This window comes from Prosopis cineraria, unplaced genomic scaffold (genome assembly GCF_029017545.1).
Source record: "Prosopis cineraria cultivar Desert tree isolate PC_DT_omini unplaced genomic scaffold, ASM2901754v1 PC10, whole genome shotgun sequence".
NCBI classification, from domain to species: Eukaryota; Viridiplantae; Streptophyta; class Magnoliopsida; order Fabales; family Fabaceae; genus Prosopis; species Prosopis cineraria.
This window is the reverse complement of record NW_026555341.1, coordinates 2704545-2772532: the sequence shown is the minus strand read 5'-3', so window position 1 is coordinate 2772532 and position 67988 is coordinate 2704545. Positions and strand designations below refer to the sequence as shown.

The 67988-nt window shown below is 35.9% G+C and overlaps 11 protein-coding genes and 1 non-coding gene across 19 annotated transcripts; 3 read left to right on the top strand and 9 right to left on the bottom strand.

The window, feature by feature from the left end:
* Positions 1 to 4366: 4366 nt before the first annotated feature.
* Positions 4367 to 4438, bottom strand: TRNAK-UUU (transfer RNA lysine (anticodon UUU)). The gene has a single exon. It is a non-coding gene; the product is annotated as a tRNA-Lys (tRNA).
* A 2194-nt stretch (positions 4439 to 6632) lies between these two features.
* LOC129322874 (protein TRI1-like) lies at positions 6633 to 11458 on the bottom strand. 2 transcript variants are annotated; one of them, XM_054969320.1, is made up of 6 exons: positions 10855 to 11458; positions 8829 to 8943; positions 8572 to 8746; positions 8341 to 8397; positions 8072 to 8283; positions 6633 to 6911 (listed from the first exon to the last, which is right to left on the bottom strand). In XM_054969320.1, exons 1-6 carry the CDS (start codon positions 11190 to 11192, stop codon positions 6786 to 6788), a joined length of 1023 nt encoding a protein of 340 aa, XP_054825295.1. In that variant the 5' UTR covers positions 11193 to 11458; the 3' UTR covers positions 6633 to 6785. The 2 variants fall into 2 exon arrangements, with proteins under 2 accessions (XP_054825295.1, XP_054825296.1); XM_054969321.1 differs by having other exon boundaries at positions 8072 to 8247; positions 10855 to 11456.
* Positions 11459 to 17260: 5802 nt separating this feature from the next.
* LOC129322341 (serine/threonine-protein kinase SRK2I-like) lies at positions 17261 to 22119 on the top strand. The gene is made up of 10 exons (XM_054968648.1): positions 17261 to 17641; positions 17873 to 18123; positions 19022 to 19096; positions 19186 to 19287; positions 19396 to 19449; positions 19566 to 19658; positions 20029 to 20121; positions 20512 to 20616; positions 20706 to 20804; positions 21447 to 22119. The coding sequence occupies exons 2-10, from the start codon at positions 17947 to 17949 to the stop codon at positions 21732 to 21734; spliced, it is 1086 nt and encodes a 361-aa protein (XP_054824623.1). The 5' UTR covers positions 17261 to 17641; positions 17873 to 17946; the 3' UTR covers positions 21735 to 22119.
* A 1032-nt stretch (positions 22120 to 23151) lies between these two features.
* Positions 23152 to 24870, bottom strand: LOC129321286 (probable disease resistance protein At5g66900). The gene is made up of 2 exons (XM_054967005.1): positions 24559 to 24870; positions 23152 to 24313 (listed from the first exon to the last, which is right to left on the bottom strand). The coding sequence occupies exon 2, from the start codon at positions 23884 to 23886 to the stop codon at positions 23254 to 23256; it is 633 nt and encodes a 210-aa protein (XP_054822980.1). The 5' UTR covers positions 23887 to 24313; positions 24559 to 24870; the 3' UTR covers positions 23152 to 23253.
* Positions 24871 to 25282: 412 nt separating this feature from the next.
* Positions 25283 to 26456, bottom strand: LOC129321287 (uncharacterized). The gene is made up of 2 exons (XM_054967006.1): positions 25500 to 26456; positions 25283 to 25416 (listed from the first exon to the last, which is right to left on the bottom strand). Exons 1-2 carry the CDS (start codon positions 25768 to 25770, stop codon positions 25361 to 25363), a joined length of 327 nt encoding a protein of 108 aa, XP_054822981.1. The 5' UTR covers positions 25771 to 26456; the 3' UTR covers positions 25283 to 25360.
* Positions 26457 to 35275: 8819 nt separating this feature from the next.
* LOC129321285 (probable disease resistance protein At5g66900) lies at positions 35276 to 39591 on the bottom strand. Its single transcript, XM_054967004.1, has 5 exons — positions 38676 to 39591; positions 37852 to 38255; positions 37224 to 37585; positions 36758 to 37029; positions 35276 to 36611 (listed from the first exon to the last, which is right to left on the bottom strand). The coding sequence occupies exons 1-5, from the start codon at positions 39307 to 39309 to the stop codon at positions 35791 to 35793; spliced, it is 2493 nt and encodes an 830-aa protein (XP_054822979.1). The 5' UTR covers positions 39310 to 39591; the 3' UTR covers positions 35276 to 35790.
* Positions 39592 to 42297: 2706 nt separating this feature from the next.
* On the bottom strand, positions 42298 to 46493 carry LOC129321619 (probable disease resistance protein At5g66900). The gene is made up of 5 exons (XM_054967453.1): positions 45626 to 46493; positions 44852 to 45255; positions 44291 to 44652; positions 43796 to 44064; positions 42298 to 43686 (listed from the first exon to the last, which is right to left on the bottom strand). The coding sequence occupies exons 1-5, from the start codon at positions 46179 to 46181 to the stop codon at positions 42857 to 42859; spliced, it is 2421 nt and encodes an 806-aa protein (XP_054823428.1). The 5' UTR covers positions 46182 to 46493; the 3' UTR covers positions 42298 to 42856.
* Positions 46494 to 46847: 354 nt separating this feature from the next.
* On the bottom strand, positions 46848 to 52009 carry LOC129321618 (probable disease resistance protein At5g66900). Of its 6 annotated transcripts, none has more exons than XR_008596046.1 (6): positions 51086 to 52009; positions 50347 to 50747; positions 49893 to 50245; positions 49283 to 49518; positions 48260 to 49169; positions 46848 to 47251 (listed from the first exon to the last, which is right to left on the bottom strand). XR_008596046.1 is itself a non-coding variant. In XM_054967450.1 (5 exons), exons 1-5 carry the CDS (start codon positions 51693 to 51695, stop codon positions 48340 to 48342), a joined length of 2430 nt encoding a protein of 809 aa, XP_054823425.1. In that variant the 5' UTR covers positions 51696 to 52008; the 3' UTR covers positions 47969 to 48339. The 6 variants fall into 6 exon arrangements, 3 of the variants coding, with proteins under 3 accessions (XP_054823425.1, XP_054823426.1, XP_054823427.1); XR_008596047.1 differs by having other exon boundaries at positions 46848 to 47248; XR_008596045.1 differs by lacking the exon at positions 46848 to 47251 and adding an exon at positions 47582 to 47853 and having other exon boundaries at positions 51086 to 52008.
* Positions 52010 to 52377: 368 nt separating this feature from the next.
* On the bottom strand, positions 52378 to 53839 carry LOC129321516 (reticulon-like protein B13). Of its 2 annotated transcripts, none has more exons than XM_054967297.1 (4): positions 53774 to 53839; positions 53482 to 53662; positions 53184 to 53395; positions 52378 to 53101 (listed from the first exon to the last, which is right to left on the bottom strand). In XM_054967297.1, the coding sequence occupies exons 1-4, from the start codon at positions 53814 to 53816 to the stop codon at positions 52908 to 52910; spliced, it is 630 nt and encodes a 209-aa protein (XP_054823272.1). In that variant the 5' UTR covers positions 53817 to 53839; the 3' UTR covers positions 52378 to 52907. The 2 variants fall into 2 exon arrangements, with proteins under 2 accessions (XP_054823272.1, XP_054823271.1); XM_054967296.1 differs by having other exon boundaries at positions 53482 to 53708; positions 53774 to 53817.
* Positions 53840 to 56040: 2201 nt separating this feature from the next.
* LOC129322814 (L-ascorbate oxidase homolog) lies at positions 56041 to 58766 on the top strand. The gene is made up of 8 exons (XM_054969219.1): positions 56041 to 56394; positions 56502 to 56611; positions 56708 to 56978; positions 57092 to 57188; positions 57294 to 57639; positions 57737 to 58105; positions 58192 to 58270; positions 58360 to 58766. Exons 1-8 carry the CDS (start codon positions 56251 to 56253, stop codon positions 58561 to 58563), a joined length of 1620 nt encoding a protein of 539 aa, XP_054825194.1. The 5' UTR covers positions 56041 to 56250; the 3' UTR covers positions 58564 to 58766.
* A 2714-nt stretch (positions 58767 to 61480) lies between these two features.
* Positions 61481 to 63794, top strand: LOC129321978 (uncharacterized). The gene is made up of 9 exons (XM_054968005.1): positions 61481 to 61489; positions 61558 to 61635; positions 61749 to 61858; positions 61941 to 62136; positions 62321 to 62420; positions 62811 to 62869; positions 62998 to 63170; positions 63477 to 63593; positions 63713 to 63794. Exons 1-9 carry the CDS (start codon positions 61481 to 61483, stop codon positions 63792 to 63794), a joined length of 924 nt encoding a protein of 307 aa, XP_054823980.1.
* Positions 63795 to 65237: 1443 nt separating this feature from the next.
* On the bottom strand, positions 65238 to 66832 carry LOC129284609 (dof zinc finger protein DOF1.1-like). The gene is made up of 2 exons (XM_054920136.1): positions 66747 to 66832; positions 65238 to 66580 (listed from the first exon to the last, which is right to left on the bottom strand). The coding sequence occupies exon 2, from the start codon at positions 66556 to 66558 to the stop codon at positions 65503 to 65505; it is 1056 nt and encodes a 351-aa protein (XP_054776111.1). The 5' UTR covers positions 66559 to 66580; positions 66747 to 66832; the 3' UTR covers positions 65238 to 65502.
* Positions 66833 to 67988: the final 1156 nt, after the last annotated feature.

Genomic DNA, 67988 nt, shown 5'->3' with positions numbered 1-67988 from the left:
CCTAATTCTCTCACTTCTCACTCGTATTCTCAACAAAAAGGCTTGTCAAGATTACACTTTGTCCACGCATTCTCCTTAAGTCTCCCTCTAACTCTATTGCAATATAATACTTAATATCTTAACTTGTCTCACTTTAAAACCCCATAATCAAGTTAGAACTTGATCTAATTTACACCAAACAACAAATAAGCTTTATATTACCACTTATCCAAGATTAAAAAACTTAAATCAAACATTTAGAGTCAATTAAAATCTTTAAAACATAGATCTATAGCTTAATCCATTCAAAAAAAAAATCCTCCTACTTCTAAATTCCACAAGAAATGAGATGAAAATGTGGAGGAGAAGGGTGGAAAACTTACTCAAGAGTTTGAAGGCTCAATTTAGCTTCAAAATCCTCCCAAATTGAAACTCTAGCAGTGCCTAAATCCTTTTCCTTTGTGTTTGCCTTTTTTTTGATGATTTTCAAAATTTAACTTATCTGGCTGTGCCGTGTGCTACAGTGCACGACACACAAGCTATGGCACATGATGCAGCGAGCAAAAAGTTCCCCTGATGCCACCTAATTTGATCCAACTTCTATCCTAACTTAATTTAAAGTCAAATATGACCCAAGAAGTTAATTAACAACCTAAAAATATAATTAAATTAATTAATTATTTTTTAACTAATTTATTCATTAATTAGCAATTTATTTCAAATTTAAAATTTTCAGATGTTATAGTACGCCACTTGTATTTTGATTAGCTAACATGTATTTGTATATGTTAGATATATCTTGATCACTAAATAGTTGTATTCACTCCTCTTTCTTCAATATTATAGGAATAAGATTGGGGGAAACAGTCGGAGGGATAGCATCCCTATCCTAAATTTGTAGGCCTTGTTTATTTTGAGGACTTATGTGTATAGTTTATTATGATATTGCCAACTAGAAGAATACATGTCTTTAACTTACGTGCACTATTTGATGCTTGAGGTAAGATGTATATTTTGGGTCCTAGGTTAATTGTGATATCTAGAGAGAGTCAAAATACTAGTGCAAGTAAGGAATGAGAAGATTTATGAATGATAAAGAATTATCTAATGCATTATGCAATTGAGACTTCCCTTTTTGTTTTTATATTAAGGGGTTGAGCATTAAAAATATTGTATATATGATATGTGTACGATATGGTGTGTTGCACATGTATCTCTTGGTCTATTAAGAGTGGTTTAGGGTTAAGGATAGACTTTTGACACTTGAATTACAAATTAGGCATCCAAGTTGTGTTTTGATTGTAAAAGAAGTGAGTTTAGAAATAAGTGTCCAACTTTTGATTAAGAGATGATTTGAATATAAAACCAGTGTTAGTGGCTAAAGTTCAGATAAAGCTTTTTGCAAACCTTTGTATCACCTCAATCAAAAATAGGACAGAGAAAGGCATTGAAAGTTTGCCCCAAATGCTATTCTTTAACAACTTAAACTCGTTAAATCTAACATAATTAATATTTTAGGATGTTACGTGCTTGATTGGATATTTTGAGAATATATTTGTACCTTAACCTTTTTTCTTTTAAACTTTCTAAGAATTTCATCTGCCTCTTTCTTGTACATTATTAAAATACATTTTGACTTGTCTACCTAGTTTAGATATTTTATATTATATTAAAATACATAAATAAAATATGGTGTTTTAGTAAAATATATAAAATATGGTATTTAAATCATATTAATGTTTTGTATTATATTAAAATTTTATATGTTATTTAAAAGTTTTGTCCCACATGTTTTTCAAACATGTCTATTGTGAAGCATTTGTATAACAAATGTTGCAAGTCATAAAAATTAATGTTATTTTAGTAATTATATATTAAAAAGAAATTTTTATTATATATAGTCTAAATAACTTTTAAATTATTGAATGAACTTTTAAAAAATGCATTCAAATAGTATTAAACTAACTTTTACTAAATATACTTTTGCTCAATGGAAAACAAAACGGGCAATGAGTGTGTTGGAGGACTTTTATTAGAAAAATAGTACTCCTCAATTAAATATTATTCATTCCGTTCAAAAATATTAAGTATTTTTTGAGAAATTGGATGTTAAAAAGTGTAAGATATTTTTAATTTTTTGATGTGCAATCATTGCCTTTTTTTAAAAGTTTCTCTATTAATAATGACTTTGTATTTATTGTAGGGTGTTTAATAGAGGTAAATATGAAAAGATAGGGTTAGCTTGAAAATAGATAATTGCTTTATTGATAGTGAGATTCAATTAAAAATATCTTATATTTTTTAATAAAAGGAGTATATGACACTTTTTTTAAAGTATGGTGTTTAAAAATATAAGATATTTTAGGTCTTCTAAAATATTGTTTAGTGGTGTGTTTAGATTTCAAGTGACAAAAACTGATTAACAAAAGGTGATGATGTGAAGGTAATGTTTTTTGAAATTGATTTTGATGATTGAATATGTTTAGATAATTTTTCAGAAGCAATTACAAAGATGGGAAAGTAAAAAATGCTCAAATACTAAGAATTGATTCTCAAATAAAAAATAAATAGTTTATTCAAAATGAAGTTTCAGATGACAAATAGAGTTTTGCAAAATTGAGAGTGCTTAAATGAGTTTTTACAAAATTATAGTTTTGGTTTCAGTATTGATTTCAAATGAGTATGCAAACAAGCCCAATGCAATTTTTAAAAAAATATATTTAATTAAGAATGTGATTAATGGAGTTTTTTAATTGAGATAAACTATTAAGTGTTAATAAGGATGAAAAAATATGTAATTTTAAATGTCATTGCTTACCTTATTAGAGGGTGTAAATTACTTAAAAATATTTTATAATACTAAATGGAGAGAGTAATGAAGATATTAACAAATTAGTATTACGCCAATGAGAGGAAGACAAATTGAACAAATCGAATAAATCCAGGAAAAAGCTTTAAAAGAATATTTTCTCATTTGTATGGTATTAATTACATTTTTAATATTATTTCTATTTAAACTTATTAACCAATGAGGGAGGATACAATGTAAATTTAATTTTTTTAATTTAAATAGGGATAAAATTATAAATTCATTCTATTTTTAAACAAAGTTAATAATTTAATTATTTTTATTAATTTTGATAAAATAGTTAGAATAAGATGAGATGAGATATTTATTTGAAAGAATTACATTAAAGTTTCACAAAAAAAATTAACTCCTGTAAGGTTTATTGACAATACAATCAGTTGTCAATATAGTTTAGTACAGTTGCCAATGGACTTTACAATAATTAATTTTTTTTCATGTGAGATTTGATTGTAATTTTTTTATTTTTTAATTGTGATTTTAAGTTTAAAAGTTACTAGTTGATATTTTTGAGAATTGTGATATTTAGCAACCTCTCTCATTGAAACGTGGTTTGGACGTGGAAGAAACTAATTTCAAAATTTTTTCTCTAACTCCCCTCTCCCCCAGGTCCATCTCTGAGTTCCATGATTTTAGATGAAACCATTGGGTCTTTGATTATTAAATGTAATATTCGGGGAAAAAATTGTTAAATATAACCGATTATCTGTTCTCTTTTTTATTTCTTTTTTTATCATTAAAAAAAAGTAACTCATTAGTATCCGTTTGAATTTCAGTTGAGTATAATATATTATAAAAATAATTGATTAAATAGTATATTTTAATTATAATTGATTATATTATACCACAATCTGTTTGGATAATATTTTTTTTAAATTAATTTTAACAAAGTTAAAGATATTTAAATAATTTATTTAAAATTAATTTTAGTTGTATAAATTATTATAAAAGACATTGCATTTTAAAATTAAATTATTAATAAATTTATATCTAATATTATTAAAGTTGTTACATTTTATTTAAGAAGTAAAATATATTATTGGTTTTATTTTTATTAAATATTGGGCTTTTTTATAATTTTTTCTTAAGTCTTTCTTTATAATTTTTCCTAATACTTTTGATGGATTATTCACAAACGTTCCAATTGCCAACTTTTGAGAAAAATTAATTTTAACCAATAAAATTGATTACATGATTTTTACGTGTTTAGATATATTTTTGGTTAATTAATTTTTACAGTGAAATAATCAATTATTTTGCCTAACCAAACAGACACTTCGATTGCATCCAAGCTTAGCTACTTCTGTTTTCTCTTTTTAAAAAAAACAAAATAGCTTGTTCCAAAGGCGACGTGTTACGTTATTATTGGCTGAACCGTTGGCGCACCTGTGAGAGGGCTATGTTTGGCTCATTTCAACGGCCAGGTGTCACGCACTGACGCTATCATTGGTGAAACCGTTGGTGCGTTTGTGAAGGTTTCGTGTGACAATGCCTTTGGGTCTGGATAAAATGAAAGGTTACCGCCGTCTGTGGGGATCGAACCCACGACCACGTGGTTAAAAGCCACGCGCTCTACCACTGAGCTAAGACGGCTTGATATTTGTTGTGTGGAGATAATTTAAAAAATACATATTTGTAATTGAAGGTATTTACATATCACTGAGGTGAAAGAAGATCAATCAAAGTGCGCCCGTTTATTTATTTATCTTTGTCATGACCATCTTCTCTGGTTCATATTTTTGTCAAAAAAATCTAATTCATTAGGTTTTTTTATTCATACCTGTTTAAAGTATTTTATCCATCTCATACATTTAAATTTTTAAAAACTACTGTAGAAAGAAGTTTATCTAACTAAAACATAAAAATAAGATAAATAAAATTAAAAAAATGTTATAAGTATCGCTTGAAAATCTAAATGAATCTTAAACGACATTTATGTTAAAAAAAAGAGAGAATATTTTAGTAAAAAATATATATAATTTAATGGTTAATAAACTATTGATGGATAGAAATGAAATTTTAAAGATCCAAAAGAGACATAAGTTATGTAAACTTTAATTTTGAGAAAGGTTTATTGAAGTTTTAACAATTGAAGAAAGCTTTTTATAATTAAGTTAAAATGAAGAAAATATTAATGTATCATACTCTTTTCAGTAAAACCAACGTGCGCAGCATAATATCAATATGGCGAAGGAGAAACGAGAGGATTTTTGAGAATCGGAATACGGAAAATATAAATCTGGTGACGCAGGAGAAGAGCCCACTCGAAACTTAGCATGACTAACTTTCAGCAACAAGGGGTGTGCGAAAGACATGTTGAGCAACCAATGTCTGGTTCTGCTATTAAGATTTTCGTGGATGGAGCTTTCTCTATGCACACAAGATCGACAGCTTGTGGAGGGGTGCTCACAGATCAAAATGATGAAGTCGTAGGTGGTTTTTTTCCTTCGCTTACCAGATGGAGATGCCTTTGCCCCGGAACTAGGGGCTCGCATCATGGGTTTGAAGTTTGCTGGGTATAGAGGTTTTAGAGAGTGTGTGCTTCTTAGTGACCGTAGTGAAGTTCTCACTCAGATTCAAAGTGGTAACTTGGATCTGCATCAATATCAATCCGAGATCTTGGAAGCTTATGGCCCTCTTAAACGTGACCGGAACATTTCGGTCAATCTTATCCCCCGAGACAACCGTGAAGCAGATCTCTGCGCCAAGAGAGCACTGGAATGTACTCCAAGACTCCACTTTCTCCTTCCTGAGGACCTTCATCGGATTGTCGCGTTTGAGCGTCCGCAGGCTTTGCTCTCTCTGGTTTTTTTCCCCCTTTCTTTTTCCCCCCTTTTAGTCTGCTTTGATTTCCTTTCTTATCGAGGGGAAAAAAAACCAACGTGCGCAGCCTAACATCACCGAGTAAACACCTTTATTAATTTGAGAAACATGTGTTGAGATTTATTCATTTTATTAATTTTATTTGCAATAAGATCAGACATTATATGTAAACACCTTTTTTAATAATAATTTATACATTAATTCACCATATTGGAAAAGAAGGGCCCTTTTCATTAGATCTAACGCACTTTGTTGATTCAGATTTATTTATTTTTTTGACAGAAGTCAATTTTTTTTTAACCACACAAGTCAACTTTATGTTAAGAAAAAACCATTAGTATATAACACCAAAAGAAATTTAGGGCCACAAGAACGGGAAAAATAGCAAACAAAGAGAGTTTGGGAATTGATTTCCCATCTGTTCAAGTTTTCGTATTATTGGGCCAAGTCCCTCCTTTTTACCAAAAAAAAAAATCCATCGTGCTATGCAGTCTAAAAACATTAAGAAATTAAAGAAAACAATAGAAATATAGCAACCCAACATTAAAACAACTTGGCCCAATAGTGATGACGCTGCACGAAACTCTCTAATGCAGACACAGCCCGAATACAAGTTTAAAATTCCAAAATTTCTGAACACAGACGTTCCTTTATATGCTAGTTATCCTTATATCAAGTCATTGTGCTCACACTGCACCGGCACCATCGCCATCAGCTCTAGATTCAACATATGATCAAGAGTATGGTAACAGGTAAAGGCTTTCCACAAAAGCCCGACGATACATACTCATTAATGCCCAAAAGAATCATAAGAGCCGCCTTCAGTAAAAAAGCGAGGTGAATATTGTCCTTTTTTCTTTTGACCAACAATGTGAATATTGTCCTTGAATATGCAATATAAGAAACTTACCACCGCTAAAACAGATACAGAAAAGAATGCAATGTGAAATAAGCTGAGACAAGGTTACTGAAAATCTGTCATTTTACTAACTTCCATATTTCCAGAGGGCAAAAGGAGGGAAAGAAAGAAAGAAAGGAAAAAAAAGAGGTACCAAAGTAAATCTGATCAACAAAATTCCCCATTTTTCTCAGGCTTGCAGAACAATGTACAAACAACTCACCGCTCTGCCTTTATGAAATGAGGAGCCAGTAGTTTCGAAACTGTGAAACCATTGAAGGAGTCAACGTCAAAGAGTTCTTTCAGCTTCTCATCACAAATTATTTTCCTCTTGTCAGAAGGATCCTTCACAAAAGCAAAGAGTAAATTTACCACTATATGCAGATTAAACAGAGGAAGGGAATAAGGAAACGCTCAATGAATAATTGCAGAAAGTCTTTCAATCAAGTTTCATCTGGCCTTTTATAAGTAGATGGAGTTTTTCTGTTAATAAAATACGAGAAAGAAGGATCAAGCATGGTCCTCCGCAAGTGTAATCTCAAATATCAATGGTCAATATTGTACCTTTCACGCCCAACAGGTTCATGGATCATGTATGCTAAAGAAAAATTCCATAAATATTAATTAATCAAAGAAAGAGATCTGAATGCCTTTGATTATATTAATTGAAACCTTCATTCTCTTTTAATTCCTACATAAACGGTCATAAGTTTAGATTAGTTCAATCTCTTGTAATTCCAATCAAACAAAAGTTGGAACTACATCGAGTAGCATTGATCATACTGAGAGTGGAGGAAAAATTACAAGCTTGAATCTTTCTTGTTTCCCAATAAATCCAAATATTTCTCGTTTCTTTCTATTTTGCAAGCGATATGCTGAACATTGATGTACAATCAAACATATTGGTTAAACAATTTATGGGAAGTTGAAATCCCTTTCTACAAAGTATCTTGAATGAAAGATACACAATGTCACCCCATCACTTCACCGGCATCTTTTTGGAACTTCCCCTTCACATGAAGGTTCCAACTTTCTTATCTAGAATAAATCACTCGTTATGAAATTCCCTCTTATTATCCAAAGTTTTTTCTATCAACCAATAATTGGATTCCTAATAATTATCATGGGAATAAGGAAAGGATCACCAAATCAAAAGTAATTACAGGATAGATATATGAATATGTAATATAATTTTAAACTCGAAATTAGCAAATATTTCAGTAAGAATGATATTTTTAACTTCAGTTTAACAAATGATTGAAGTGGACAGACCTATAGAGCCAGAGCAAACACAAGCAGTCCAGAATCAAGATGTGCAAAGTATTAAACCTTATTTCTGTGGACCTGACCAAGGATCATTTACTCAATTGCTTAATATTATTTTGTTCAGCCAATGGGCTATGATGACTGAATTAAAAATTTTCAACTTTCTCTCGTGACAGATTAGAATTTGTTGGAAAGACTGTTAAAGTACTGCTGAATGATAATTTAGAGGAATGACAAACCTGAAGGTTGTTTTGTTTTATGTAATCCCACATTCTTTTTATGACATCAGCCCGCGATAATGCATTTTCTCCAGTACCAAGAAAGTGTACAAGGGCATCAGACAGTTGAAGAGGAGCAAGAAACCCTGATTTTCCTCCCTTCTGTCGTTTTTCCTTTCTTTTTGGTTCATCTGAATCTGTGGTAAAGGTAAATAAAGGATGGTGCAAACAAGCTATTGTTAATTGATTAGAACACTCATTTGTTACTGAATTCATCCACCCCACCATACCTTCTTCTCTCTCTTGCTTCTTCTGCTTTTCCTTCGGTGTAGACTTCACTTGGATGACTATATTAATAGATGCCGTTTAATCAAAACTTTTAGTTGTCCATATAAAATTGACTAGAGGAATAAACAAGAAGCTTGAGCTTCCAATAGTGTGGAATGTAACAAACACAAGATAGGGTTAAAAATATTGTAGACCAGATATGGTGATATGTAACAGAAGGTTGAGGAGCATACCATCATCAGAATCCAATGGCCATATATGCTTTGACAATGCTTTATTCATTTGAAACATGTTGATGGAATCAACACCAAAAAGGGCACGTAATGGTTCATCGCAAATTATATTCCGCCTGTTATTCGCATCTTGCAAATTCTTCTCCCTTATATAGGCCCATAATTGCTTAACAACCTAAGGCCAACATTGTTCATAGATGCAATAAGGTCATATCAGAATTACATGAAAATTGTTATTCAAAAATTCTAAGAATTACCTCAGTCCTTGCCATTTCTGGCGCTCCAATGAATTCCTGAAGTTGTGGAGAAAGGCTACATAATTTGCAAAAACCACCACCTTTCCTTCGTACCTCAGTTCCAGAATTTTTAGATCTGATCACAAGATTAAAAAGCCACAGTTAAACAAAAGCACTCTAATGAAAATTACTACAGGCCAGTACAAAATGCAAGTCAGTTGGGATCTTGTAGTGGTGCATAATCTAATCTATCTTTACATAATAGCAAATACACCCCACATGCATTCTTCTCATAAGTACAAAGATACTAGACAACATTATATTTACGAATTTATGAATTATTATGAATCAATCAGAGACAAAAGGTCAGTTACACTCACAAATTAGTTATTGTAAAAAAAAAAAAAAAAACTGTGCATGATTCTGACTAGCAAGAGAAACCAAATCACAAGATTCTGAAACACCTGTAAATTGTTTCTCTCTCTAACAATTTATAAGGTTTTGTTCTCTTTATGATACCCAATGTAAATATTTTTGAGCCAGAAGATAAAACTACCAGCACACAATTTGTATGAGAAAAAGACCCAACAGATAGTTCGCTGAGATTCCAACTACAAACAGAGAAACCAAAGCAAGCTCAAACTTGTAAGGCAATGCCTAGAAAGTGACCGTGGGAAAAACTCTCCATGACTAACGAGATGGTTTTCCTCAAATTATGTTCGTAGCAAGCTGACATGCAAAACGCCAAGAACATTAGAAAACTTTTCTCCTTTAAGTTCAAATAAGAAGGCTATAGCAGCCTGCACTTTGGCAATATATTTGCCATCTTTGGACTAAAGGCATCAAAAGCCAATTGAGCGGATAGAGATGCATCTACTTTTGAACATGTTTTCTTAGTAATATTATGGGGGATCAGCAAAGTAAAAACTACAATGAAAGATATAGACAAAATATTTTACATGTTCTTTTCTTTTTATAGTTTGGGGCAGGGAAGGAGTTTAACTTGGAGATTCCATAACTTAAAAAGGCACCTTCTGGAGCAATTCTCCTGCAGCAATCATGCAAGTGTATAAGTATAACCATTTTCACCGCACGGATCTAACCATAGCATTAATTAACAGAAGTGATTTTACATAACTAGTAAGATGCATAAAAACCTTGTTACGTGTTCAATTTTCAGAGGAATATTTTGGTAAAACAAATCACCGCAATAGAAAAGCATTTTGCCTGAGCAAGCTGAAGAGGGGAAGCAAGATAAGAATTTATTCAACGGAAAATCCAAAGTGCCCCAAAGAGAGGTATTCTCTCTTAACGCCTGTATGTGTACATGTATAGCCCAAACCAACCACTAATTTAACAATCATGAGGCACTTTTTAGAACAGGAGCTATGTATGGCTGGAAGAGGCACCAGAGTGGTGAAGAAGAAAGAACTGTCTCAATCTTTGCTAGCGCAGAGAAACCACAAAATAAATTTTGTTAAATCACTGGCATTACCGTATAAGAAAAGCATAACTAGATTTTCGTGTTTGACGATGCAAAGAATAAGATTAGTTTGCACAAAAAGACTAAAATTGAACACTTTTTCTTCGAGTAAACCTGAAATGCAAGTAACCTTGTTAGTGAACTTCAAAAGCACACAAAATTCAGGATAGGAAGAAATCGTTCAGCATCAAGTGGACCCCGCTTATTAAGAATAAATCACGAAACCATGTAAGCAAGTCCTAGCCATAATACTCGTGAATTTCAACTAAAATGGGTATCTAAACTTGAAAGTATGAAAATAGCTTTTCGGAGCCAACTTGTAGGGTCATCATGTGCAACAAAATACTTGCGGATTATAATGCTGCAGATTACAAATTGGCAGCGAACTTGTGCCAGCATGTTTGGCCCTAAACAGTTGAAATTTTAATCGGGAAAACACTAGCACTCACGTGAGAAAATATGAAGTAGCCTCATCTGCAGATTCATACGAGTTAAAAGACCAAAAAAAAAAATGCAAATTTAAAATCTAGGGAGTGCATAATTAATTAAAAAAAAAAAACTAACCGTCCTTTGTCCTTCCCATTCCTGGAACGCTTTACTTTATCTTCATTTCTTTCTTCATCGTCTTGCATTTCATCATTCGAATCTTCTCTTTCTTCTGATTCATGCTCCGGCTGAGGGTCGTCTTTTTGATCTTCTTCATCTGCCGGTTCCTCGGGTTTCTCGTGCTCGCTTTGAAGGAACAAGTCAACCTGTTCCCTAATGAACGCCTTCCTATCCGATAAATCGATTCCAAAATCCTTCTCCAACTGGCGGCGGACCGTAGCAGTGGTGGTAGTGTTGAGGTCGGAGCTGCGAAGAAACTCCCGGAGCCGACCGATAAGCTCCGATTCGGATACCATTGGGAGCGGGAGGGAGAAGCCTTCAGCAGCTTGAGAAAGGGTACGAGTGTGGTTGAAGTTGGTGGGCAAAGAGAGAGGGACCAAAGACGATTTCGGAGACGAACAGAAATGTATATGAGGATTAAGGGAAGGGGGCGAAGAGGGCGACACGAAAGGAAATAAATGGAAATCTTCTCTCTCCGCCTCTTTCTCTCTCTCCCCCCTCTCTGCCCTGTTTCTCGTTACTCGTTAACGATGACACTGCACGGACCTAGCCTCCTCTCACGTGCCTCTTCATAGAGCTTTCCATTTAGAGACAATTTAACCGCACATTTGCCCCCGTCGTCCCTCCACTTGCGTAGCTGCCTAGAAAAATATCGAATTTAAAATTTGTGATTCATTCAGAATTTATTGTCAGTTATTTATGTCACCATTTTTTCATGTTTAATGCCCCTTACAATTTACGTTACATTTATCGACGGATTTTCTTCCATATTTGTTAATGTTAATTTCAAATTCCTGCTCAGTTCGCACTTCGCAAATGCTGAAATGTATGTGTGAGGTAATACATGCAGAACAACTCAATCATCCTTTATTGATAAAATAAAAGTTGATGCTAGGGAACAAAAAAGGAAAACTATGAAGTTATTATTTTAGAGATAAGTTTTGGACTTTGGTTCAATAAATGTTTTTGGGATACAATTTTTTTTTGGGATACAAAATTATATATGCAAAGGGCAGTTCATTTGGGGATTGGGGCCTCGGTGGGCCAAGTTGATCTATGCGTAACGTCGAAAAATGGGTTGAGATTGGTGTCCATTTGAGTGGACGTTTGCTGTGATCAAAATGGATCGTGATGATGAGTTTATTCAAAGCCCAGATTTGTCCCATATCAACTGCCTTCTGCAAATACATTAGAGAAAAGGTCGTTGGTCCAAAATTCCTTCAGTCTTATTGGTTAATCTACTTAGGTTGCATTTAGATGAGTAGATTTTAATTAAAAATTTAAATTTAAAAACTCATATTTAAAGAAAAAAATTTGTCAATCCTACCGAGCTTAACATTTTATTCTCTTTTTGTGTGTAGGAATGAATTAATTGGAATGCAAATAATGAAGTTGGCAGCCTGAACATAAGGAAAATGTCTTGAAAATTTTTTTTGTCCTTGCTTGCTAGAACATATGGAGGAAAAGATGCATGAAAATATACTCAAAAGATGACATACAAGAAAATGACATTGCCTTCTCGTATACTTAATAGATAATCAATGATCTTAGTATATGTTTGGTTTATACCCAAACTAAGGTTTGGGCACCCCAAACCTCAATTGCAATGTTAAAAACCTGTTGAGAATAAAAATAATATATTTGGTTAAATTTTTATCTAAAAGGGTTTCCAAAAAAACATAACGTTATGGTTGAAGCTAGAAAAAGTGATTTATCGTGTTGAGGCTTGAGTGTTATGTTGTTATTTGCTATAACTTTATTTTATGCTTCTCATTCTCTCTCCTCCATAGTAGTGCAGGAACCATTTGTTTTCTATTAAAACATTGATATTGAAGCTTTTTTTTTCATCAAATGTAATTTTTAATTAGATTGTGTGTGTATATATATCTATATCTGTACAAGGAAAATATTTTGTAATCTAATATTTTTATAATTTATTAATATATTTTAGCTTTTTAGAGTTGTATATTTTATAATTTATTATTTAAATTTTATAACTTATTTTATATTTTTAATTCTACCTTTTAAAAAATATAATTTAAGTTTAATATTTTTTAAGTAAAAATATCAAATTTGTTGTGAAATAATATATATATATATATATATATATAAGACCTTATGTTCATTTTCATTATTATACATCTCAACTGACTTTTAAATTGAATTATCGAGATGAATTTCAATTTGTTCAACTGACGTTTGAAAAAAAAGATATCTAAATATAAACCACATTAAAATTACAAACTTTTTTCTAACCTCAGTTGAGTCCCAACCTGAATTGTAAATTTTTAAATCCAAATATACACTTAAGCTTCAATCTAAAATCAACTACATCATCCAAAGAGATGCCCAATATGGAGCTAAATAGAGGCCTCCAACTGCGAGATGAGTTAGGCTCGACATTGATGAATTGTCAACATCAATGGTGCTACCATTTGTGGAGGTATCATCAAGGATGATGAATGTAATTAGATTAAAGGATTCTTTAAATACCTAAATTTTTATCCTAGCATGATAGTTGAACTCATAGAGATTCTCAAAGGTCTCAGGTTTTGTTGAAATGCTGCTAAACTTCACAAAGTCAATGTCCGTATAGATTCTATGGAAGCCATATTGCTCATTGAGCACAACTTTTTTGAAGGACACACATTTTCTAACATCATTAAAAACATTAGAAATATCATTATAAAAGACTGGGTGATCACTTGTGATCGTATTTATAAATGAGCTAATGCTAGCCCGTCATTCTTCTTGGGATAACTTAGACATTAGGATTCTCAATAATCCCCTACCTGATTGTAGAAACCTTATAGTTTTAAACATGAATTGATATTATCTCTTTTACAAAATTATGCTGTGACCTTGTATGCTAAACAAAAAAAAAACTCATATATAAAATCACATATTTGAAATTTATATATTATAAACTTTTTACTTGGATAATATAAAAAATTTCAAATTATAATATGAAAATTATTCATTTGAATCTTGAGTAAAATTTCCAACTTTAAATTCCATGCTTGAATTTAAAGGCAACTCAAATGTCAATGATCCAGTCTCAATCGGATAGTTGGCACAGAATGGGACTAAACCATTAGTACCAATTGGGACCAGATCACCGATGTCTGATAACGCCCAAGATAAGACTGCCAGTACCAAACGAGATCAAATTGCCGACGTCGACTGATATCGAAGCAATTATAGTCAAGACCAGACAATCGACACTACCTAGGACCATACCACTAGTACCATCTTGAGATAGGATGGCTAAATTCCACTGAGACTGAATAGTAGAATTCAACCAGGATTAGATTATCGGCGCCAACCAAGGTTAAATGGTCGACTTCCATTAGGACAGGGTTGTTAGTACTAACCAAGACCAGACTATCGACATTGACCAAGATTGGATCGCTGACTTTTATCAGCATTTAACAACCTATACAGATTTGGACTAAACCATAAAAATTGCTTAAGACTAGATGGTTGAATTCCACCAAGACTAGACCTTGGCACTTACTTAGATCATATGGCCACTTGTGATCGAGATCGAACAGGTCAACATTGATGGTCCTGTCTCGGTCAACATCAGTGATCTCATCCTAGTAGAAATTAGCTATTTGATCTCAATTGGCATGGCGATCCGATCCCCATTGAAGTCAATTGTTCAGTCTTGATTAGAGCTAGTGATTCGATCCCAGTTAAAGTCAATTATCTAGTCTCGATTGAAGTTGGCAATCAAGTCCTGGTCGGCATTGGCAGTCCAATCCTAATAGAGCAAAATCAATGAGTGAATACAAAGGAAAATAAACTTAAATAGAAATTTGAAACAACAGGGTTTTTAAAAAAATTTTAATTATAAAGAGATTAAGGGGAAATTTGGGTTTGTATTTAGGTTAAATCTAAATCTACACTTTTTTAATAACCAAATAATGAATTTGGCTTAAATCCCAAGCCAAATCCATATACATCTTGCAACATTCTTCTTATTACCTAGGAACTTAGCCAAAATCTCCATGATAAATTTGGATTAAATCATATGATTATCAAAACATAGTTGTAAACTTTTACCAGTTATTAAAAGATGAATCATAGTAAGAAGGAAAAAAACAAATCAAAGATCTACTTTAATTTAAAAAGTTTCAAAACAAGTATTAAAATATTCACTTCACAATCAAACAACAATTTCATTTAAAAACTTTTAAGAGTTGGGATCCCAAGTTTAATAACTTAAACTTTAAAATCACATACAACTAATTTAAAATAAAGTAGAAACATATACGAAAGTGTGAAAATCATATTAAATAAGGTAACAAATCAATTTAGGGTAAAAAGAGCCAAAGCAACATTTCTGACACAATATACTATGCAGCGTAAAATGCAAAACTCATGACAACAACACGCTGTCATGACATATTTTTTAGCCAAAATTTTGATACATTTGAAAACTTTGACGTTTGATTGAGGTGATTTAGATGTCTATAAAAAGCTCTTTTAAAATTTTAACTAATGGCATTAGTTTCATTTTTAGATTCTAACCCAATCACAAATTGGACACCTAAATACAAAATATCACATTTTCATCCTCAAATCACAATCCAAGTGTCTAAAATTCACATTAAGTATCAAAAGCGCAACCCAACACATAGACCACATTCAATCAACTTGGGACAACTTATGTAACACATCATGGCAACCAAATATCACATATTTCACAAATTCTCTTAGATTAAGTTATAAGACATAATTATATACAATTTCAATGAAAGAAATTTGTGTCATAAATTTTTTGAAAATACATTATAAACATGAAATCAAAATAACAAATATAACTGCATTGAATATATCACAAATACAAAAGTACATAAGACACATTTTCGCACCAATTTTTTTTTTTAAATGAATCTCAACGTTCATGAATTTATTTAACAAAAGAACATTAATATTTTTGTTGAAATATTCTAAAATTTGATGTTTAAGGTACTCCACTCAACTGTCTCAAGTATAATCTGTGCATTGCATGGAAGCCAGTCTAGTTTGTTTTACATGTTTTGTTGGTAACATTATGTGCTTTCTTCATGCCCCTTGTTCATTTATCAAGTATTCTTGCTCAGCCCAAACGTTTGTTCCCTCAAATTAAATGAATAAAGGAAAAATCACTCTCAAATCTCGCATAAAAATTATAAAATCATAAAATTATCCTGAATTATTTGTTGGAGTTGCCAGTCACTAATTGATAGTTATTGATTATTACTTTTTAGATGTTAACTGAATATCTCCATTAAAAATTATTCAATGTTAATCGACAATTTTAATAGAGGACATGAAATTTTAAAGTAATTTTAAGATTTTATGAGAATTAAAATTTTTCGTGTAAAATGAGAGTGATCTTCCCACTAGTAATGTTGTGCCTATCTTCTATCTTCTTGCTTGCTCTGAGCTTTGCTTTTATCGGACTTTAACCTGTCCTCCTGTTTTAACCCAGAATCGACGGTATATCTTTTGCCAGTACATCTCTTTTAGAGAAAAGGCATAAGAAGCACTGTCTTGTCCCTCACGGTTGTGGCTCGCAAACCATTCAGTTGTCGATTGCTTGAGATCCCTCTCTTCTCATTGGCAACACAATTCTTTTCCTTGGAACTACAGATGGTACATTTCTTCTAGTCTCGGTAACTCCTCCGCCAATTTAAATTTTAACTCTCATGTGTGCCTCAACACTGCCATATCAGTAAAAGTTTTTCCAAATCTAAAAATCTTCACTTGACACCCATAATTAGCATTTTCAAAGAGATTCATTCTTTCAATTTGATTCTTACCCTTTGTCTTGATGTAACCTCAAGAAGGGCCAAGCAATTATTGAGATGATAAAATAAATTTAAAGTATATTCTCGTTTCTAAATGAAATTAATAAGCAAATGGTAAAAACACATCTTTGAATCCATAAACTTGGAAGAGACTTTCATTTTTTGTTTTTAACTTTATTTAAATATCCTTTTACCTTTAAAAGTCGTCCAAAAGCTTCCTGATCCAGAAATTCTTAACATTTTCATTTTTAAAAGCTGTAAATACACGAATAAAATAATTTTTATCCTCACGAAAATTATAATAAAAATAAATGACAATTATATACATATATACATACATACATACATATATTGTTCTGCAGGTAAAAAAATAAATGACGACCATGTATCTATTTTAAATCTATAACATGTCCAACTTTGTTCCTCCCTATGTTCCAGGCATAAAGTTGAAAGTCTCTTCTTATTCTCCAAGGAAAATGGTGGAGAACCTGATTTCACCCAACCAAAAAGGGTCTCTCAAGTCGCAGCCTGAAAATACATAGATAATTTGGATTTGGATTCTCGTCGTGTGGACCGTCACATTCGGCAAGCAAAACGTGGAGAGGCATAGGGAAACGATTCTAAGGCCCCGCACGGGATCGCAGTCGGAACGCAGCAAAATTTATCCAGTCAAGAGGCGTCGTGCAGTCAATTTAGCTAAAGAAGACAAAGCTCAAGCGGATGACACTGACCAATGACAGCGACGCAGAAGCAATTTAACATAGCAAACATTTCTGGTAAGAAATTTAAAAAAGGGGGCGAACAACAGAAACGAAGAGAAAGGCGACAAAATCTGGCTTACGAGGCCAACTAGACCAGAACAACCGGCGTCATCTTCATCTTGGACACCAACGCGCCAAAACGATGCCGTTTCCCCGCTTTGCTCTCGTTTCTGCCAGAATCAGGTAGTCGCCAACCCGTCCATTTTTTTTCCCTATTTTCCTTCCCTCTGGCATTCGCCTACCATTTTCCATAATTCCCACTTCACAAAGTCTGCACTTTTCTCTCTTCTCATCAACTTTTGTCCTGTCTCAACTCCTGGTCAAGTTCCACAAATCCGATTCCCTGATGATTTTATCAAACCAATTAATCGTCGATCTTCGTTTTGTTGTTTATCTTCTCTGCATCGGAACCAGCGACTACTGTACCGACGTCGTGCTTCTAATGTGACTTGGGTTTTCTTTTTGTTGAACGGTAACGGTTTTTCCGAATGGATCCGTCGCCGATGACCTTGGGACCAGCCATGGACATGCCAATCATGCACGACAGCGACCGGTACGATTTCGTCCGAGATATTGGGTCCGGGAATTTCGGGGTGGCTAGGCTGATGAGAGACAAACTAACTAAAGAGCTTGTTGCCGTGAAGTATATCGAACGCGGGGATAAGGTTCGACCCGGAAATTTTATACTGTGTCATCGTCTTTTCTTTTTGAACGAAAAGATTAACTGTGAAGATAGAAGTGTGCTCGCTTCTTTCTGTGTAGTGATTGTTTAGCGAGTTGCTGGCTACTGCTTTTATGCTGACGGACGTTACTACTTACTACTTATAAGATGTGTTTGGATTTCCGTTTTTGTTTCGGTCCTGGAGTAGTTTTTGATATTAATGACTGGTTTCTTCTTTTTTTCTTGCCTTTTCCCTCTTCCCTTTTCACTATTTATTTCCATAGTGTTTGATGACTTATGTCGGAAGATAATTTCTGAATATGGAAAACATTTCTAAGATCAACTCGAACCTGAAGCCGGTCAATTATTGCCTATCGTGGTATTGAATAACTGTTTCCGTTTGAAGAATTAAGAAAAAGAGGAGGGAGTTTACACTGTTTCATTTACTTAATGACAATGACAAGAAATAAAATTACCACGGTCGCGACACTTAAATTCGCGTTTTACTCTTTCTTGTTGGACGAACTTGTGGGCTTGAAGATCAAAATGGCATATTACAGTATAGCGTCTTTTGATAAAGAACTTACTTGCACAAGAAAATCTTTGATTTGATGAAAGAGGTTTAACAGATGAGGGAATGCTGTTGATGAAAAATTTTCCATTTGCTAAAAAACGTTGGACTGGTGAATATGAAGCTTGTGATATTGGTGGATTTAAGCTTTAGATGTTAAAAATGGAATTGTGAAACAACGAATATTTTTGTTGTTCAACTTGAAAACTTTTAAAATTGACCTTTGTCATACAAACTTGGTTGCTGGCCTTTCTTCCACCCCCCCTCCCAACTTTTAGTTCTGATGGAGCACTCAGCTGATATATTTAAAATCATGTTATTTGAAACACAGATAGATGAAAATGTGAAGAGGGAAATCATTAATCACAGGTCCTTGAGACACCTTAATATTGTTAGGTTCAAGGAGGTTAGTATGTCTTGACAATTCTATCCCAACATCTGTTCAGAGTTGAGGTAGTTTCAATAAACTAAAATGTTCTATAAAATTTCACCCAGGTCATTTTAACGCCTACTCATCTAGCCATTGTTATGGAATATGCATCTGGAGGAGAACTCTTTGAGCGAATCTGCAGTGCTGGGCGCTTTCCTGAGGATGAGGTTTTTATTCAATTTGTTTTTCTCCCTGCTCCTTTCATTCACTGTTGAACTAATTCCTTCTTTTGATATGTTACCTGTGTACCTTGTTGACCGATGATCATGCACTAGGCTCGTTTCTTCTTTCAACAACTCATTTCTGGGGTCAGCTATTGCCATGCGATGGTAATAAAATTCCTCATCCCCATTCCTTCATTACAGCTTAAAATTGTACTTAACCCACACTAGACTGAAATATACATAATGCATTTGTCTCCTTTGTGTCATGTCTCTTCATGAAGCAAGTATGTCATCGGGACCTGAAGCTGGAAAACACATTATTAGATGGAAGCCCAGCACCTCGTTTGAAAATATGTGATTTTGGTTACTCCAAGGTAAGCATATGTTTATCTCCCTTTATATTTTACTGGGAAATGTTTCGTTGAGTATTTCACTCTTTCAAATTATGCATTTTTCTCAGTTCTTTAGTGTTTGTTGTCTTGGGTTCTGAGGTCCACTGGAATTGAGATGGAGCTTGCAATGCACATGCATTGGCACCTTGAGGTCCTTAAATTATTTTGCTTGGGTCCTTTTTGTTTATAATTTCAACATCGTTATGTTTGAGAAGCACCTAAAATATACTCTTTATCTACTTTGGGATATCTGCAAGTGTAGATGATGAACACTATGCTACTGATTCTTCCTTGAGTTGAGATTTTTGGTGTATCTGTGACTTACTAGGCTATTAGATGTTGTTATTGACAGTCATCAGTGCTTCATTCACAACCAAAGTCGACTGTGGGAACTCCTGCATATATTGCTCCAGAAGTATTGCTGAGGCAAGAGTATGATGGCAAGGTAGGCTAACTCTTGTATGGTTTTCTTGTTCTTTCTCTGTGGAAATAGTACTTTCACATCGGATCTTGTAAAGAATTCTGATGTAATTGTGGTCTGGCTAGTTATTGACTTGTGGTGGTTTTAGAACAACTACCGTTATTAGTTAACTGTTTACTATATCCGGTGGTCATTTTTGTGTGGGCCATGTTGAAACAAAGGTCAAGCTTTTTCTTTTTAAGGTTGATTCTTCCTTACCTGTGTGATTTGGTCTATATCATGTACAGATGAGGTAAGCCTAGTTGTGAATTGGATCTGACTCTGATCAGACATTTCATTTTCTTTGCAACTTCAGTAGCATCTGTTTTTGATACTTAATGGGTTGCTAATGTGTTTCCATGCATTTGATTTCAGATTGCAGATGTCTGGTCATGTGGAGTGACCTTATATGTGATGCTAGTGGGATCATATCCTTTTGAAGATCCTCATGAACCAAAGGATTTTCGAAAGACTATACAGGTAGATTGGACATTTAGATCATTGCATGTTTCTTTGAGAGTGGTGGTGGGTTGCTTGAGTTACGACTTGTTATGGTTGTATCATTGCAGAGAGTTTTGAGTGTCCAGTATTCCATTCCAGACATCGTCCAAATATCACCTGAATGTCGTGATCTTATCTCTAGGATATTTGTTTTTGATCCTGCAGAGGTTAGTGTTTATTTTCCAACAAGTGATCTAGTTCTGCATCTAAATAATTTGATCGTCTCTTTGGTTTCTCTGAGGAATATTGTTATTTAGATGCATTTCATATCGACTTGAATTTCTTATTAGCTCTAGTTCTTTTCTTCTAGCATTTTATTTGAGCTTTTTGATGCTCAAGCTACGTTATTTCCCCCTGTTTTCACTGATAAATCTTGCGATTTAGATGCTTGCTATTTGCTATGAACTTTCAGGATGAGTGAGGTCCCCCCCCCCCCAAAAAAAAAAAAGGTGTGGTTGTCAATGCTCTTGCAAAAATGGTTTATTGGACGCAGCATGCCAACACTTCTTGTTGCTTTTCAATGCTCATTTTGTAAGCTCTGGCTACTGTTATGACCTGTTGTTTAACCATGTGCCTTCGTTAATGAGAATTTCTTAATGTTATACTTTTACTGTGACTTTGGTGGGCTTAGCTTCATTTGTTATTTGATGGAGGTAGTAAAATGTGATTAAAAATAACCACCCGAAAGTCAAATGCTTGTTATGAGTTTGACCTCTTGATTGTAGCAGATAGAAATATAAATTGTGTACTCTGCCTTGCTTGTTTAATAATTCATCTGCATCTTATGCTTTTGGACATTTGGATGACAGAGAATTACCATTCCTGAAATCTTGAACCACGAATGGTTTCTGAAGAATCTCCCCGCAGACATAATGGATGAGAAGATACTGGGTAACCAATTTGAAGAGCTAGACCAACCAATGCAGAGCATTGATGTGATTATGCAGATAATTTCAGAAGCTACTATACCAGCGGCTGGGACCTGTTCTTTGGATCAGTTTATGGCAGATATTGACGGAGATGATGGCATGGATGAACTAGATTCGGACTCTGAGCTTGATATTGACAGCAGCGGGGAAATAGTGTATGCCATTTGATTTTAATGCACCTGGATCTAAAAAGGGAGAGTATCAATGATGGCATGGTATGTTGTGCTCGCGGCCGTGTCAGCGTCAGGAATGAAATGTGTGATGGAAGCATTTTCTCATAGAGTAGAATGATTAATACACACAGGAATACTGAATGTTTGTATGCATCTTATTGTTGGCGATGTGGACGTTAATTATCAATGTCACTTGGAAGAGTAACTTGTTGCTCAGGGGTAGAAGAGTTGGGGGTTAGAGGAAGCAATGGTATCACCCTCGTATCTCCCATTTCCGTGGAATACTTGGGTCATATGCTACTATTTATGTATCTGTACTCCTATGCCCTGCTTGTAAAAAATTCCCATCGAGTTTTAGTATATTCTTCATTGCTGTTGTATCTATGTTTGTCATCTGATCTAATGTGCTTTGTTCCTGTTTTACCCGTGTGGGTTCCAATTCTCGTCTATAAAAAATAGAAAAAATTAGAGAAAATGACAATAAAATCTTTTTAAATTATATAAATAACAATTTGATTTTTTAAAATGATATAATTTCATTGAAGTTTATAGAGATTTTTTTGTTATTACTAAATTTATATTAATGATCAAATTGTCTTTGTAGCAATATCACGAATTTGACACATGAAGTTATAATTTATTATTATATTGTTGTGAATATAAGAAGGAAAGTTGTTAAACAAAACTTATAATCATTATTTGTTATTTCCAACATTTATAGCAATATTCAGAATTTGACATATAAACTAGTGATTTGATATTGCATTGTTGCGTATATAAAATAGAAAGTTGTGATTATTTAAATAAATTTGTGATCATTATTTGTTATTTTTAACATTTATAGCAATATTAAAAATTTGACATGCGAACTTGTGATTTGTTATTGCATTGTTGCGAATACAAAAAAAAAATTGTGATTATTTAAACAAAACTTGTGATAATTATTTATTATTTCTAACCCTTGTGATAATATCAGGAATTTGACACGTGAAGTTGTAATTTATTATTGCATTATTGTGAATATAAGAAAGAAAATTGTAATTATTTAAACAAATTTTTTGATCATTTTATTTTTAATAAGGACAAATTAATCATTTATATAAATTAATTAATAACAAAAAAGTTTATAAAAACTTCAGTAGAATTATGTCATTCGAGGAGCTAAATTGCCATTTCAATAATTGGATTTTATTGTTATTTTCCTATATAAAAGTATGCTTAAAATTGGAAGGAAGCCATTTTACTCTAAATCAACTTTCCAAAGGCATTCTGCTGCAGAGACAATAGTGTAGAACAAACCTACTTTTTAGCCGCGTTATAGAGAATTTATATAGACTAGTATCATTTTGTGATCTCCTCTCTTTTGGTATTTTCTTAGTTCTAATGTTGCTAGTCAGAAGAATAGAAAAGAATGTCACGCCAACATGGCAAATAATTTTATTCTCTGATGCTTCATGAACAAACAATAAATCCGGCTTTGTACAAAATAATGAAAATCATAGAGGACATGCAAATCAGGAAGATACCACGGGAAGGATATCGATCCACCATGACCGGAGTACCTGAGCCATTGAAAGAATGGACACCAGGTAGCGAGCACCATGAAGCCAATTTAAGTTAAAATTATTATCATCTTTGGTCATCTCTATGGTCGGTCTGAGAGCTGTATGATCCAAATATTCTCTCAATCCGATGGCTATTTCCTCATCGCATATAACCTTCCTCAGCTTCTCAAGTTTGGTGACAGAGGTTGGCAACTCAGACAATTTTGAACAACCCATCATGTAGAGCTTTGCTAGATTACTCAACTCACCAATGTCCTTTGGTAATCTTCGCAGGTTTATGCAGTAAGAGATGTCAAGAAGGCTAAGATTTTGAAGCATTGTGACTGAATCGGGAATGTCTACCAAATCAGTACAGTTATTAAGCCTCAGCACTTGCAAATTCTCTAGCTTTCCGATATCTTGGGGCAGACTGGAGAAACTGTGACAGTTAGTGATGCTCAGCTTCTCTAAGGAAGTAATATCACAGAACCCAACGGGCAGTGCCTTCAAATCTTTGCAATAGTCAATGCTCATATCCACCAAATTTGGTAGCGCATCCTTAGTGCCAGTACTGCTTCTAAAAGCCTGACTCATATTACACATGTAAAGGGATAATTTCCAAGTGGGTGTTAGACTGTCAGCGGACCTTGAAGCTCGCAACACCCGCTTTAGTGAGTTTTAAATGACCATCTGTGTTACCTGAAGTGTATCTAAGAATCTCTCATAAAAAGTGTGTGACTCTACTTGCATAGAAAGGGAGATCAAACCGGATGATATAGAGACGGAGCGGGCAGTGACATGCTTAAGCTTCTGTAGAATAGACCATTTCCGAGATATGCGAGAAACGATGCCTTGCTTTTTTGGTTATGACCACAATTCAGGATGATTATTTTTATTTATGTCAATAATCAGGTTTTCCCTCTGTTCCAATGGCTTCCTTTTGCTTATATGAATGGCTAGATCTCTCAGAAGATCATGCTGCATCAGGAAGTGGTTATTGTAGTAGTTGTCTGTTTCACTTGCCACTTTCCTGGTCAAGCATCATGTATCAATTTGATTTACTAGTAACAGAACCAAATCAAATCCATCGTATTAAAAAAAAAATGAAATGCAAGAATTCATGCATAATTTGTCCAAATCTATCAACGCTTAAACAAAAGCAGCTTTAAATAAACTAGAAGTTCACTCCAAATTCAGGTAGAAGATGCATTGGCTGGCTATGAATATGAGGTAGCACTGGATGGCGTACACAAGGGTTAGAAAAAGCCATGGTACCTGGTAACTACGATAGTGGAAAGATTCCTGGAAGTTAAGTCGTAGATATATGGCAATGCACAGAACTCTTCAAGTAGGTTATGCATTTCTGTCCAGATATCAAAGAGGGCAGAAACGGGGATAATCTGATCTTCAGGAAATAGACCCAAATCATGAAGCATTCCTTGACAATGGACTTATGTTCTAAAACATCCAAGCATTTTTGGAGGAAAGCAAGCACTTGATCATCTGAATCAAGGATAGAACCACCAGGTTGAGACAATTCCCTCACCATGATATGCGAACTCAATGGGCTTCCCACGAAGTTTGCTTCAAATAATTTGAAGGAACAACGGCAAGCCCCCACAACACCTCACTGCCTGCATCTCAGTGAAAGCAAATAATATAAAATAAGCGACAGTGAAGGGGACAGCCTGGTTTTTTTCGGTTATGATTTTAGTTAGAAAAAGAGAAAGAACCTGGTCAGTAAGATCATTATGAGGACGTGTGTCATTTAATTGAGCATATTGACGAAAAAGGGTCATTGAATCGTCCTGAGAAAGTCGTTGTATGTGGCGTAGAATGCAGCTCTCCAAGTTAAGTTCAGCTCTTGAAGTAACCAAAATTTTCAAGTCTAAAATTGGAACCTTAAACTTCTCGACAAAGCATTCTGATCCAGGCCAGACGTCATCCAGGACCAATACTATCGGACTCCCACCAACTTGTTTCAGCAGATTTCGCAATTTGTATCCTGGATCTTCATTGCCTTGAAATTCAGGCTTGGGTTGCCCAAAGTGTTCAAATAGTTTCTCCACAATGATCTTCAAGTTGGGCGTTTTTGAGAAGGTCGCAAAGAAGATATTTTTTTTTTGAATTTACCTAACCAGAATATCAACACAAGGGGATTCTTAAATCCAATAACATTTAAAAGAGACGAGAGGAAAATAAGGAAGCTGACATACCTAAAACTTCAGGATCCCAACAGAGCTTTTTAGCCAGAGTGGTTTTCCCAGATCCTCCAAAACCAGTCAAGTTTAAGAAGGGTACACCACCCTTGAGCGGGTCGAATTTTAATTGATTCATAAGCGCATCCAATCCAACAGTGAAGTCTGGGTTTTCAGAAGTCCCATACAGAGCTGTGCTAAAACCAGAGTTTGTGAGCCCAAATTGCTCGGAGAGGATCATAAGAACATCTGTCATCTTCTTTAAGATCTCCGTCAAATCCCCTGCCATCTGAGCTTGAAACGTCAACGCTTAATGTCCTCCTCAGTGACTCGTCCCTTGCTTGAAGCTTCTTCTGGTAATAAGGAAAACAGAGAAAGTTCCAGAGAGATTTATTGGAGTACCTGCAAACAAGCTCTTCCCCTGCTCGCATTTCTCTAGCCAGTGTTTCCACTTCTGCTCTTGGGCGATCCAATTCCTGGGTATACTGTATTATCTCATGTACCAGAGGACGCAAATCCTCCAACGTTGATATGATGGTTTGGAGGGTGCTGGGGTACTTTTGACCCATGTTGATGATTTTGGAAACCGAATCAAACACCTCTTGAATTACAGATCCAAAGGCCGATTGTCCAACCCAACTTGCCATAGCTCAACTCCAGAGTTCACAGTCCACTCCCCAGAATCACAAATTTCAATTCCAAGCTTCAATGAGGGTAGTAGAATGAGAGGAGCAGGTGGTTCGCGGCGGCGGCAGAGGGAATGTCTGTTGGAGCTATTTCGCTCTCTCTTTTTCCCAGTGACTGCGAGTGACTTGTGATTGGACTCTTTATAACGCCCTCCTCGAAGCTTCCTTACGAATTTCGCTTCGACTTCAAAATGTGAACAATGAAACTTCCCCGGACTCGCCTCTTCGGTTCTTCCTCTGCTGCCACGGATGGCTTCGTTCAGTTCTTGTTCCATTGACTTTGACTTCCCGCGCCACCTATGCCATTGTCCTAAACGTATTACCAATGTATTATTCTGTTAATGGCCACACTGAAAACAAATACAATCACTGCAATAACTGATTACTTGTTATACATGCATTTAAATAACTGGTTAATTATGTTGGCGGCACCGGCGAGAGATATGAACAGCAAATTACGAGCTGCTTAAGTCGTGCCCGGAAGGATATTGTCCTTAAGAACTATTCCGGCACATCAAAATGACGAATCAACAGATCCCAAGATTAAACAAGCACTTCCTGCAACGGAGCAAGGGGACAGAACAACAGAGACTAAAAAGTAAAAACAGACGATGAAAACAGGAGCAAGAGGCAGAGGGAGGAGAAAATTGCCCTAAAAACTCAAGAGGCTTGTGGTTGCTCTGTCTACACCCATGGCTATATATAGCCTGAAGGTGGAGACATTAACGTTGGGGGGTTACCACCGGATTAAAGGCTCAGTTACACTGTCATAAATATCGTTTAAACACTTGTCTGGAAACATTGGGGGGTTACGCAAACGTAAAACACATTTAACCTCTTGTCTGGAAACGTTGGGAAGACAAAACGTTTAAAAAATTAATTTGGTTAATGGTCAAAAAATGTTCTTGGTTTGATTTCAAACTTTAAACAGCCAAAAGTTGAGCTTTTCCAGCAAGCCAAAAATAATTATTTATTTTGTAAATATAATCCGGTAAAAGGAACCCAGTGTCTCTTGAACTCGCGCACAGGAGGGCGAATCGGTTGATTTCAACTGCGATTACCCTGAGTTGGCTTGTCTCATATGCACGAGGCCACTTCTCCTCTAAACTCATTTTACTAGCCCACTTCATTCCTTAATTTATATACACTAGGAGATTCCTTCTTTTAGTCAATGTGGGACTTTAACACACACAAACTTTTGACATACATACAACAAATTAGTAGTAAAAACTAAAAACAATGGCTCAAGTGTTAGTTAACTATAAGGCCCTGTTTGGTACATGGAAATGAAAGCTAAGGGCTAGTATTGGGATTAAGAAAATCCAACTTTTTATGTTTGGTATGAATCATTAAACAATCTAAACCCAATCTCAATCCCACCTTACATGGGATTATTCAGTACCACCCACCCCCTGGGTTTGCAAAATCATTCCTGGGAATGAAAATATCTGGACCGAATTGCCCTCACCCATCTCTCTCTCACATCTCTTCTCTTCGTGCAACACAATTGCAAGCTTCAATCTGTACGTTTCAATTTGTACACTTCATCCAGCTACCACGAAATCCTCTTTTCAAGCTCCAATTTGTACACTGCCTCAATGCTCCGATCCGTTTTGAGGAGGTGAGGCAAGAAATTGCGGAGGAGGAAGAGACGCAGGTGAAAGAGGAAAAATAAAATTCAGAGAGACATAGCACATCGATGAAGAAGGAAATGGAGGAAGAGGAAAGATCAGAATCAGAGACATTGTCGACTTCTTCCAGATCCGCCTCATTTGAACCTGAAACTAAAACTGCGCTACCATGGTGATTGCTGCATTCGAACCTGAAATTGAATCTGTGTTGCCATGGTTATTGCCACATTCGACTGCTTTCAGACCTCACAAGCAAGGTTTATTTTTTTTGAATGTAAGGAGTATTTTAGTCTATTCATAATTTATGTTTAATTATAAAATAAAATAAAAGTAAGTATTCCCTACACATATTACTTCATACCAAATATAATTTTAAAGTCTCATTTTCACTTTCACTCCCATTACCAATACCAACACCAGTCTCAATCCCAATTCCTCTAAGCTAAAGGTAAAGCCGTAAAGGGCTTCAGCTTCCTTAATGCCTGAGTTTTGTAATCGTGTAAAAATACAGTGGGGCTGTGTCAAAAAAGAAGAGAAAAAAGGGAAAAATACAGGCGCGTGATGTGATTACTTGTAAAGCATTAATTAATTATGGTTGGCAATAACTCATGTTTTAATGGTTCTTCGGAGAATCACAATTTAAAACCCTACAAGAAAATTGTTAAATTAAGGTACGAGACTTGCTGGCTATATAAGCTTCTAGATTTATTAGCTATAATTTAGTGGTCTTCATTTTATATTTTATATTTTTTTTTATAAGTTTTTTAATTAGAAAAATGATATAAAAATCTTTTTAAAATATATAGATAATAAAGAAGAATCGCGAATTGAGGCAATTACTATGAAGTCTCAAGGTTTATTTTTGGGAAATAATTTGTTTTTGTGAAATTAGCCTATTGACCGAGAAGAATCCAGCTCAGCCTTCTTCTGCAATGAAGCACCAGCCGATTCAGTCTTCTTCTATGGCGGCATGGTTTCAGATCTGAAGGTGTGAAGGTTCACTGATTTCAGATCTCTCCGCCGTCGGCTCAACTAGAATCTCACTTGCGGACCCTCTTCTCCTTTGCAGATCCAAGTTCAAGGGTGCTCTTCCGTGCGAGTTCGAACGTCCTCCTTCACTCGGTGGTTGTGACTGAGTTCGAATGTCCTCCTCCTCCTCATGTTGAACCCTCCTTTTTTTTTTTTGTTCCAATCATTCATGTTTCAGTTCATATGGTTTAGATTTTGTGTTTCCTAATGTATTTTATTTGATTTTATGATTGTTGGTGATTGGATTTATGAAGGGTCTGTAATTTATTGATTCATTCTTGATTTTCATTTGATTAATCTAGGTTGAGAGTGTAGTGAAATTTCTGACGAAAATGTACAAGAATAAACTCGAGAGGAAACAGTAAATGGGTTGGACATTTTTTTTTCCTTCAAATATTGAGGTTTATTTCCATAGTTAATTCATACATGCTAAAATGGTATTTCACAAAGTGCTCCCTGGAGTAGAATACTGCTATCAACAAAGATGGAGTTCAGGAGTTGGCTATCGGTGGTGTTCCATTACAGAAGAAGGCCGAGTTGGGCGGAATTCTTTTGGGCAATACAGTAATTTTACAAAAACAAATTATGTGAGAAAAGTATCTTGAGATTTATAATAATTACCTTAACACCTTAATCCGAGGTACTCCTTTGTTACTTATACATTTCGAAGGAATTTTTGTTTATTTTTTCTTTTCAATTTCTCTTTTAACAACATTATACAAAAATAGGTTTTGGAATTTAAAAGGAGAGCCTACAAAAGAATTCTCACTTACCCATGGCATTAGAAGAGAATCCTCTTTTTCTTTAAGGAGAATTTCATTTAAAAATTATAGAAGCAACTTATCTTCAGATGGATCTCAAAGAATTTTAAAATATCAGTTTAGTTTTATGAAATTAAATTGAAAATAAGTTAAAAGTAAAAAAGACTAAAATACCTTTAATTCAAATATTAAAAAAAAAAAAGAAAACCACCAGACACTGTCGACGGCAACCGCTAAACCTTTATCACTGGAGTTCTGGCCTCCGACTGGACCACCATCGATAGTGGCTGAAGAATTATGGAGAATTAATTCTTTTAAAAATGGCCAAGGTGAGTATAGAACCCAAAACCCCTTAATGTACTAAAGGATTTTACACCACCATGCTACTTAACCCATTCAATCATATAATGCATAAAATTATATATATAATAAACCTTATTTTCAAACCACTTGATTATTTTACTTGTTAATCGTGTAATTTTACTTGTTAATTTCTTACAAGGATTTGTTAATTACTTAACTTTCTTTGTTAACCCCACGACCCCTGTAACAAAAATAAATTACTTGTTAATCATGTAACTATATTTATTAATACCTTAACAGGATTTGTTAATTACTTAATTCTCCTTGTTAAGTTTGTGGCTCCCATAACAGAGCTACATTACTTGTTAATCACGTAATTGTCATTATTAATATCTTAATAGGACTTTTTAATTACTTGACTTTACTTGTCAAATACATGAATCCTTCAACTGAACTGCATTACTTGTTTATCATATAACTTTACTTGTTAATTACACAACAATATTTATTAATTACCTTGCTTGACTTGTTAATACCATAGCAAGACCTGTTTAACTATTATTTCGAAAAGCAACCAAATTACTAGTTAATTTTATAACTTTACTTATTAATTCATCAACAATACTTGTTAATAATCTATTGTCACTTGTTAAATGAATATATAATTTGCATAAAAAATTAAGTTTGTCAGGTAACGAAAGCAATGACAGTCGGGTCTCCCTTATCAGTGTTAAGTATACTTGTTAAAATATATTAGGCTTTAATTGTATAAGATTTTTTAAACCTCTAGTTTTAATTGTATAAGATTTTTTAAACTTCTAGTCTGATCAGTATTCATCAAACTTTTAATAAGTATTGTTGATGAATTAACAAGTAAAGTTATGAAATTAATAAGTAATTTGGTTGCTTTTTCGAAACAATAGTTAAACAGGTCTTGCTATGGTATTAACAAGTCAAGCTAGGCAATTAACAAATATTTTCGCGTAATTAACAAGTAAAGTTACATGATTAACAAGTAATGTAGTTCAATTAAAGGAGTCATGGATTTAACAAGTAAAGTCAAGTAATTAAAAAGTCCTATTAAGATATTAACAACGACAATTATGTGATTAACAAGTAATGTAGCTATGTTGTGAGAGTCACAGACTTAACAAAGAGAGTTAATTAATTGATAAGTCCTATAAAGGTATTAATAAGTATAGTTACGCGATTAACAAGTGATTTATTTCTGTTGCAGGGGTCGTGGGGTTAATAAGAAAAGTTAATTAACAAGTACTTTTAAGGTATTAGCAAGTAAAGTTACGCGATTAACCAGTAACATAATAATCAAGTGGTTTGAAAACAAGGTTTATTATATATATAATTTTATGTATTATATAGTTGAATAGATTGAGTGGCTTAATGGTCTAAAATTTTTTAGTGAACCAAGGGGTCTTGGGTTCTACACCTACCTTGGCCATCTTTGGAGAAATTAATTCTCTATAATTCTTTAGCCACCATCGACGGTGGTCCGACCGATGGTCGGAGCTCCAGCATCGGTGGTCCAGTCGGAGGTTGGGGCTCTGGAGACGGAGGTCCAGTGGCTACCGTCACCGGCGAAGCTTTGGTCATCGGTGACGGTGTTTGGTGGTTTTTTTTTATATTTGAACTGAGGGTATTTTAATCTTTTCTACTTTTAACTTATTTTCAGTTAGTCCCATAGGACTGAACTGATATTTTAGAATTCTTTGAGAGCTACTTGAAGATAAGTTACTTTTACGATCCTTAAATGAAATTCTCCCTTTTTTAACTTTTTTATTCTCTGTATTGAGCGATTAAGCCATTGTATTTTCAAAAGCATTGATAATCATGAACGGAAGCTTATTAAACTAACAATTAAGGAGTCTCCTATTTCTCACTTATTTTCACTGACGACTTGTTAATTTTTGCCAAATTATCTCTATCTCAAGCAATGATAATTCAATAATGTCTCTTTAATTTTTGTAAAGCTTTAGGGCAGAAAATTAACTTTGACAAGTCTAAACTCTATTGTTCCAAGAATGTCAATATAAATAGAGTTTCTCAAATTAGTGTTGAATTAGGAATTCCTTTAACGAAAATCTAGCAAATATTTTGAAATTCTTCTTATTCATGAAAAGGCCTTAAAGATTACTTTTGCTCCTTTACTTGATAAGATTAACTCTCATTTAGCAAGCTAGAAAGATCGCTCTTGAACATTGTCAGCTAATCTATACTCATTAAATATGTTTTTTCAATACTTTCTAACTACACTATGCAAATGATGCTTTCACCCGACAATGTTTTGGCAGATTTAGAAAAAATCTCTAGAAACTTTCTTTCGGATTCAACTAATGGGAACCAAAAACCATATCTCCTTTCTTGGAATTGCGTTACATTAGGGAAAAAAAAAGGATGAGAGGCCTAGCTTCAAAAAGCTAAAAAAACAAAATATTACTTTTATAATGAAGCTCTATTGGGCTTTCATCACAAAATTGAACTATCTTTGGGAGCAAATCCTTCGTAACAAATACAAATGCAACAAACTCACAATACCTGTGGTCTAAAAACCAAACTTATGCTATTATATTTGGAATAGCATATGCAAAGTATGGGATAAATTCATGTGCAATATGGGTTAGAAAGTTAATAAAGGAGATCAAATATCATTTTGGTATGATAAATGGTCTCCTTTACCTGATCCTCTTGTTAAATATGTTTTCCCCAATGTTGATTCTATTCTACATACAAGAGTCTCGGACTTTAAATCAACCACTGGAGGGTGGAATTTTGAGCTTCTATGATAGTATCTCGACTCTAATGTGATTAAACATATTGTGCTTGTGTAGCCTTCTAATCAATCCACAAGGCGACAATGATCATTAGAGGCTTTCTTTTGATGGTAACTTCTCCATCAAGTTTTCTTACAAAGCTATGAAATTTCAAAAGGACCAAAATCACTCTAAAATATGGTCTAAAATCTAAAAATAGCTTGCTTATAAAAAAAATTAAATACTTCTTTTGGAAAGCTGCTTGGGATTGTCTCCAAACCAACTACATGCATAATAATGGAAATACACCCCAGCAGCGTACCTGCCCTCTTGGTTATACCTCTTCTGACTCCTTTATCCATATCTTATGGGACTATAAGGAAGCTCATGATGTTTGGAATAAATTAGTTAACCCTACCAAACTTAATACTTTCTTTTCTCTATGTGTGTAGGATTGGATAGTTTGGAATGCTGAAAATAAAGTAGGTAGCCTGAGCATGAGAAGAATGAATTGGCAAAGACTCTTCACATTTGCCCGCTGGAATATATGAAAATCAAGATGCAACAAGATCTACTCAAAAAATAATACCAAAAAAAAAAGACATTACCTTCTCATGCCTTTAATAGATTATGAATGACTTGCAGCTTCAAACTAGAATCAACTATTTGAGCAACAGTAGTGCCAGACATGAAGCTAAATGGAGTCCTCCTACACCTGGGTGGGTCAGGCTCAACATTAACAGCTCTGTTAACATCAATGGGATTGCTGCTTATGGGGCATCATCAAGGATGATGAGGGTAATTGGATTAAGGGATTCACAAAGAATCTTGACTACCATCCTAGCATAACTGCTGGACTTATAGGGATTTTAGAGGGTCTCAGTCTATATTGGAATGTTAAATTTTCTAAAATCAATGTCTTCTCTGATTCCACAAAAGCATTGTCTTTTATTGATCACAACTATTTTGAAAGCTATCCTCTCTCCAAAGGTATCAAGAAAATTAGATATCTCACTATAAAAGATTGAAAAATCACCTTTGACCACATCTACAAAAAAGTGAATGGATGTGTTGATTTACTAGCTTATCAAACATCCCATGATAGTTTCGATACTATGGTTTTAGATAATCCGCTACCTGATTGTATTAACCTTATAGTTTTAAACATAATTTGATTATAGTCTCTTTATATGGTTTTTCATGACCTTGTATTAAAAAAAAAAAAAACCTACTCCAAAGAGCCTCGAAGGATCATCGGCTTCTTCCATCGTTGATTCCAATTCCTCTAATTACAACAATGAAGATGACTAGGAAGAGATTAATATGTAGGTAGCCAGAAAAGTTAAGAAAGAAGTATCAATCAAAGTAAATCAACCAACAAAATTGGATCATGGTATTGTGTCATGATCAACAATAAAAAATTCTTAATCATGCTCTATTTATTATAGTGCTTATATACAATTTCTGCAATATTTTGTTCTCACTGATACTTCCGACAACACCTTGGTTAATCTTCACAGGATGAAGAAGGTCTCAAGGAGTATCTGGCATTTCTATATATTATAAAAGCACCAAGAAAAGACTAAAGTAGATCAAATCAGCTCTCTCTCTATCTCTCTCTGAAAAAAGGAGGTCTTGGTTGGTGAGATCTCTAGGGAAAACATCCAATATTACTTGGTCGGATCTGGGTAGGATTTGGGACGCTTAGTGGTGCTTTGCTCAAACCGGGCTCAAAAGCTTTATGGGGTCGTTTCTTGCTTTTGCTTAATGGATGATAATATCAGCTTCCTCGAAAGACTTGTGCCTACCCAAAATCACTGTCCTTAGTGAAAACAAAATGAAACAACAAAACAAAGTGAACTAGAATCGACTAACCATGCAACAACATTCCATACTTCTCATCGAGAACCCCTAAAGAGGCAATTACAGCAAACAAATAGGTTAAGTTGTCAAGACTAAGGTGAGTGTTTCTCATCATATCCGCGTACAAAGAAATGGATGACGCTCACCGTAGTGCTCGAAGTGTCAGCCAAAAGTCAAACCCTGTGCCGGATCCATCCTCGAGATATAGTAGAATCTGGGAATCGAGGTCGCATGATTTCGAGCCACTCTAAGCTCCATCTCGCAAATAGAGACCTTGCGTCATAGAGAAAAGGGATGTCTCTTTCAATGAAGACCTCAATATTTCAAGTAGTTGTGATTAGAGGAATTGGAATCGTCGGCGGAGGGAGTCGATGAAGCTCCTGTGAGTTCTCTCAGTTGCAGATTTGAATGGGGCAAATATGTCATTTTACCAAAAAAAAAAATGACAGAGAAGTCCCATGACCCTTGAAAATCATTATTACATTTCGTGATACCTATTTATTATTTGTATATTTTGAAAATAATTTATTGTCATTCTCACTTTAAAATTCTAATAATTTTCATGCAGCGGATCTCGTAGATAAAGTAGTAACAGCGTAACAGGTGCTTCCAATTCAAGTGAGAACGAAATATGGAGGGACTTTCCAGGTTAGCCCCGTCTTGTTTGGATATCATCAGACGGCAAAATGAATTCGGATCGGAGCAACCTAAAATAATAATAATAATAATAATAAAAATGAGTGATTGTAATCATTTCTGCGACAACAAGGCTTATAAATATAATAATTGAAGCAACAGTACACAGAGGTTGCCACATGCCATGGCGGTGTAAACATTCCTCAGTTTTGTCTGAATTTTTCATATATTTCCCGCATATTTTCATATCATTGCTCGCTTTGGGTTGTCTCACAAACTCTCAAGCTTGCGACACTCCCAATCCAGCTCAGGAGTCCATAACCAGAATTGTTGTGCTTTGATCGAATTGGCATACTACAAACACATACCTCACCGGTTAAATAATCTCAAATTTAAATCCTATTATAATACAGTGATTACTCTCTCTCTAAAAACTGAAAAGAAAATGAAGCCGTGAATTTACAACCAGCATAATTGACCCCTCCTGATACAAGAATTTTCCTCCGGCTTTCAATACGGAATTTCCCTTTTGGTCCTCGAATCGCCACACAGTTACCGCGCGAATGACCTTACCACTAGACAAAGTAATGTCGTTTGGTGTACTGCGACATTATCAGAAGAGACCTGCATTTTTAAACTCCTTGAAGCCAATCTAAGTTAATATCTGCTTTGAGCTGCTCTATAGTTAGATTGGGAAGCTGAGGCTGGAAAGGTTCCCAGGATGCAGCTGTCTCTTCATCGCATATTACAATAGCTAAACTCAGGAGATTCACGGCTGAGACTGGCAATTCACACCTTGAGCAACCCCTCATGTAGAGCCTTTCTAGATTGCACAAGAACCCAAAGTCCTCTGGTAGTTGTTTAAGGCTTATGCAGTCTGAGATGTCAAGATGGCTTAGCTTGTGGAGTCTTTTGATAGAGCCTGGCATCTCTTCCAAATTAGAGCAGGAACTAAGCCTTAGCACTTCCAAATTCTCTAGGTTTCCTATTTCTTCAGGCAGTTCAGAAAACTTGTGGCAATTAGTGATGCTAACCTTCTTCAACGGCTTAATTTTGCAAATCTCAGCAGGCAATTTCACCAGATCTTTACAGTAATCAATATTCAACTCCACTAGATTTGGCAGCGCAACTGAAATGTCCATGGGACAACTTTCAAAAGCCTGCTTAGTAGAACACATATGGAGGGATAATTTTCGCAGATTCATCAGTTTGCACAGGCAAGGTACTGAAATATTCTCCAATCTAATTCTTTTCAGGTCAGATAAAGAACCAAGCAGCTCAAATTTGTTTAATTTGGAAATATGGAAACCATAATTCGTGACTACCAGAACATTAAGTTTTCTCATTTTCTTCACGAACCTTGGTATGGTGTAATTGCTACTTTCAAGATTTAAAATCAAAACCTTTGCTTCATCAGGTTCCACGCTGCATCCTTCTGCACTAGAAGTGTCATCTGCAAAAGCATCCTATACAACATCAGATGTGGAACAGGATGGATGGAGGCATTGGTGGGGCACGAAAGTTTCATAAGAAATTTTCATTTTCTGTACGTGCACTCATGATTCACATACACACACAGGGAGGGAGGAAGAGACAGACCTGCATATATAGATATTGAGTGGGCACTAACTTGCTGTCGCTCCTGTTCCATCCACCATCCAAAAAGTAATGAGGAGATGCGGGCAATGACACCTTGCTGCTTCTGCTCTTGCCACCATTCGGGATGATTATTTTCTCCTGAGTCAATAATCAACCTTCTCCTCTCTTCCATTGGTACCTGGCTGCTTTGATGAATGGCTAGTTCTCTGAGAAGATCATGCAGCAGGACAAAGTGATTATTGTAGTACTTGTCTGTCTCCCTTGCTGCTTTCCTGATAATTAAGAGCAGAGATTGTTACCCAAGCAGAAACCAGAACCTAATATGACGAAGATTAAGGCACATATAGATTAATTTACAACTGTTCGTTTTCCTTGAAAGACTAGAGTAATCGTATAAAATATTTCAGCTATCCAATGTTATGATCAAGCATTAAATGGTCAACTGGAAAAAAAATAAGCTATCTACCTTCTAACTACAGTCCTGGCCAAATTGCTGGTAGTTAATTCATGGATGATGGCCATCGCTTGTATGCCATCCTCATCTAGCTTATACTGTTCCGCCCACATGTCAATGAGGGTATCAACAGGGATCATTTTGTCTTCAGGAAATAAGCCAAGGTCCATAAAGCACTCCTTCTTGATGGGGAACTTATCTCCCAATACTTCTAAGCTAGTTTGAAGGCGATGGAGCAAGTCAGTATTAGAATCAAAAATCGACTGGCTTAGCAAAAGCTCCTTCATCTTTTCCCACACCTCAAAGGGCTGCTTACAGAGCAATCCACCAATAACTTCAATGGCCAATGGTGAACCCTTGCAACCTCTTACTACCTAAGTTTCAGAGCAAGCAAAGAAAATCAGTAATAGGGAGCCTGGCAGCAAATATTCTAGTCGTAGTTTTCAAGGGTATCATGGCTATATCAAGTATTCAGTATTTATTCATTGACAATTTATTAATATGCCAACATAGAAGAACGAACATGAACAATAGACAGTAAAATAAATTATTCTACTGGTCAAGTCCTATGATTGTGGTTGCCTATGATTTTAAAGATATATGACTCAAACAGTGTGAATAATTCCCAAAGAGAAAGCACCTCGTGGACAAGTTTTTTATCAGGTTTGTATGAGCTGCTGTCATCTAGTAGAGAAAAGTGATGAAAAAGCCTTATAGCATCATCATGACCAAGTGCTTCCAAGTGGCATGAAGTGACAAATCTAGGGAATGTAAATCTTGAAGTGACCAAAACTTTGTAATCAGGAATCTGGAATTTAAATTTCTCAACAAGAGTTTCTGAGCCCTGCCAAACATCATCCAGGACCAACAATATTGGCCTTCTCCCAAATAGCCTTAGCAAAACACCCAACCGATTAATTGCATCTTCATCACTTGAAAACTCAGGCGCTTGACGGCCACAGTGTCCAAATATTGTCTGCACAATATTCTTCAGGTTGGGCGTTTTTGAAAAGATCACAAAGAAGATGTTTTCCCCAAACTTGCCTGTTAAAACCATAAAGAAATGTAAATCAATAAGCATGTGATGTTTATTAACATTGTAGAATGGTCACATATAAGGTAGTCATTTTACTAATTTGCATTTACACAGGAGTAAATGATAATCTCCAAAGGGCTGAATTGCCTATGGTATTCTTTCACTCCAAAAGGTCAAGGAACCAGAGAAGCATCTAGTCATATGTTAACGAACTCTCAAACAACGATATAGAGGGAAATTATTTAAATGTGTCAGCAAGCATGAGCTCAACTACAAGCTGCTCAGTACAGTGGAAATCTTGAAACTGAAAGGCAATGGATTCAGACGTTGCAAAATTTGGATAATCTTGTGGTGAACTAGCTCACTAATAAAAGATAGAAGTCATGAACAAAAAGAGAATCGAAGTAGATATTTCAGGGGCTGGTTACCTTTAATGTCGGGATCCCAGCAGAGCTTTTTAGCCATGGTTGTCTTCCCCGATCCTGGCAAACCAGTCAATACAAGAACCTGTTCATCACCGTTAAGCAGCCCATTCTTAGTGTTATTCAAAGGCCCATCCAATCCCACAGTATACTTCGGTCTTTCAGGAGCGCCGCACAGACCCTTCATAACTGTATCGGAAGAAAAATTGTGAACAAAAGTCAACATGATATCTTTCAGGTCCGATAAGGTCGATAATATCTCCTTCACATCTCTCGCAGTAAGAACTTGCATATCAACAGTGATGGCCCTTTCAAGCTTTTTCTTCCTTTCCTCAATCTTATCGTGGTAAAAAGGAAACGACAGAGATTTCCACCAACGGACGTTGGAGTATTTGCGAACTAGCTTATCTGACTCTTGAAATTCCTTCAAGACACGTTCGATTGGATCCAGATGGCTATCCAATGTCTCGTCGCATGCCTTCATCTGTTGGATCACCGGACTCAAACGCTGCACAGTGTCCCGGAGGTCCTCAAGTTTGGGTTCGAAGTTCAAAGCCTTGTCCAGTATATTCAACCCGCTTCTCAGCGCTCCCTCCAGTAGAACTCCCGCAGCGGCTTCTCCTATCACCGCACCTGCCATAGCATTCAGCGAATATCTTGAATTCTCTCAGGTCACTATTTCGCTCTGTCGAACAACTCTCCCTCTGGGTGAAAATGGGTTCCTAAACCTCAGCCAGATTTCGATTCCTTTTAATCTCATCAATTTGGTTAAGGCACCAGGAAAATGCTAGGAATTTTCCTTGTTTATTATTTAACAGCACATGTGGCTCACAAAAGGTTGCTGCTTCCACGAACAATCCCCTACCCAGACTATTTGACTCCCTCTATTTCAAGCTTAGCTAAGAGGGGAGAATTGATCATAGTTATCGTTCATCGTCCTTACTGGGTAAGTTTGCATCAAGGAGGATTTATATTTGAATAACCAAATCTTGAATATATAAAAATTTATAAATTTATATTTAGTTTAAATTTAAATTATACTTTTTTTATAATTTTAAATTTTTTCTGCACTCTCCTTTGTTTGAAATTCTAATTAATTCAAATACGTTATTATTTTGTGTTTTTACTATTGACATCCGTGACTCTCTATCTTTATTTTTTTTTTGTTGATTTTAAAAAAAATTTTATTAAATTTTTTAAAATGATTTAAATAAAAAATTTTAAATACATGAATTTTAAATGTAAAATTTTAAATTTTAAATTTTAAATTTAAATTTAAATCCATATTACCTAATAATTAGTTTTTAACATTGTTATCAAACTCTTAAGTTGAATTTTTGAGTTTATTATTTTTACTTTTTTAATTTATAAATGCTCATTAACTTATTCATAAACTTAAATTAAATAAAATTTGGTTAAACTCACGAATTGATTTTATAAATTTATTATTTTTACATTTTTAACTTAAAGAATCATACCAACTTACTTATAAATTTATTGATCAAGATAAGTATATACTATATGAAATTTGATTCATAAAAATAGTAGGACCTAGTTTAATGAAAAAGTGTATGTTAATTTAATTTCAATAATTTATATTTGAAATATATTTGAATCAAATTATAATTATATTTTATATTTTAATTATTTAATCATATATTATACTTTTAAACATTGTTGTCAAATCTCGAGTTGACTCTTAAAATTTATTATTTTTACATTTTTAACTCATAAAATCATGTTAATTTATTTATAAACTTAGATTAAATAAAACTTGATTAAATTAATGAGTTGACTCTTTAAGTTTATCGTTTTTACGTTTTTAGCTTATAAAATTTTGTCAATCTACTCATAAATTCATTAAGCAAAATAAGTATATACTATGTAGAACTTAATTTATAAAAGCGGTTGGAACCAATGCAATGACAAATAAAACTCAAAAAGACAAAAGCTAATATTAATCAAAAAGAAAACAAAAAATATCAAAAATAAGTTACCTTATTTTTAAATTTATAAGTTGAGTATAATGATTTATAAATGTAGATGCATTTAATTTCAATAATTTATATTTGATTTATATTTAAATTAAATTATGAATATATTTTATATTTTAATTATTTAATTATATGATTTTAAAAGTTATTTATTAATAGAGGTTAACTCTTATGAATTTATGATTCGAGTTTACATCCCTTTCATGAGCTTAACAACTTTGTCTTTAAAGATTATTTATTAATAAAAATAAATTTTTACAAATTTATAATCTGAGCCTATATTTTAAATTTATATCCCCGTCAGAGTTTAACAACATTAGTTTTCAAGCTAAGATTATTGATGAGTTAATAGTTATTAGCCTTCGATAAATTGCGATGAGATCTCCCTTCCATTGTAATTTGTGTCTAATTGGCGTCTGATGCAATTATTTTTTATTTTTAAAATGAAAATTGTTTTAAAAATTAATAATTATATTTTATGTTTTAGCTTTTTAAATTTAAAATGAATTTTTTAAATATATCATTTTTTAATTTTATGGTATTACGTTAACATACTTTTTTATCTGCAGTGTTAAAAGATTAGTTATTAATTATTATTTTGGTTTGCAATGATGGTAAGTGGTCGCCGTTTTCCAATTAAATTGTTACATATATATAATGATTGAGATTGATTCCCAACCACTTGCTTGAAAGTTCTCACACGCGCTAATTTTAATTGGTTCTAAAATAATTTATACAAAATAAAATGTTAATTATATTTTTCATATATTCTAAGATAAATTGTGTGAAATAAAATAAATTATTATTTATATTTGTCTATTCTAATAACTAAAAAACTTCTTATATTATACTAGAAATAATATATATATAATTAATATCAGTTACTAAAGAAATTAAAAAATATAAATATTTTTACTTGTAACTTCACTCTTCTCCCTTCTATTTCTTTTAAACAATGTGGATTAATATTTTGGTACATGCATGACTTTAAAATTTAGTTCAAAGTGAAAAACTTTCATGAATGAAGCATTTTTATATTAAAAAACTGGGAGAATTATATCTGAAATTTTTTCAAGAAAATTATTTACAAATAAAGACTAACCATCAAGTCACTGCCTTAAAAAAATATAAGTCTTTGTTATCATTTTAACAACAAATAATTTTATATTAATTTTTATTTGTGAATAATCCTCTCAAAGTCTTGATGTAATTTCCTTTTTATAAAAATTCAATCTATAATTTGCATTATCCAATATTGACTTTTCAATTCACGCCTCCCCTTTCATTCTACAACTTTGCTCCTACAAACATTTTCTTCACACTTCACATCCTTTGCTCTTGCTTGCCAGTCACCACACCACACTATACTTCAAATGGCCAACCGAATGTCCCGTTCAGGCATTTATATTACCCGAAGCTACTATTGGTTGGACAAGAAGAAAACACGCCTGTTTCTAGAATTTTCGAAACTGGAAAATGTTCAATGCTACAATCAGACAGCCTTTACTTTAAATCATTGGAACATAAGATATCAATGAATGTATTGTCTTCCATTGGCAGTTATTGTCTTCTGCCATATTCTGTTTTACTTTTTAAAACAAATGTATAAGAGGGGAAAACAAACACAGCAAACATAAAGTTCGTAATATCTCAAATTTTTAATAACAAAAAAAAAAGAAGTCTTAGGATACATAAAACCAACCAATATACAGAGTACATGATTTGTTTGAATCCGGAGTGAATGTTTCATTCGAAGTGTCTGACATGCATCGAACATTTCACCCTCCCTCAACTTGCAGCAAATTTGGGGACAGAAAGAAAGCCTCTTTCTTTCCCTTTCTCTCTCCCCAAATTTGTAGAAAATTAACGGAGGGAGAACGTGTTCGGTATATCCTCATCAGAGGAAAAGCAGCAACAAGGTGCTACAGTTGGAACGCCGGCTGTGGAAATTTGAATTGATCAGAGGATAAAGATCGTGCTTTGTCACGGCCACCAACCGGGTGTTCGTTCCGACCACCATAACCAAAGACAATTTGGGATTTTGGGTAGGAATTTTGTTCTCATCCCGATCCTGAGTAGTTTTAATCGCAATTCCAGTGACCATCTGCTGGGATGCTTCTTCAATTACTTAAATTCCGCTGCATTGCACCAGCAGCACCATCATGCTGCTTTTCTTTCCGGTGAAGCCATAGATTAGATTGAGCCAGACCCAAGAAGCCAATTTAAGTTAACATCTACATGTGGCACTTCGATCCTTAGATTGGTAAGCATTGGTCTGAAAACCTCCCATGAAACAGCCGTCTCCTCATCACATGTTACACTTTTTAAATGCTCGAGTTTCATGACTGAGTCGGGCAATTCACACCTTGAGCAACCTGTCATGTGCAACTTTTCTATACTTCGTAAGCTACCAATGCCCTCTGGTAAATTTCTTAGGCTTATGCAGTTTGAGATGTCAAGAATGCTTAACTTGGAAAGCCCACCAATTGAATCTGGTATAGCTCCTAAATCAGTACAGGAATTCAGCCTCAGCACTTCCAAATTCTCCAGCCTTCCAATTTCTTGTGGCAAAGTAGAAAACTTATGGCAGTTAGAAACACTTAGCTTCTTAAGGGTTTTAATATCACAGAGACCAGAAGGCAGTTCTACCATATCTTTGCAATAGTCGATGTTCAATTCTGCTAGCATTGGCAATGAATCATAAATTGGTATCTTAGAGCTTCCAAAAGCTTGACTTGTATCACACATATAAAGGGATAATTTTTGCAGGCTCTTCAAGGTGCCAAGGGGAGGAACAGAAACCTTCTCCAGTCTTACTCTTTTCAGGTTAGATAAAGAACCCAGTATCTCAAAGTTTTCCAATTCAGAAGTGTGGAAACCATAATTAGTGCATGTCAGAACCTTTAGGCTACTCATTTTCGCAGTGAACTTCGGTAAGGAATACTGCTTCGTACGAACGTTCAATAATAGAACCACAATTTCCATTAATTGCGAGCTGCCCCAATCTGAAGTGGATGTTTCATCTGCAGAAACAATCCAATTGGCGTTAATTTAAATCACTTTGCAACTTTCTAATAGCTATTCTCTTTTAAATCTGCAAGTGTAAATTTTTAAGAAAGATATCAAACTAACCAGTTGATACAGACAATGCGCGTGCAATGGCAGGTTGCTGCGTTTGTTTAGCGCACCATTTAAGGAATATTGACAACAGGCGGAAAATAATGCTTTGCTGCTGCTCTTCCAGATACCATTGGCGACTTTTTTCATTTACGTCAATCATCAATCTTCTTCTCCGTTCAAATGGTTCTTGGTTGCTTTGATGAATTGCAAGCTCTCTTAGAAGGTCATGCTGTACGATGAAGTAGTTGCTGTAGTAATTGTCTGAATCACTTTCAACTTTCCTGGTAAATGAGCAGAGTTTAGTTTCCCAGCTAAGGAAAAATTCCAGACATGACTGAAGTATATGTGTCCTCTTGTCTGATATTATGTTAGCCTTCAACTTATGTTCTCTATTTGACGTTCAATAGAATAGTACTCGTGTAATTACACGAAGCTGCATCAGCTATCTTCGACTATATATAGCAATTATACATTAAGAGACCAGGGAAAAAAGATTAGTTAATGTACCTTGTAACAAGGAGATTTGCCAGATTCAGGGAGACTAATTTATTGATTATGGTCATTGCTTTTTTGCCGTCATCATCTAGTTTATGAAGTTCTGCCCACATATCAATGAGAGCCGCGACGGGAATTTTTTGGTCTTCCGGAAACAACCCTAGGTCCATGAAGCACTCCGTGATGATGGGCTCATCTTCCCAAACATTCAGGCTTCCTTGGAGGATGTTAAGCAAACTTGTATCAGAATCAAGAATAGAATGACCTTGCGACAATTCCTTTACCATCTTTTGCCACGTATCGTACGGTTGCCGACACAGTGATCCAGCGATTACTTTAATGGCCAAAGGTAGACCTTTACAACTTTTCACAACCTGCATTTCATTGCAAACAAATAAGGTCAGAGAAAATAATGGTTTAGGTTATGAGTTATGTCAAATTATCGCAGTTCAGGGCCAAAATATGGCTCTTTTGTAGTTTATCAACTTTTGAAATTCAGTATAATATGTATCAAACGCAGAAAGAGAAGAAAGACAATTTCTATGTTTCGTAAGTGACAGGAAAAAAAAGCACCTCTTGGACAAGATTTTCGTCGGGAATGAATGAGCTATTGTCTTTTACGAGAGCAAAGTGACGGAAAAGGGTTAGTGCGTCTTCATCACGAAGTGGTCCCAAGTGGATTTGAAGATTAACAGTTGGAATTGCAACTCTTGAAGTGATTAAAATCTTATAATCGGGAATCTGGAACTTGAAGTTCTGGACAAGGGATTCTGAGCCAGGCCAAACGTCATCCAACACCAACAATATTGGTCTTTCTGCTATTTTGCTAAAAAGAAGCCGCAACTCTTTAACTGCTTCTTCGTCGCTATGAACCTTAGGAACCCGACTTCCACAGGTTTGAAGTAGCGCCTCCACAATGACCTTAAAGTTGGGTGTTTTTGAGAAGGTCACAAACAAGATATGGTCTCTGAATTTACCTGACAAAACCAAACAGATATTTTGAATCAAGGAACATTTGAAGTCTCGAAGGTGACAATAACAACATGCTTCTTAATTTGTTGCCAATGAAATTTCTATAATATGATATAATGCTCTTGCAAGACACATTTTTCATGCCTCTTCAAGGGCGTGGATATATATTTGGGCTGCCGTAAGTTTATTAATAGACTTTTTTCGGCCAAAAGTTTATTACTAGACTAACACACACTGGGAATATGCCCGAAAAAATATCACATTGCTCCAAGGAAAATTCCCGTTGAGTATCAAAAGAAAAATTATTGCGCCTCATTTTGGCCAAACTGAGTGTTGGGTCTTAAAGCAAGGCGATTATGAATAAAAAAGAAATACCTTTGACTTCATTATCCCCACAGAGCTTGGTTGCCAAGGTGGTTTTTCCGGATCCTGCTAGACCCGTCAATCCAACGATGGATGTGCCATCCTTGAGAAGCTCCATTTTCAGACTCCAGAAGGACTCGTCCATGCCAATAACGGGTTCTGGTTTTTGCGGAGGCAAGCATTTAATTCCGTGCCCAGAATTCTCTTTCTCGCTCATCACTTGGAGAACTTGTCTGACCTCGTTCAGAGTCTCCTTCACATCCTTCACCCCATCATTTTCTAACGTCGAATTAAAAGAAGAAAAGCACTTGACAGTTGAACTGTGCCTGTCCCCCGCTTCCCTTTCCTGAATCAGCTCTTCTATTTCTTTCGTGGGGCGATCCAGGCCATCGTTAAATCTTTTGATATCTTCCACCAACGGCGTGAAATCCTTCAGCGTTGATCTGAATATTTGGAGTCTGTTCTTATTCTTGTGTGCATCGTCGATCATTTGCCTTATCTTTTTCAACAACCTCTGAAACACCGCTGCTAGATCAGCTCCTTCAATTAATTGTGCCCTTTCTCCCATGGTTGATTTCTTTTTCTGTTCCCTCGCTCTTAATTAACAAAACCAAATAAACCCAACTTGCAGATCTTGAAAGATGTTTTTTCTTTCCTTCTTTTCTATTCCGAGATGAATCAAATTTCGGTTGAATGAACTAATTTCTTTCTTTGAATCAAAACACTTTGGATGTCTATATAGTAACGCCTGAATGATACTTCGCAGAAACCGGCGCTCGCGATGATGAGAAGCAATTTCCAAGCCCTCGCTTCCCTGTTTCCTTTCCGCGCATTGACTCTCTTTTGAGACCCGCTAGCTAAAGGTGGGCAGATGTCAATTACTTTTCTTTTCTTTTCTTTTTTATTTTATGCCGACAGCCTGGATGGATATTGGTCCGTAGATTTTTTTCTAGGAAATTTCCAGGTGAGTGATATTACCGTTGGCCAAACGAGAACAAATATCCATCCAGGAAGGTGTGTATTTTACTAGAAAATTAAAAAATATTAAATTAATTTTGGCTATTAATTTCCAGGAAGAAATTGCATTAACATTAATTTATTTTTTTTTGAACCGTATATTGAAAATGTTCAGGAAGATTCTTCGTTGTTTGGCGGAAAAATCTAAAAATTTGGTCAACTAAAATACCGGTTTTAAACCTTACTTATTCTCAGTTTTTTTAAAAAAAAAAATAGAAGAAGAAAGAAAAAGCGAAATTTAAGGCCTTTCTATATTGTCTTATGAAAAAATATATATCTTATTAAAAGTTGAATTTAACTTATTAAATTTTAAAAAAAATCTTAACAAAAATTATATGTTAAAGTTTAACTTTAACAATAATATATATAAGTCTTAACAAGAAAATATCCGTTGTAAAATTGATAAACCCTTGTTACAATAAATTCTCTTGAGAAACCTCGAATGTCATTATCCTGATAAAAACTTCCGTGTTCTGAATGGCAAAAAGAGAACCCGAATTAAATAAAGAGACCGTGCAAAACGAACCAAGGAGATACTTTTCATGGTCTTTCTTCCATCTGCCCGTTAGAAACGATCAAAGGGAAATTGCCTTAGCGTTGCAAGAAATGTGTGCTGCTCTGCTGGGAATATAAAAAGGAAACATCATTCTAAGGTTTCTTGTAAGTATTTTAATTAGCAAGAGACCCTATAAAATATATAAAATACTCTCAAATATTAAATTCTGTACAATTATAAATTTGATAAGGATAAATTACAACTTGAATATGAGTTTAATATCAAGTTATCATTTTTCTTTATAAAATTGTAATTGCACAGATCTAGAATTTGGCAGCAATTTACACACTTTATAAAATTTTAAGATAATTGAAACCAGGGCTTCTCAATTATTTTCCCACATAAAAACCGCAAGCTCTCTGCCTAAACAGATGACTTTGAAACTAACCAACAGCTTAATAGTCAAATCAAATGACCGTTTCCAATGTCCTACGGAGATCTTGACCCCAAAAAATAAATAAACAAGAGTGGATAATGAGACTATATCAGATTAAACCAAGTATCCTTAACCTATGTTTTGTAAATGCTTATTACTACTTTCGCCACAAGAAAAATAAACCAATAAATTAAATAATTGCAAAGACCAATTAGTAATAATATGAATCAGGACTCGGGATAATTGCCAGGAAAGAGTTTCTGTCTTTTGATCGTACTTCCCATTGAAGACCTGCCCATAAGATCAATGGAGAGATTCAGAATTAATTATGAAAGTAATGGGCAATGTTGTGGAACTTCCCTTACAGAAGACAAGGAAATTGTGGTGTGCGACACGAAAAATAAGGTTCAGGGTCAAAATGATCTTATTGGACAGAATAAAGGAGATTAGAACGGATGGAGACATGGAAAAAACTTGAACTTACAAAAAATCAATCCCCCCAAAGTCATCGGGGCACCTTTGTACCACACCATCTTTCTTCACAAAATACTATTGTATCTCAATACAAAACTACACCATTAAAGCTGCAATTTCAAAAATTTCTCTTCATTTCCATTTTGCCATGCATAATAGCCATCCACTTGTTTTCTAACGCATAATAGCCAAACGACAGAAGCATAAGCTGCCTTTCACATACCTTCTCATTTTCTTCCCATATATTTATTTCCACTCCAGCGTGTTGCCACCAGCCACAACGCACGTGTTGGAAATGAAACTTCAAAGCCATTCTAGGCCAATATCAGCTTGGGTCACCTCTACATGCAGATCAGTAAGGACGGTTTTGCAAGGTTCCCATAAAGTAGCCATCTCTTCATCACACACCACAACTCTTAGGCCCGTAAGGTTAATGATTGTGGGTGGCAACTTGTCACATAATCTCGAGCAACATGTGATGTGGAGCTCTTCTAAATTAAGCAATTCACCCATATGATCTGGCAATTTAATAAGGCTTACACAGTAAGAGATATCAAGAAGTTTTAGCTTTTGAAGATTAGTAACTGAGTCTGGAAACTCCGCCAAATCAGAACAAGAGCTAAGCCTTAGCAATTCCAAATTGGCCAACTTTCCAATTTCATCAGGAAGTGCAGAAAGCTTGTGGCAACTTGTAATACTCAACTTCTTCAAGAAGACAATACCACACAGCCCAACTGGCAATTCCACCATATTGCAGTAGTCAATGTTTAACTCCACCAAGTTTGGCATCATATCTGAAACTTGGATGGAACAATTTTTAAAAGCTTCATTTACATTGCACATAAATAGAGATAGTTTCTGAAGATTCTTCAACTGCACTCTTTTCTCAATGAGTGAAGGAATTGAAACACGCTCCAGCCTAATTCTTTTAAGATCATACAACAAATTAAGTAGTTCTAAACCCTCTAGCTCAGCAGCGGGGTGGAAGCCATAATTTGTGATTAACATAACTTTTAGTTTACCCATTTTCTCTATGAACTTTGGTATGGTGTACTTCTTTCCTCGAAGGTTCAAAACTAGAACCTCAACTTCAGTTGGTATCAAGTTGCACCAATTAGAAGAGAATAATTCATCTGACAAAAAGGTTCAATAAGCCAAGCGAGGGATAGTCATCAGTGATAGGTAATTTACTGCGGCACTCAAGACATATCAGGGCATAAAGAGAGTTAGAGAAGGAGGAACAAACCAGTTGATATAGATAATACATGGGCAGCTATATGATGCTCTTTCTGTTCAGTCCACCACTGGGGAAGATCGTTTCCAGTTATGTTAATAATCAGCCTTTTCCTCTTTTCCAGTGGTTCCTGGCTAATTTTCCTTTGATGGATAGCTAGCTCTTGAAAAAGATCATGTCGCATGACAAAGTAGCTATTTAAGTTACCTGTGCCACTTGCAAATTTCCTGCTCAACAATAAGGACCTGCTGCTCAATCATGAATAAGAAGTTTCAAACAACACATGTGGTAACATTCATTGTAATGATTGGTTTCCCTCACCACTGCTAGTTTTGTTTAGATGAATGGCCTCCCTTTAAATTATATATATCATAGAGCCTTCCTTTTTTCTTTTTTTTTTTGGGTTAAATCATCATCATCATCATCATCTATTCTTATCAAGATCTAACTGTTAGAGATACAAAACTTGATCCTAGATTATGGTGGAACTGTGAATCGCCCTCAGTTTAAATCCAAAGAATTAACAAAATCAATCTTTCCAGCATAAAATTAAGGGTGCACTCAATGGCCTAACTAATATATTCCCGAGGATAACAGAATGGTCAAGAGCTAGCAAGCATACCGTATAACAATATCAAGCACGTTACGGGTGGCCAGTTCATAAATTTTCTCCATTGCATTTACGTCATCTTCTCCATGCAGTTCCACCCACATATCAACAAGAGAAGCTGCAGGAATCTTCTGGTCTTCAGGAAATAAACCTAGGTCCATGAAACGCTCCTTAATTACTGACTTAGGAACCGAGACATCGAAGCTTTTTAGGAGAGAATCAAGCAGATCCTCATTTGATTCAAAAATCGGACGACCCTTTGACAATTCCTTTGCCCTGCTTTGCCATACCGCAGAATGCTGCCCACAGAGTGACCTGCCAATCGCATTTAGTACCATCGGAGAACCACTGCAGCCTCGGACTATCTGCAATTTAAGAAAGTGCAAAATAGAGCTGTAAGTGGCACTTTTTTTATTTGAACTTAGAATGAGTGGTAGCAGTAGTAATAAAAAGCCACATAAAGCACCTCTCTCACAATATGATCAGGAATATCAAGGCTGCTCTCCTTCAGTTCTGCTGAGTGGCGGAAAAGCTTCATAGCATCCTCATTACCAAGGGGTTTCAAGGAATGTAAAGTGCCGAATCTTCGAATTGCAAATCTGGAAGTCACTAAAATCTTATAGTCTCTCAGCTGCATGACGAAATTATCAACAAGAGATTCTGATCGATCCCCAACATCGTCCAGAACCAACAGTGTAGGATTTTCCCCAATTTGTTTTAGCAAAAGTTTCAATTGGTCAATCGCGTCTTCATCATTTTGAGGCTCGGGCACTGGGCGACCATTGTGTTGATAAAGCTTCCGTACAATAAGGTTCAAGTTTGGCGTCTCCGAGAATTTGACGAAGAAGATATTGTCCTTGAATTTACCTAGCCAAGCCTTACACATTTAGAGGCCTTCAAACTCAATAGCATCTAATGCTCAGAATCATAGCATGTGAAGAAGTGTCATAATTTATTTTCGGATGAAAAATTTTATTTTATTCCTTAAGTCTCCAGTCCTGCTAATGTAATAAAAAAGGAATGGTTTTCATCAGTCTGTTTATAAGTCTCTGCATAGGTTAAGGATGAGAACTGAATCCTCATCTCTTCAGTGGAATCCACTTTCCACCCGATAACGAATCCATGAAGACTATTTCAACACTACTAAGAAGCAAATGGAAATGCACAATAAGGAAGAAAGAATGGAAATAAGACTGCATTCATACCTCTGACATCAACATCCCAACAGAATTTTTTGGCCAAAGCGGTCTTCCCGGAACCTGCCAAGCCAGTGATCACCATCACTGACACATCATCTCGGAGCAGCCGCAACTTCAATTCCCCAACATGAACATCCAATCCAACAGTGAATGCTGGGGGTTCAGGAGCCGAGCATTGACCCCTTTCATTTCTCGCAACCGCATTCAGTTTCTTCATTTCCACACGAATACCTCTCACCTCTATCAGCGTCTCCATCGCATCCCTCGCCGTCTGAACTTGCATATCAACTTGAAAGAACCTGACAAGTGACTGATCCAAATCTTCAAGTTGTTCCTGGTATTGAGGCTTATAACAGCATTCCCACCACTGGATTTTTGAGCACTTGAGAACAAGCTTCTCGCCATTCTTCATATCTTTAATTAACTTGTCTATTTCTTGCCCCGAGCGATCTAGTTGCCTGTTGTATAGATTTATCTGTTCGATCACTGGTTTTATTGACTCGAGGGTGGCAGCTAGGCGTTCGAGGGTGGGTCTGAACTGAATTGCCCTGGCCTTCGCTTCGAAAACCTTGCTCAACAGTTCGTCAAGTACACGTTCTATAAGCACTTCTGCCATGACTTCACCAGATGCACGAAATCACGGCTCGGTGTAAAATCTCCTCGTTGCCGAGTGAAGGATATAGAGAAATTCCCAACAGATAGAGCTGCGCTGGGGATTGAGACTTGATTCTGGCTTTTGCGATTATGGAATCGGATTATATAGAAGTTAACTGATTTTCGGAAGCTTCGCTGGTCCTTCTTGGCTCCTTGGGATAGAGGAAAAGGGTCGCTTGAGCCGACATTTCGCCATTGAAAGTCGTCTTCACATGGTCAAACACACAAACATGAGTAAACACTGAGCCGGCCCCAACGTCGTTGCTCACTCATTTTTTTATGGAATATATCGTTGAGCACAGGGAAGAGGAAGAATAATCAATTGGCATATTGACCGCTGCATTAGGTGCTGCTGTTTAAGATTCTTCCAAGACAGCAGCCGACATCAATCAAATATCTAATGTTCACTTAGCGTAAATTTCCACGTTATCAACGTAATTCTCTCTTGGATTTAGCCAAAAGAAACCTCTCTATGATGAACTTGATATTTTCGAAAGTGAATAGTAAAAAATTAAAATTCTCACCCGATCCTCCTACCATACATTCCAATTCCAATGTCATTTGGTTAAAAATCATTTGATCAAATGATGATGAGACGGGGTCGAATTGGGGATTGAAACTTCTGGTCAATTGATAAATCCGTCTTTAGCTAATATTTAGTTTTCATTTTGTCGCAAATGGGTAAACGGCGAAGCCGAAAATAAAGCATGTGAGGTATTCAGCAAGCTACTAAATTCAAAAACAAACTTATCAAGGCTTCAAAGAATCGATCTTGACAATAAAACTATTTTTTACCAACTTTCTTCTTGCATGGAGGGTGAATGCTTACAACGACGCTTCAGATACACTCTTGCCTTGTTTTTCTTCTCTGTCATGCGATCTCACTAGTGATCCAATACTAATTCACTGTGTGTGACCGAACACGAATTAAAAAATTCTAATGCTTCTATCATTGCGACTAAGTCAACGTCAACGGGGTAGGAGCCTTAATCATTAAACTAAACCTATCGTTCGGAGAAGGAAAAATAAAAAAGAGTAAAGGCTATCACTATTCTCAAATGGAACTTGTCAAAGATACAGCCATCACCATTTGTTTGATGTGTAGGTAATATTAGCATATACATTTTCAGCTCGCGGATTCTATATATGCAATACAACATGGCAACGAAGGCAATTACCGTGCTTTCTTTTCATTCGCTCTCTTCATCTCGTTCTCGTTGATTACTCTTCGTTTGATCTTCTGAATGGCCCTCTCATCAAATATGTCATAAGCCCTCTTGGATTTCACTCTCAACCACTCCACCGAACTCTTAATCCTACTCTGGTTATTGTTATAAATTACTGGAACTGTCGTGCTCGCCAGTGTACCTATTTAACAGTCACATTGAACGCCAAAAATCATAATCTAAAGAATGATCGGTAGCATGTATTCTAGAAATTGATGACGTACCTATATATAGCACAGTTAAGAGGTCCATTTTGCTCGCAACGTAAGACAGCAACATCAATCCGGCCACAGCTCCTAAAAATAAAGACCAGTCTTCTTGTGAGCTCACCCGGAACAGCAACCTTATTCCTTCTTCGATCCATGCTCGAGCAACGTACGCCATTTGCAGAGCTGACTCTTCGGTCAACTCCAAATCCGACAAGGTCAGAGGTGCCCTGAATTCAACAGAAATGATTAATCAGCAGGTAGAAAATCCCACTGTCCTGAATAGAAATTTGTGAAAGCAGAGTAAGGCACTTGCTTGCCAAAAAGTCTAAGCGTATTGGCCCAGAGGAAGGATGAAGCGACAAGAAACATGGCCAGCCACGAGAAAAGAGTAGCGAAGTGGAATTGATACACTTGCAGCAACATCCATGTTGCGGTTGCCGCAATGAGAATTGTCGCGGTCAATGACCTTCTTCTCCACAGAGCTACGTCCTTCACTAATGTGCCACACAAAGCCAAGTGCACCGTGAACACGCACATTATCTGAGTGAAATTATAAATGAATAATGAACGCTTTTGCTATGCGTAAAATAGCAGAGTAGAACTACCTGGGGAAGGAGAAGGAGCTGAAGAATGTGTTTGGGCAGACATGATGAGGAAGAGATAATGATACGCTTGCCTTGTTCGGTTTCATGGTATGTATCATGTAGTTTCAAATATCAATCATTCGGCGGAGGTGACCAAAAACACTGTCGCTGGTTCTAGGACCTACACGTGTAGCTATCCCGGGTGACGTGTGAAACTTGCAGGATTCGTGGCACTTCCATATAAAGTTGCTCGGCATCTCATTATTTTAGAATGTTATAAAAGGGGATCGAGTTTAATGGCCCATTTCTTGTGATAGGATCGTGCCTGTTAAGATTGGATCCAAAGTTGTGGACTGCACTGGTTCACAAAGTGGGCTTTTACCTTTAAGAAGGAAGCTTCACTTCTCATTAAAGATTAAACTTTGCACGCTTATGCATGCAAGTTGACAAAAGATTAACATATTAAAATTCATTGTCAAAATAGAAATTTAAGACTAACGGACAAATGATGCGTTATTCAATTTTTTGTTTTTTGTTTTGCCAGTCTTTAGTTTGGAGGCTTTGCCGCAGAACGTCATTGAGTGGGAATTCAGATCGGTCCATTGGTTTGGCATGACATTCGTTTTGACTTTTGACTGTTCTTATTTTTTCGATGGGTTTGGGGTCGTCGCTGTGAGCTAGGTAATTCATATCAACGGGATCTAAATTGCTTGAGAATGTCTTTGAGGTACTTGCACTGAATCGGGTTGTGATAGACTGGTTCCCATATGTTTAATGAAAAGAAGATAATACAAAATAATTAAGTTTATGAAACAGAAAACATAAAATTGCAGCCGGCACTGTTACAGAAATTAAAGTTGAAACTCAGAATACCCAGACACTCCTAGTTATTTCATCCTTCAAAAGTATCAAAGTACTTGACAATGTTAATTAATGATATCAGATCAAATTCAATTATAATTATATGATAATTATGTTGAAATTGACAAATCATGGGGAAAATATGGTATTACTTTGATTTCAGATACAGAATTAAGCTTGGCGAAAATATGAATTAAACAACTTGAAAGTAGTCAAATTTGGATGCAAAAGCCGGGCAAAAAGATAATCACCATAGATAATAAATACAAATCAACATTTTAATATAATCAGAGCAGAAAACAGGAGCATATCATATTGCTGATTAGCAATACATCTCTGATATAAGGTGGATGTAGGTCGAATTTAACCATTTTGTTTCAATGTCTGGCGGATACCAAATGATGGTGCTCTTCTCTTGGTCCTTCGTCTTCTCTTAATTTCCATTCTCCCATGCAAATGCGGTCCACAATCCTTACAGAAAAACATTTTAATTTACAGACGACGACACTATCATTGCATGAGGCCATTTTCATGACTGTACACACCACACAGTGGTTTCACTCCCCTTGACCGAAATTGACGCCTATCATGGAATGATGCACGGGAGAATTTGTACTCACCATATTTCACCTTTTTCTTTTTCTGTTGTTTGTTCGTGGGCCCTTTCTTTCCTTTTTGCTCTATCTCCTTTTCCTCAGCTTGGCCGAGTTTAGATTATGTTTTGTCGCTGGCATCACCTGCAACTCGCGTGAGTGCCCATAATTTGGCGCCCCAGCTCTGCACTTTCTTCTCTTTTATTTTTCTTAATAGTCAATAGTGAATCAGTGTTAATCATTTTATCTAATTCACGCGCGCAAACAACACACGGATACGCACATTTCTGATTTCTTCCGTCGGTTCTAGCTTCTTCTGTTGTGCTTGGATTAACCCTTAACGATCAAATGTATCACACGTTCCGGGATTTCCTTTTCTGGGGAACTTCCTTGCTTATATTTTGATCTTTGATAACAGAAAGAGAGGATTACATAACTAGACATGAAAACGGGGTCTCTCATAATTTACCATGCTAGTTCTCCTCCTAATATCGAATATATTTACTGCTGCACTGAGTTTATATATATATATATATATATATTGAGGGAACAAAACTGAAGGAAACTGGTGAATTGGTATAGCATTGTGAAAAACCAGCACAATCAGAAAAGCTGAAAAGGTGGCGAAGAGAAAAGCCGGAGATCAGTGGCGTGATTTCAGGGGTGTTATGGTCAAAATGATGGGCTAAGGCCATAGCTTTCACTTTAATGATGATTCATATGTGAGTTGTGCATCACTTTAGTTCGAAGCAATAAATAAACATTCCCACACCAAAGACAGAAAACGCGTTGCCGGCCCCCCGCGAAATCCCATCAATTTTGCTTCCTTAGAAACTAACAAACCTCAATAAATTCTCATATCTTATCACTGCAGTCACACCTTCTTGTGAGGTTGTTATATAACGCTCCGAGCTCCAGTGGTCAAGACAAGGGAAAACTGGTGCTTTCATTTCATTTCAGTCTTAGAAAGTGGATTGGGATGCTTTACTTTTAATTGCTTCTTTCAAGCATTACTGTTCTGAGTGAGGTTTGAGTGGAGGTACCATGGGAAGCACAAGCTTGTTCCTTCTGCTGTGCTTTGTTCTGGCTTTGCTGAGTATGTGTCTGGTGAAAGCAGAGGACGCATATAAGTACTATACATGGACTGTCACCTATGGGACTCGTTCTCCTCTCGGCATTCCCCAGCAAGTGGGTTATTACCTGCATTCTTGCTTCTCATCAATTTTCATTTGGCTAACAAGGTATTAATCTATGCATATTTCTGATATTTCGGTCTTTTACTTCTTTTGTTCAAGGTAATTCTTATCAACGGTCAGTTTCCCGGGCCTAGGCTTGACGTTGTGACTAATGACAATATAGTTCTCAACCTGGTGAACAAGCTGGACGAACCATTTCTTCTGACTTGGTGAGTTTCTCTGTTTCTCTCTACCATATTTTTTTTTTTTAATTGTAGTGTGTCATTGAATTGAGGACATGTTTTGATGACGTTGAGACGAAACAGGAACGGTATTAAGCAAAGGAAAAATTCATGGCAAGACGGAGTACTGGGAACCAACTGCCCCATTCCTCCAAACTCAAATTACACGTACAAGTTTCAGGCCAAGGATCAAATTGGAACCTACTCATACTTCCCATCAACTCAGCTCCACAAAGCATCGGGTGGCTTCGGGGGACTCAATGTCTATCATAGATCAGTCATCCCAATCCCTTATCCCGACCCTGACGACGATTTTACTTTACTCATCGGTGACTGGTACAACTCCGACCACAGGGTAAGCTAGATTATTTTTTAGACTTTTATATTCACGAGTTATATAAATAAATAAAGCCGTGCATACTTCATCCAGCTAAACGCCCCTGCTTCCTCTCCTTCTCGTGTCCGTAGAAATTAAGACAAACATTGGATTCTGGAAGATCTCTTGCCTTTCCAGATGGCCTCCTTATGAATGGCCAGGCCCACACTACCTTCAATGGAGACCAAGGTCAGATTGTGTTTTCTAAGGTTATATTATAAACTGTGCCATTTTTTCCCCTATTTTTTGGGGATAAAAGTCTCATTTACCGATAATGGCTGTTCATGCCTTCAGGAAAAACCTGCATGTTCAGGATCTCAAATGTGGGCTTATCAACGTCGATTAACTTCAGGATACAGGGTCACATCCTTAAATTAGTGGAGGTTGAGGGATCACATACCATCCAAAACCTTTACGAGTCTCTCGACGTGCATGTGGGCCAATCCGTCACCGTTTTAGTAACCTTGAATCAGCCACCAAAGGACTACTACATTGTTGCCTCCACCAGATTTACCAAGAAAGTTCTCACTGCCACTGCAGTTCTACACTACGCAAATTCCCTTGCCCCAGCTTCCGGACCTTTGCCTGCTGCTCCTGCCTACCAATATCACTGGTCTATGAAACAAGCTAGAAGCTTTAGGTTACTATTCAGAAAATATAGCCTTTTGGATTTGGATACCATATATATATATATGTATGTATATTCATAGATTTTGACGTAGTGTCTGCTTATGCAGATGGAATTTGACGGCGAATGCCGCTAGGCCTAACCCACAGGGATCATTCCATTACGGGAAGATAACTCCAACGAAGACAATAGTTTTGGTCAATTCAGCACCTCTGATTAATGGGAAACTGCGTTATGCTGTGAACAAGGTGTCCTATGTTAACCCTGACACTCCTCTCAAGCTTGCTGATTTCTTCAACATCCCCGGAATCTTCAGCGTGGACTCCATCCAGAGCGTGCCCACTAATAACGGTGCGGCAACTATAGCTACCTCTGTGATCCCATCTTCTCTGCACGACTTCATCGAGGTTGTTTGCCAGAATGACGAAAACACCATGCAGTCCTGGCATCTCGATGGATATGACTTTTGGGTCGTCGGGTACGTGAGCTAATTAGATCTGTATTTGCTTTCAGTTATCACCTCAAGAGAAATGATATATTGATTGTTCATTGAAATAAATGCAGGTATGGTAAGGGGCAGTGGACACCAGCCAAGAGAAGTACATATAATCTAGCGGATGCCTTGACTAGGCACACAGCACAGGTATCAAAACAGTGCTAGTTTGGAAGAGTGAAATTAAATAAGAATGTTTTAACATGAAAAGGACTGACAGTAGAATGTGGTGAATGCAGGTGTATCCAAAGTCATGGACGAGCATACTGGTGTCGTTGGACAACCAAGGAATGTGGAACATGAGGTCTGCAATGTGGGCAAGACAGTATCTCGGGCAGCAGTTGTATCTGAGAGTGTGGAGTGCTCAACGCAGCTTTACCAGTGAGTATGATATTCCCAGCAATGTCCTGCTTTGCGGCAAAGCCCTTGGACATAGTCCTTGATTACCGTCACCCCTCCCATTCCTTGCAGTATTTGCTGCTCATCACACTTTGGCTACGAAATCCCTAAGAGGAAAAAAACAGAGTGTGAGAGAGATATAAATCTGGAATTTGTATCCTTCTCATGATGTATTTTGGGAGTGTTCGGACCACATTTCAATTGCCCAATGTAGAGGATCACTTTCATATATAGATTTTTCTTCCTAGTGCGTGCCTTTTCATACATTTATTTGCTCTATTATTGGAAAATATGAGATGATGAGCAACCATACTTTGGCAACAGAAGGTCTTGAACCAGGAAAATAACCCAGGACAATGGACAAAAGTTACAAATAGGGAAAAAAAATAGGAAAAGATGCGAGAGAATTTAAAATAAATCTCTCAGGAAAAAAAAAACAAGAAGAATTATACACAAGATCTACATAAAAGAATTAATTACTGTAAAATTTATTAACAATTAAATTAAGATCATTAATAACACAATATGTTGTTATTTTTTTTAATTTAGTTGTTTATAGATTTTGTAGTAATTAATTATATTATGTGAGATTTTAATATAATTTTTTTAAAAAAAATCTCTCTAGGCATATTATCATATAGGAGTATAACTTTTCTTATTTCTCCCGTGGACTCTTGGTGCTAAACAACGAAAAATTGTGTTATCATTATCAATGGTTTTTATGACTTTCATTATGACAAATCTTGGGGCATGATCTATTGGGTCGATATCGTTATCGATTTTGAGCCAAACGCAGTTTGTTGGGCGTTAAGGTGTTGGGTATTATCCGTAGAAATGCTGTTGATTTCGGGTTATTGTCATTTCGTCAGGCTAAAAATATTAAACCTGGAAAAATAAAAAAAAAAAGTCAGTCGAGAACCTTCTAAATTATTGTGGAGTAATAACTAATAATCAAGGAATACGTTTGTATATCTGGTTTGCAAAAAAAAAAAATTATATATTTATGTACTCCCTTCAATTTTATTTATAAAATACCTTTTAAAAGTAATTTTTAATTTAAAATATAAAATATCTTATAATAATTAAATATTTTTTTAATTTTATCCTTTCTTAATTATTGTAAAAGTATTTAATATAATTGTATTATTTAAAATTAAAAATAAAAATAAAAGTATATATCATTTTTTTTATAATATTAAATAAAAATTAATTTTTTTAAATGTATGAAATTATTAAAAATATTTTATAATAAAAATAGGAGGGAGTAAATATAATATGAAAACTTTAACAAACCTCAGTCTACAAGGAAGACTTGGAACTGAATGTACGTGAAGTGCGTTGGCAAAAAAGAGAAGGGAACAAAAAACGTGAACTATTTCGTCTCACTCACTAATGATGAAAGAAGCAGTGCAGGCAGTGGGGCACGTGACGAAATTTAATGCGAAGACTTTTTTTTTAATTATAAGGTCACAGTAAAAATACTGTATAAAAAGACTAAAGTCAGCTCATATCCAAAAATATAATGCTTCTACAATCTGTTAATGCGAAGACATTTTAGAGTAGCCTTTGAAACACAACCATGTGTACTACCCCAATGTTGATCTTTCTGTCTCTCGGGATCTATCACGTTCACTACTGAGCTCAGAGTTGAGCTATGCAAACATTCATTAAATTATTTTTCTCTACTTTGGGAACCATTCTGAATAAATTACTTCACATGCAATGCACGCTCTCCCGTTCATTCTTTCTTTAATCCTTTTCTCTTTATTGGCCAGTCTCGCGTTCATTATTTCTATTATTTACAGGACTTTATGTATACATGCTTGGTAATTAAATTTATTTATAAAAATTAATGAAGACATAAAAATTAAATTATAAGAATAAAATATATTAGTACTGATTACTAATCACACGTACGTATCCGTTATTACCATTTCATGACTTATTAGCTTAATTATTATAAATATTTCTTTTGAAGAATAAAAAATATTTACTAGCCACGTGTATGTACAGTGTACACACAGTTCGATAATGTTGATTTAGTGGACCTTTAATATGATCAGGTTTCTAAATAAATTGATTAAAAACATGATACACACACACACACACACACACACACACACCTCCAACTGCGCAACAATTTGCCATTGAAACAATTTCGCGTTTGTCTGAAAAGATGATAATGGATGCAAAATAAGATCATAAAATTCACCGGACAATACAATGATTGTCATTGTCTAATTGAGATCCACTCTCGGCTCCGGCGCGCCCGCGTTCTTAGATCTCCACTTTCTGCCACCAGCCATCAAGTTGAGCTTTGGGTCCATCCAAATCCCAAACTCAATGATTCTGATTTGAGTGCATTCTTTGAAGTTACCTCTTCTTCTTTTTTAATTTTTAATATTTGAAGTTATAGGAATATATTTTTAATTTAATTAAATTACATTTTGATAAAAAAAAATCATAACAAAAAAATTAAGATATCAACATACATATACATAGATTTAAAAGATTGAGCTAAGCCTGAGCTGAGTCCAAGCTCGCGTCCACGTACGTACTTCGCCATATATACAGGAGTTCATAACCCTGGGACTTTATCCCCCCCCCCTCTTTTTTTAGTTTCTGGTACGTGCATTTCTTTCTTTGCCACTCATATTAAGGTTTTATTGGCTTTGAAAAGATACATTAATCCTGTTTCAATTAAGGTAGTTTTTGGGTTAAAAAAAGAAAGAGTCCATAAATTCTTTATCTTTCTCCTTTCTGCGCTCTTCCTGGTCTATTCAAACTGATAACTCCTTGATCTGAAGTCGTACCCGTCCGGCACTGTCAAACATTGACTTCACTACCTCGACGCACACAAACGCGCATATCATTGAGTGTAGTCTGTTAAAGATTGGTCCAAAGGTTTCTGAATGCCTTGTTGAAACGTCTCTTCGAAGTTTGGCACGCAGATATAAGAAAATGGACAGGGTATAGCACACAAGAAGATGAAGGAAGCCACATTCACGCATGTTATTCTTGGAATTTTGGCTTGCTAGGGTGCTGTGTTCGTGAATGCAAAAGATACGTACAGTTATTTTACGTGGGAAGTGAGATATGGAACAGCAAGTCCCTTGGTTTTCCTCAACAGTTAAGTCACATCCTTAACCAGTTAACCTCTCCCTCTAACGTCTTTATTTCCTTCGTACTATCAAAAGGGTCTGACTATATGTGTTTACTGCCTTATCAGGGTATTCTCATCAACGGCCAATTTCCAGGTCCAAACATAGATGCCGTCACCAATGACAATATCATTTTAAATATCATTAACAAGCTTGATGAACCTTTCCTCATCGCATGGTGATGATCGGATACCTTTCTTTCACCGTAAACTATGATTTTGGGTAATTATGTAACAGGTATTATCTGTGGTGGAAAACAGGAATGACATCAAACAGAGAAGAACTTCATGGCAAGATGGAGTTCTAGGGAACAACAGCCCAATCCCTCCAAACTCAAACTGGACATACAAGTTCCAACTCAAGGATCAAATTGGAACTTACAATTATTTCTTTTCTACCAAACTTCATAGAGTTGCCGGGGGATTTGGTGCTTTCAATATTGACCAAAGGTCTATGGTATCCAAACCATATCCTGAACCGGCGGAAGATTTCACCTTGCTCCGTCATGATTGGTTCAAGATCGACCACAAGTTTTGCAATTCAAGTTAATATAATTATTCTCTAAATACTGCTTTCCACTCCCATAAATGGGGTATCATGGAATGCTGTAACGTAACCAAAATAAGAATTTGAATTTCAGTCGCTGAGGCGACAATTGGACGCTGGCAAACCTCTTCCTTTTCCTGATGTTCTTCCCATAAATGGCCAAAAGAATTCTGCCGTGTTTACCGGTGAAAAAGGTAACCGTCTCCGTTCCCTATATTCAGATAACGAAGAGTTTAAGATTAAATCTCTTAGGTTGAGAATAACGTATTTTCACGGGGAAAACTTACAAGATCAGAGTGTCCAATGTGGGGATAGCAACCTCCATTAACTTTAGCAACCTCCATTCTTCGTTATGTTAGATCCAGCAAAAAGGCCTCAGGACCTTTACCTCCAGGCCCTACTAATCATTGGTCCATGAAGCAAGCCAGGACCATCAGTTAGTAGAAAACTAAATGTCCCTTTTTAACATTAAAAAAAAAAAATCAATTAGAACTCTGCTACAGTCGATCATTTTTTGTGACTCTGTTTTTTTTTTAAAAAAAAAAAATTGTTTGGGGAAAGGTTGAATTTGACGGCAAATGCAGCTCGGCCGAATCCTCAAGGGTCATTCCACTACGGAACCATCCCAGTTGTAAGGACAAAGGTGTTAGCGAATTCTAAAGCCGTTATAAATGGAAAGTTGAGATGTGCTGTGAATGGGATTTCCTACGCGGATCCAAACACTCCATTGAAGCTGGCTGACTAGTTCAACATTCCTGACGTCTTTAACAGTTTAACCTCAAAACTATCAAAAATAACCCTCCTCCTCCGGGTACCCCTGCTAAGCTAGGAGTCTCTGTCGTCGTGGGACTCGCCCTTCAGGACTTTGTCGAAATTATTTTCCTCAACAACGAGACCACTGTCCAACCCTGGCACATGGATGGATCTAGTTTCTATGTAGTCGGGTAATATAATCTCTCTGTCCCTCTCTCTCTCTCACTCACTCACTCTCACGCACACACCCACGCATGCAGGTCTTGTCACATATGTAAACTCTCATCCGATTTTGGAGTGTTTAACCAAGAACGAGTTGGAATGTAAAATGTTCGGGTACGGTTATGGTGTGTGGAAGGCTGACGTGAGAAGACGTCACAATTTGATTGATAGTGTTCCGAGGCAACAGTTCGGGTGTATCCGAATTCCTGGAGTGCAATATTGGTGTCTTTGGACAATAAGGGTATGTGGAACTTGACATCTGCAATATGGTCTAGGAGGTACTTGGGGGAAGAGTTGTATCTGAGGGTCTGGAACAATGAAAAGAGCCTCTTCACTGAGATTTGTCCGCCTCCCAATCTACTGTTTCGTGGCAAGGCCAGGCACCTGCACTAGTCAGTCAGAGTCAAAAAGAAACATTTTTGTTCACTTCGATTACTGTTGGGGAGCGTAAATTGTAAATCTGAATATCTTCTTTTCATTCCTATTATTGTTTTTCCTTTAGAAATTTCAGTTACGAGTGGGTGACTGTCAAATACAGTGAAATATGCACGAGTTTTGGAATATCGAGGTCATTATATGAGAAGAAATGCTGAGGTGCCCTTGCAGTAAGCCATGGTAAATCTACCTTTTATACGATTGAAGTATATTTTTAATCCACTAAACTTATGTAAAATTTTATTTTTATCTCTCAATTTTATAAAGTATTTTGTCAATCATTTAACTCTAATATTATTAATTTTTTATTAATTAAACTAAACTGTATTAGAATTAAATAACTAAAAAATACTGTATAAATTAAGAGGTGAAAGTGAAATTTTATATAAAATTAAAAGATTAAAATTACATTTCAGCCTTTTCATATTGTTTGCTACGTTTCAAGTTCTTTCAAGCTTCCACGACCACATATTTATCAGTGATATATTCATATATATAACGTGCGACACCGCCCTACCGCAAATGTACATGTGCGCCCAAATGATTTATTTATTTTCTAGTTTTAACAATATGGAGAGACTGGTGAAGGAATTTATACTCCGGAGTTACGCTTTAACAAAAATCAAGGTTAACTAACAATAATAGCTTTGCAATAATGGAATCAAAGCCTCTACGTACCTTGATGTCACAGCTTCGCAGTTACCAGTTCTAGTGGAGCAATTAACTACTACTCTATATTATTGACGTAAACTTATTACGTTTTGGACAATTGGAATTGGGATGGGCTATATATATAGAGAGAGTAATTTAGCAACCGATCCGATTCCTTAAGGTGTGAAAATGGTTTCAAAATTCAGACTAAGCAGAAGCACAGGCCTAGCGCGGGGCATTATAATTTCTCAGCCATCACAACATATCCTTAATTCGAAAACTAAGTAGTTTTCTTAATTAACCAGCGGGATTTTTATAATAGGTAACAGACCACCGATATGAAAGCCTAGCTTGTTGAAAAATGAAAAGACATTATTCTGTGTGTTAATTTGAGAGAGAGAGAGAGATATATATAGTGAGGCTCTAAGGGAATAATGAAAGTAGGCGAAAGCGAAGAAACAGAAGTGTGTCAGGCATAGGTGTTTGAAGGTAAGGCTGCAACTGGATTCCTTGTTCACCAACAGCAAGAATCTAACGTTATCTAAGGAAATTCTTTCTGAAGCCTGCCTTTTTCATCTCAATCCTCAAATAATTTATCGTTTCTCAAAACTACTGCATATGCTACCCACCCACGCCTCCACCATCACCATATCCGCCCACCTTCAACTCTTAAAATATACACTGTATTCTAAACCCCAAGAGTTTGAGTTTACCAACGTTCTATATCATATTCTTCTACATGAGCTTTAACAGATCTGTCTATGATCTTTAGCTTGTAAAAGATATGGGTTGTGATCTCTTTTAATCTCTGTATTCTCTTGCCTATTTTTAAGGACCCACACCCACTTCTTCACTTACACAGAAGGTGCAAAATTTTGTTTCAGGTGCAGTTAAAGTAAGAGACAGGAAAAAGGAAAAGAGTTGGGGGGATAATAAAGGAGAGATTTGAATACTAGAAACACTCCGTTTTAATTTCCATTCAATTTTAGCACTGCTTGGTCCTTGAGAACTAAGCCAAACATTACATTGACCCAAACATACAGAAGAAAGCAAGAAGTGGGAAACGTTCAAAAAAACTGATGGTACGTACATATCCATATTCATATACCACTCGAAACCAAAGACAAGCGAAGCAGAAATTAAAAGCCCTAACATACCAGAGAGTCCAGAAAAATATCTTGGAGAGAGAGATATTAAGATGATGGTAGAATGGAGTTAAGGATATGCAGTACCATTGGTGGTGGAAAGATCAAACCACGAAAGGGTTGGATTCCATGTGTACCCCAATTGATCGTCCGCAGCAACTGCCGGAGCTGACTCCAAATTAGCAGATATAGAAGAAGATGCATGGGAAGAAGAAGCCATGTTCCCCAGAAACACCTGTGACGAGTTATTGTCGCTACAATAATTACCTGCTGCTGATGACCTTAGCCTCTGGTAAATTTCTTGAATTCCACTGCCCTCGTGCTCTCCAACTATGGACCGGCCATCTTGATTATTATTATTATTATTATTATCATTATTATTAGTACTGCTTCTCCAGATAGAGCTGCAGAGCCCAAGCGCGGGGAATTGCCTAGCAGAATCGAAGTTTAGGGCTCGACCATTAATTATCCCATTTCCAACTACTGTTTCAGACACCATCAAGTCCCCTTCTTCCTTAACAGCATTGACGGATATGGGAAGACTAGAGATAGGGTTAGGGTTATGGTTTTGACCAGCTCTCAGCAAAGCTAACACGTGAGAATTTTGAGGCGAGCCCCATGGAATCGGGTTTGAAGCAAGGTCGTGGTCGATGAACCCGGCCACCCCGAGCACCGACCTTTCAAGCTCTGATGGTGAAGCTGTTTTCATCTTAGCCACGCTCGTCTTCACCACGGAGTTGGATGCGCCCACGTTCCTATTCTTCCGGCAACCACCACCAATTGGAACATTCCTGAGAGCACCACCTTTGGTCCAGTACCGGCGACATGTTTTGCAGAAGTGGCGAGGCTGAGTGAGGTTGTAGTTATTGTAGTAACAGAACTTCGTGTTGGAAGAATCACACCGCGGGCACCTCAGATTCTGGTTCTCCGAATTTGTCGAGGTGGCAGCAGCCGCCACCGTGGCCGTAGAAGTGGTGGTGGGGGTGGAGGAGTGAGATGAAGAAGAAGAAGAAAGGACAGGAGTATGAGATTTAGTGATGAGCGGCAAAATTCCCCCGGCTCCATCAGTGGAGATTTTCCTTTGGCCTGCTTTGAGGCCTGCACCGCTTAACAGTTCCTGGATCATCTTCTTTATGATCTGTGTGGATCTACAACAATCCAAAACACACGAAAAGCAAAAGGGCGAGTCTTTTAGAGTTAGTGGAGAAAAAGCTAAAATTAAAGCGAGTAGGTTTCGCCCTCTGTGAGCGGATATATGTATGCGTAAGAGTCTAAAATAATAGATTGGGGGGTATATAGAATTATAGCACTTGCCTTTGCGGAGTTCAATTCAATTGGATTGGGTTGTAGGACAGCTTCTTTTGTCGGTCAGGTCCTTGTTTCTGCAAAAGAATATATATAGAGTTGGGGACTCTGCTTTTGAGAGGAAAGCTAGCCATCTAACAACCATTTACCCTATCCAATAATAAGAATAACTCATGAGTGTGCCATTTGCTAAACAAATGGCGTCAATTAAGAGTCAAATGGAAAATATGATTCTCATTTTTTCCGAAATGCCATTATTTCTCCGAATGATCCGATGATTCCAATTCATAACCAGTCAGAAGAGATCTTAATGCACTGATTAATTATTACCTCTTCTAACATATATATAACTAAATCATACGTGCGGTCTTCACAAAACAATTATGACAGGAGGAGCGAAATCATTTTGCTTGTCCCACTTAGGACTATGAAAACTGTCAATGAGTCATCATGATTTTTCTATCCATTATATCCGACCAAACATTTTGAATTTTAGTGGTCTTTCATACTCATCTTTATCTTACTTTGCAACCGAAGAGCCAAGTGTTGTATGGCTGCAAATTGAATGTTCCAAATTGGTGGGTTTGGGGCATATTTGAGTGGTGTGAATGAGTGCAATTGTACTTTGCTTCAACGCATAACACTAATCTATTAGGACGGAGTGGGGAAGGGCACAAACTTAATATATAGCAATCAAGTTTTGAAAAAGAACAATCTTGATTCTGGGTTGGCAAGCGGAAGATGCTGCTTGGCGTTGAGAAATGATGATTACAAGTTCAAGCAGAGAGGTAATCACGTGGAAGTGGGCGTGTAAAGTTGAATGTCCCTAGTCCCAACTAAAAAGCCACTTCGCACCCGAAACTCATGGCCTCAGATTGCCAACCCCCACACTCCCTCCATTACCAACAAATTAACCCCATCATATGTACCTCAGTCCTTCTGTACTGCTCAGTCCCCTCACATTCCAATTATCAAACCTATATTGGCGCCCTATGATCCTGCCCATCACATGTATGTTTGTTTTTTGAGTTAAAGAAAACCTAATTTGAGTTTTACGATCATTTCGTTGTGCGTAAACATGTGAATTCTCCCTGCATCAAAAGTTAGTGGTAAAAGAGATCCTATATGACACCTAATTTTTCTAGGTCACCTAGCCAACACTTCCGACAGCTCCTCTCTATAATATGAGTTGAGCCTGCAAAATTGTGGTGAGTTGGGTTGAAAAAAATGCTCTTTTTAAAATAAGGGTCA

Excerpts from the sequence above, each read along its gene's own strand:
- LOC129284609 (XM_054920136.1), bottom strand. The coding sequence starts at position 66,558 with ATGATCCAGGAACTGTTAAGCGGTGCAGGCCTCAAAGCAGGCCAAAGG.
- LOC129322341 (XM_054968648.1), top strand. The coding sequence starts at position 17,947 with ATGGATCCGTCGCCGATGACCTTGGGACCAGCCATGGACATGCCAATC. Across the intron at positions 19,288-19,395 it reads GGCGCTTTCCTGAGGATGAG|GCTCGTTTCTTCTTTCAACA; the intron begins GTTTTTATTCAA and ends ATCATGCACTAG. Across the intron at positions 19,659-20,028 it reads GTGATTTTGGTTACTCCAAG|TCATCAGTGCTTCATTCACA; the intron begins GTAAGCATATGT and ends TGTTATTGACAG.
- LOC129321285 (XM_054967004.1), bottom strand. The coding sequence starts at position 39,309 with ATGGCAGGTGCGGTGATAGGAGAAGCCGCTGCGGGAGTTCTACTGGAG. Across the intron at positions 38,256-38,675 it reads CTGGGATCCCGACATTAAAG|GCAAGTTTGGGGAAAACATC; the intron begins GTAACCAGCCCC and ends TGGTTTTAACAG. Across the intron at positions 36,612-36,757 it reads CTCAATATCTATATATGCAG|ATGACACTTCTAGTGCAGAA; the intron begins GTCTGTCTCTTC and ends ATGCTTTTGCAG.
- LOC129321618 (XM_054967450.1), bottom strand. The coding sequence starts at position 51,695 with ATGGCAGAAGTGCTTATAGAACGTGTACTTGACGAACTGTTGAGCAAG. Across the intron at positions 50,246-50,346 it reads CTGATCATATTGTGAGAGAG|ATAGTCCGAGGCTGCAGTGG; the intron begins GTGCTTTATGTG and ends CTTAAATTGCAG. Across the intron at positions 49,519-49,892 it reads GTGCTTGATATTGTTATACG|CAGGTCCTTATTGTTGAGCA; the intron begins GTATGCTTGCTA and ends ATGATTGAGCAG.
- LOC129321978 (XM_054968005.1), top strand. Across the intron at positions 61,859-61,940 it reads GAACCTTTCCTCATCGCATG|GAATGACATCAAACAGAGAA; the intron begins GTGATGATCGGA and ends GGTGGAAAACAG. Across the intron at positions 62,137-62,320 it reads ATATTGACCAAAGGTCTATG|TCGCTGAGGCGACAATTGGA; the intron begins GTATCCAAACCA and ends TTTGAATTTCAG.
- LOC129322814 (XM_054969219.1), top strand. The coding sequence starts at position 56,251 with ATGGGAAGCACAAGCTTGTTCCTTCTGCTGTGCTTTGTTCTGGCTTTG. Across the intron at positions 56,979-57,091 it reads GGTACAACTCCGACCACAGG|AAATTAAGACAAACATTGGA; the intron begins GTAAGCTAGATT and ends TCGTGTCCGTAG. Across the intron at positions 58,271-58,359 it reads TGACTAGGCACACAGCACAG|GTGTATCCAAAGTCATGGAC; the intron begins GTATCAAAACAG and ends TGGTGAATGCAG.
- LOC129321287 (XM_054967006.1), bottom strand. The coding sequence starts at position 25,770 with ATGGCAGGGGATTTGACGGAGATCTTAAAGAAGATGACAGATGTTCTT. Across the intron at positions 25,417-25,499 it reads TTGGGATCCTGAAGTTTTAG|GTAAATTCAAAAAAAAAATA; the intron begins GTATGTCAGCTT and ends TATTCTGGTTAG.
- LOC129321516 (XM_054967297.1), bottom strand. The coding sequence starts at position 53,816 with ATGTCTGCCCAAACACATTCTTCAGCTCCTTCTCCTTCCCCAG. Across the intron at positions 53,663-53,773 it reads AGCTCCTTCTCCTTCCCCAG|TGAAGGACGTAGCTCTGTGG; the intron begins GTAGTTCTACTC and ends GTGGCACATTAG. Across the intron at positions 53,102-53,183 it reads CTTAACTGTGCTATATATAG|GTACACTGGCGAGCACGACA; the intron begins GTACGTCATCAA and ends ACTGTTAAATAG.
- LOC129321286 (XM_054967005.1), bottom strand. The coding sequence starts at position 23,886 with ATGTGTAATATGAGTCAGGCTTTTAGAAGCAGTACTGGCACTAAGGAT.
- LOC129322874 (XM_054969320.1), bottom strand. The coding sequence starts at position 11,192 with ATGGTATCCGAATCGGAGCTTATCGGTCGGCTCCGGGAGTTTCTTCGC. Across the intron at positions 8,944-10,854 it reads AATGGGAAGGACAAAGGACG|ATCTAAAAATTCTGGAACTG; the intron begins GTTAGTTTTTTT and ends TCTTGTGATCAG. Across the intron at positions 8,284-8,340 it reads GAAGCAAGAGAGAGAAGAAG|CTTGTTTGCACCATCCTTTA; the intron begins GTATGGTGGGGT and ends AATTAACAATAG.
- LOC129321619 (XM_054967453.1), bottom strand. The coding sequence starts at position 46,181 with ATGGGAGAAAGGGCACAATTAATTGAAGGAGCTGATCTAGCAGCGGTG. Across the intron at positions 45,256-45,625 it reads TGGGGATAATGAAGTCAAAG|GTAAATTCAGAGACCATATC; the intron begins GTATTTCTTTTT and ends TGGTTTTGTCAG. Across the intron at positions 44,065-44,290 it reads GCAAATCTCCTTGTTACAAG|GAAAGTTGAAAGTGATTCAG; the intron begins GTACATTAACTA and ends CTCATTTACCAG.